At 36.3% G+C, this 72,089-nt stretch overlaps 3 protein-coding genes and 1 pseudogene across 7 annotated transcripts in view; 1 reads left to right on the top strand and 3 right to left on the bottom strand.

Moving 5' to 3' along the window:
- The window catches only part of LOC141607119 (uncharacterized), an 8,437-nt gene extending 6,956 nt beyond the window's left edge, over nucleotides 1-1,481 (bottom strand). Inside the window, exons 1-2 of one of the 2 annotated variants that reach the window (XM_074426481.1) lie at nucleotides 1,192-1,481; nucleotides 637-1,019 (exon numbers count right to left, since the gene is read on the bottom strand). In XM_074426481.1, coding sequence (XP_074282582.1) covers nucleotides 637-939 — 303 coding nt within the window. In that variant the 5' untranslated portion in view covers nucleotides 940-1,019; nucleotides 1,192-1,481. The remainder of the gene's footprint in view (nucleotides 1-636; nucleotides 1,020-1,191) is intronic. The other variant, XM_074426489.1, reaches the window with a different exon arrangement.
- Nucleotides 1,482-35,094: 33,613 nt separating this feature from the next.
- On the bottom strand, nucleotides 35,095-36,815 carry LOC141607105 (uncharacterized; annotated as a pseudogene).
- A 654-nt stretch (nucleotides 36,816-37,469) lies between these two features.
- Nucleotides 37,470-53,682, bottom strand: LOC141607110 (autophagy-related protein 18b). 4 transcript variants are annotated; one of them, XR_012526890.1, is made up of 12 exons: nucleotides 53,368-53,618; nucleotides 53,187-53,260; nucleotides 45,744-45,817; nucleotides 45,507-45,616; nucleotides 44,712-44,803; nucleotides 44,303-44,415; nucleotides 42,608-42,727; nucleotides 40,260-40,405; nucleotides 39,871-39,984; nucleotides 39,228-39,293; nucleotides 38,489-38,707; nucleotides 37,470-37,748 (listed from the first exon to the last, which is right to left on the bottom strand). XR_012526890.1 is itself a non-coding variant. In XM_074426467.1 (11 exons), exons 1-11 carry the CDS (start codon nucleotides 53,424-53,426, stop codon nucleotides 38,566-38,568), a joined length of 1,110 nt encoding a protein of 369 aa, XP_074282568.1. In that variant the 5' UTR covers nucleotides 53,427-53,682; the 3' UTR covers nucleotides 38,293-38,565. The 4 variants fall into 4 exon arrangements, 3 of the variants coding, with proteins under 3 accessions (XP_074282568.1, XP_074282572.1, XP_074282576.1); XM_074426467.1 differs by lacking the exon at nucleotides 37,470-37,748 and having other exon boundaries at nucleotides 38,293-38,707; nucleotides 53,368-53,682; XM_074426471.1 differs by lacking the exon at nucleotides 37,470-37,748 and having other exon boundaries at nucleotides 38,293-39,152.
- A 6,685-nt stretch (nucleotides 53,683-60,367) lies between these two features.
- On the top strand, nucleotides 60,368-62,362 carry LOC141649396 (protein FAR1-RELATED SEQUENCE 5-like). The gene is made up of 3 exons (XM_074458088.1): nucleotides 60,368-60,488; nucleotides 60,571-61,898; nucleotides 62,303-62,362. Exons 1-3 carry the CDS (start codon nucleotides 60,368-60,370, stop codon nucleotides 62,360-62,362), a joined length of 1,509 nt encoding a protein of 502 aa, XP_074314189.1.
- Nucleotides 62,363-72,089: the final 9,727 nt, after the last annotated feature.

Here is a 72,089-nt window from a genome sequence, read left to right as displayed (position 1 = left end):
TTATGACAAATGCCTACTACTTCAGCGTAAAAAGAAGCTAAACCATTTCTTTAAACCGTTTCTTTATTCCATGGTAATCTGATACCAAAGAATAGTGAGTATGTGGTTCCATCATTCATACAGTATGTTCACTGAAGTTATCCCCACATCTTGACAATGCAGCATCCTAGAAGCCTTGCAATTCCATGTGACAATACTACTCGTACAATAGGACTTTGTTGTTATTAAGTAACAGAACCACCAAAAGGTCTGTATTAGATCATCATGAAGCCTCTCAATAGCACAGTTCGGCCATGTTCTTTTGTACTGAACTGAAGTAAACTGAACAAAACCGAATTGAGCAGAAATTAAGTCCAAAAGAATAGGTTCTTAGTTAGATTCAGTATGAGGATTTATTTGGAATCATTGACTTCATCACTGTATTCAACCTAGCTCACTATTAATCATATACTAGAGTCGTTAAAGGTTAAAACTTATCGAAAGTAGAAAAAGAAACAGATGTAGAAAATAAAAGAAAGAAAGAAAGAAGGATCAAATAAGCAACTCGTACTGCAGAAATTGACAATTTAATACACAAAATAGCTTGCATAATCAATTAATCAGACTAGTATATTTAAGTCCTTGACCACTGCATACCTGACATAAATCACCATCCATGAGTTCACCAGCAGCAATTCGTCTTTCATACTCCACAAGCGGTCCTCCTTTCTCGCCATTTTCCTCATTCGAAACTTGGTCAACATGGGTACACAAGGCTCTAGATGGCATTAACGAGGGGGCTGAAAAGCGGTCATTTCGTGCATTACTGATGGCCTGAAGGGTATAACTCAATTCCCTTGTTACCAAATGTCTTGTGCCCACCAAACCAATACCATAATTCTCTCCTTTACGCCGTGAATTAGATCGAAATTGACGAATAATTCGAGGCAATGCCCTCATTTTGTAATTGGTTTCTCAATTGAAACCCAACAAACTCAAAGTATTGAAACCAAATCAATGAATCAAAATAATGCAGACATCTGAAATATAAACAAATCCAATCAACACATGAGAATATGAGAGCATACAGTGATACAGCAACATAATTGGGTGCATTATTAAACATGCAATTTCAAAAATTAAACAAACATGTGAGAATAATTAATTAATGTATTTAATTACAAATAAATAAGACTATAATGACGTACCTACCTGAAATATAATTGAAAAGCAAGTAGAACCCAGATACCAAAAATGAAAAAGGAGTAATCTTTGAAGAAATGAAATGATTGAAATTATTATTGAAAGCAAGTAATCATGATTACTCAATTATTCAAGTAATGAAGCAACTAATGAATAATTAATTCAAGAAATAGCAAGTGTAGAATGTTGAAAGAAAGAAGATGAGCAGTGAAAAATCAGAAAAAGAATTTTTACAAAAAAACAGAAGAAAACAAGAGTTGAAGAGAGTGAAAAAGTAAATGGATGAGGAGTCAGGAGTTATTTTCCCAAATTTTAGGTCAAACTTTGTAGATTTACTGAGACTCTCAGACGGTGTACAGTAGGGCAGAGTATGGATCGGGTATTTGATCCAAAGTGCTAGTTCGGATCGGGTATCCATATTAAAAATCCTGAAGTTAGATATCCAATATCCAAACCAAATGTTTCGGATATCCAATGTTCGGGTATCCAAAATAATCGGATCGGATGCGGATATCCATCGGATATCCATACTTTAGAATTTACTTTAAAATTAAGTTTGAAACACGATTATATTCATAGTCTTACATGATGATTTTCTTTATTATTCTTATTCCAATGTTCTCGACATAAAATTTAAGTACCACTTAAATATTTCTCTAATATTTTAAACATTAATTAAGTTGTTGTATCAAATAAAATTTTATTTTCTCGAAATTATACTAGAAAACTATAGTTTCGGATCGGATCGGATATCCAAATGTTTTAATTCTAATATCCATATCCAAACCAATACCAAAGATTTCGGATCAGATATCCAAACCAAACTTAACTTTCGGATCAGATATCCAAACATTCGGATCAGATTCGGATCAGATATCGGATCAGTTTGGATAATCGGATTTTTTTGCTCTGCCCTAGTGTACAGTACTTTTTTTGGTATTTCGATGATCAATTCTTGACTCACTAGTCACTATTTTTTTTTTTTTTAATCTTACTCCTGCTAATTTGGAGCCAGGTGTTCATGTTTTTTTGGGGGAATCATGTTAGTGGCTAATTGATTAATTAACTATTTTTTTTTTTTGGTTTATTCTACGCGGTAACCTTGTGTTTTTTTGAATTCTAGCTGGTAACCCTTCATTTTTCAACCACCCACATGGTAACCCTGAACTTATCAAAAAAAAAAATTTCTGTGACCCCCAACTTTTATTCCGTTAAAAAACTCCGTTAGTTTGCATGTTTATTGAGACTTGGGCTTGTTTTTTAGAGTTCAAATGCTTAAATGGCCAACTAACTATGGTCTTCTCAATTCAATTAAATAAATATACCCCAAATTTTCCTAACAAATAATTATATTCTAGGTGTGGTAAGACTTAAGAGTATAATTCATAATCTTTTTATTATCATTATTATTATTATCATCATTTTTATTGTTTAACAAAGAATATTAAAGTAGTAAAAATACCGATCCACATCTTACCTTTGTTTTTTTTTTATAAAAATAATAATAATAATATATTATCAATTATAATCTTATATAATTTATAACAAAAACAAAAGTAAGATGTGTTTCAATATATTTACTACTTTAATATTCTTTGTTAAGCAATAAAAATGATGATAATAATAAGAATGATAATAAAAATGTTATGAATTATACTCTTAACACACCTATAATATAATTATTTGTTAGCAAAATTCGTGGTTTATTTATTTTAATTGAGTTGAGAAAACCATAGTTACTTGGTCATTTAAGCATTTAAAGTGTAAAAGACAAGCCCAAGTCTCGATAAACATTCAAACTAACGGAGCTTTTTAACGGAATAAAAGTTGAGGGTCATGGAGAAGCTTTTTTCATAAGTTCAGGGTTACCATGTGGGTAGTTGAAAAACGAAGGGTTACCAGCTAGAATTCAGAAAAACACAGGGTTACTACGTAGAATAACCCTTTTTTTTTGTATTTTTTTTTTGTACCTGTAAGAGCATCTTCAATGGGTAAAAGTTGCTACTAGCTCACCTTTCTACAACAATTGCAAGTTATAATTTGCTCCAATGGTTAAGCTAATTTACTAGTAGTTTAATTGGACTCACTAAACACACAAACTATTTTTCTATTGGTTACATTACTTTTGTAGGACCATTTGAGATACTAGCTCCATGGAGCTACTAGCTCAATTTAAGCTAGTTGATGTGGAGTGCTCTAATGGCTAAGTAAGTAGCTTGAAATCTTTTTTATTTGTAAGCAAGTCCTTTTAGATAACCATTGGAAATGCTCTAAGAATCATGGGTGCATTTGGGATTAATTGTGTAAATACATGCATAATGTAACATCGTTTGTTTGACAGATATTTACATTTTTATAATCTTCATTGACACACAAATCTTGCACTTGAATTGTTGTTCGTGTATTTTGGCGAAAAGTAAAACAACATATTTATTTTCAATAATAGCGTACCAATGTAACCTATAACTACTTGCTTCAATGTTAAGAATTGTGATATTAAATTAACCACGTCAAATTAGTATTTGATACCTATGTAGCTTAGTTTTATAATCGCGAAAGTAGTAATTGACCCTCATTAATTTGTCTAATCGTGAGATTAAACTCCTCAAGTTTCAATTGGAGTGATTCGACCCCATTAGTTTGACAAGAAGTGTAATTAAGCCCCATTAGTTTGAAGAAAAATATTATTCACCCTTATCCAAAATATCTCATACTACCAAACAAATACTTAACCTAAAAATATAATTAGATTTTGGGAAAAATATTTATTTTTTTAATTTAAAAATTGATGATTTAGAAAAAAAAATTAATAAATAATGCAAAAATATATATACTTGAAACTAGTTCACAACATAGCTTTTCTTATAATATTTTTTTTTTTTAAAAAAAGTAATTCTTAAAAGTGTCTTTCTTTTGTAAATAATGAGTTTTCTTCTACATTTTTTAGTAATTCTAAAAAATTGTAAAAAAAAATTAATTTTGCTAAAACATGAGAACACCTACCTTATAATAGAGTTTCTTTCAACTACAAAAGTGTTTTTTTTGGGAGGGTTTAATTATTTTGGCAAAAAATATGATTTTTTTATAAAAAAATATATAACAAAAAAAAGTTGAAAGTTTGAAACATGAATAACATGCAAAATATATATATATATATATATATATATATATATATATATATATATATATATATATATATATATATAGAGGTAAGATCTAATGAGTCCCTTACCTCATTTAAGTCCTTAAGTCCCTCTAAGGGCCATTGGATGGACTAAATGGAAGGTTGAGATGAATTTGATTAAAGGCCATTAAAAAGAAAAGGAAAAAATGTGGATGGTTGGATTGAGATGGATGGTTGAGATTGAAAATTACCAAAAACAATTTCCATTAATCAAATTTCTATACACTAATTAATTTTTCTTTCTCTCTCTAGCCCCTAATTAATCAGTTTTGAGTTTTAGATTTAAGAAGTGTAAATGTAATGTTGTATGAGTTTTACAAGTGTAAATGTGACGGAAATATAATTTTAACATTTTACAAGTGTAAATGTGATGTTTTACAAGTGTAAATGTAACATTTTAATAGTGTAAATTTGATTTTTTGTGACGGAAATTTTGAATTTATATAATTTTAACATTTTACAAGTGTAAATGTGAAGTTTTACGAGTGTAAATGTAACATTTTAAGAGTGTAAATTTGATTTTTTTGTGACGGAAATTTTGAATTTATATAATTTTAACATTTTACAAGTGTAAATGTGAAGTTTTACGAGTGTAAATGTAACATTTTAAGAGTGTAAATTTGATTTTTTTGTGACGGAAATTTTGAATTTATATAATTTTAACATTTTACAAGTGTAAATGTGAAGTTTTACGAGTGTAAATGTAACATTTTTAGAGGTGTAAATTTGATTTTTTTGTGACGGAAATTTTGAATTTATATAATTTTAAGATTTTACAAGTGTAAATGTGAAGTTTTACGAGTGTAAATGTATCATTTTTAGAGTGTAAATTTGATTTTTTTGTGACGGAAATTTTGAATTTATATAATTTTAACATTTTACAAGTGTAAATGTGAAGTTTTACGAGTGTAAATGTAACATTTTAAGAGTGTAAATTTGAACTTTTTGTGACGGAAATTTTGAATTTACATAATTTTGACATTTTACAAGTGTAAATGTGATGTTTTACGAGTGTAAATGTAACATTTTAAGAGTGTAAATTTGATTTTTTTGTGACGGAAATTTTGAATTTACATAATTTTAACATTTTACAAGTGTAAATGTGATGTTTTACGAGTGTAAATGTAACATTTTAAGAGTGTAAATTTTATTTTTTTTAACGGAAATTTTGAATTTATATAATTTTAACATTTTACAAGTGTAAATGTGATGTTTTACGAGTGTAAATGTAATGTTTTAAGAGTGTAAATGTAGTGTTTTAAGAGTAAATTGGTCCTTTGAGTGTAACTTTGGTCCTTTATAAGTGTCACTTTTGTCTTTTAAGAGTAAAACTTTAGTCCGACTACCAAAAAACACCACCACCGTCGTCCTCCACCACCAACTCATATCCACAAAAAATATGAGTGCAAATCTATATAATTTTAACGAGTGTAAATGTAAAGATATACGAGTGTAAATGTAAAAAATATGAGTGTAAATGTAAAGAAATACGAGTGTAAATGTAAAGAAATAAGGGTGTAAATCTGAAAAATGCGTGTAAATGTAAAGAAATAGGAGTGTAAATGTAAAGAAATACGAGTGTAAATGTAAAGAAATATGAGTGTAAATCTGAGAAATGCGTGTAAATGTAAAGTAATATAAGTGTAGATGTAAAGAAATACGAGTGTAAATCTGAAAAATGAGTGTAAATGTAAAGAAATACGAGTGTAAATGTAAAGAAATACGAGTGTAAATCTGAAAAATGAGTGTAAATGTAAAGAAATATGAGTGTAAATGTAAAGGAATACGAGTGTAAATGTAAAGAAATATGACTATAATAAATATATTTATTAGATCTATGAATAAAAATCATGATAATACCATTTTTTTTCAAAAATCTACTATAAATTTATGAGAAACAGATCTTGAAAACACAAAGTATCTATTTTATAGATCTAAAAATAAAAGTAGATCTAAGAATTTAAAATACGCTTTTCGAGTGTATCTAGTTTGTAAATTTAATAAGAATAAAATAAAAGTATCTTAAAAATATATTTAATAGAGTAAAAGTGTAGATCGAAAAAAAAAAAAAAAAAAAAAAAAAAAACCATCGGAAACCATCATAATAGTGTGTAATCAAATCTGAAAAAAAAAAAATCTAAAAAAAAAACGAGAAAGAGAAAAATTTAAGAAAGCAAGACTAAACAAATACGCCCATAACAAGAAGTCAACAACCCCACACCTTTGTCTTTTTAAAATACAGCTAACAATAACCCCACTACAATTGAAAATTGAAAAAGCACATAAACAACCCCACTACATAAACAAACTGGAAACAAGCACATAAACAATTGAAAAAGGACATCTAGCTAACAACCACCGCACACCTTCAACAAACCACCATAAGCAAAGAAAATCTAGCTTTTTTTTTTAAATCTCACGTTTTTTTTAGATGTGATGGCCGCATTTTGGGTGGTGGGGGTGGTTTATGCGAGAAAGGAGGGGAGTCGAGGTCGTGTGGTGTGGTGTTTGTATGGTGAGGAGGTGGTGGTGGTGGTGGAAGCGGGATGTGGTCGTGTGGTGTGGTGTTTGTCTGTTTTTTTTTTTTTTTATTGTTCGTGATGGTGATGGTGCGCGTGGTGGTGGCGGGTCATGTAGGTTGTTGGTGATAGTGATGGTGGTGGGTGTCGTGGTGGGGGGTCATGCGGTATTTTTTTTGTTGGTGGTGGGTGTGTGGCGGCGGGGTGGGGTATGGTGGTGGTTCTTGTTGACGGTGGTGTTGGAGAAGACGTAGGGTGTGGTTTGGTGGTGTTGTGGTGGTTGAGTGGTGGCCGTGGTGGTCGAGTAGGGGAAATGGGGGGAAATAATTGAGTTTTGAATTATTTGGGTTTTGAAATATTTGGGTGAGATTTTTTATTTGTTTGGATTTTGAGTTATTTGGGTTTTTAGAGAGATGAGAGTAATGAAATTTGTGAGATGAGAGAGAAGTTGATGTGAAAATAATTGATATATAGTGAATTAATTTTTAATTAGGTTGATTAGTGAGGTAGAGAGATAGTGAGTCTTAAATTAGCATTAATCACTAATTTTAGCCTTAATCCCCCACTTTTCCACTTCAATCTCACCCCTTCATCCCATCTTTTCAAGGGTCCTAAAGAGGACTTATGGACTCAAGGCTTCTTAGTGGACTCACTTGATCCTTACTCTATATATATATATATATATATATATATATATATATATATATATATATATATATATATATATATATATATATATATATATATATATATATATATATATATATATAGTAATAAGATCAACTAAGTCCATGTCTTACATGTGAGTCCATGAGTTCCATTGTCTACCCTTAGATCATGTTATTGAATGTCTTAGATTAAAAGTAAAAAGCAACTAATAATATTATTCTAATGGCTAAAACAATTACCTCTCTCATCCTACCACTCATAGGTTATTAGCATGCATGCAGGTTGTCAATCAAAACATCACACACACGTCCCACCGACTTCCCCCATTTATCATCTCTCTATTATTCAAAATTAATTTTCCTCCAAAATATTTCCCCCAAATTAAACCCCGATAATTTCAACCGCCCTAAGAACGAAACCGCTCTCAAAATCCCCCAATTTTATCGCTTTTTTGTTATCTTATTATCGATTTCTTCTCCATTTTCTTTTCTCACTTGCAAGTCGCCATTTTTCCATTGATTACTTTAAGGTAATTTTTTTTGGGTTTTTAGAGTTTTATGATTTTTTTTTTTGGGTTTTTAGAGTTTTATGATTTTTTCTCTTCATTTATTTAGACGTTTTTTTTTTAATTTATTGGACATAGTTATGTAATTGCACTGTATTTGATCACTGTATTTTGTCATCATTGTTGCTGTACTGTTCTATTTGATCACTGTATTTGCTTTCTTCATTTTGATTACCCAGTTATTTTTAGCACATTTAGGACATGTAGGACATTTATTTTTGATCACTGTATTTTGTCAACAAACGTTTTTAGCACATATGTTCATATTCATTAAGATTAGACAGAGTTTTTTGAAAAATCCCACTTTTGTTGCTTACAATTACTCTTTCTCTGTTAAAATTACAGTTTATCCAGATTTTTTTTTTGAGAAATCCCACTTTTGATTACCCTTTTGTTAGAATTACACTTTTATTGCTAAAATAACACTTTATGCTGCTACAATTACACTTTTTTTGCTAAAATTAAACTGTTGCCTGTTAAAATAACACTTTATTTTGTTAGAATTACACTTTTGTCAGCTAAAATTACACTTTTTTCTGTTAAAATTACACTTTTATCTGTTAAAATAACATTTTATTTTGTTAGAATTACACTTTTGTTGCTAAAATAACACTTTATGCTGCTACAATTACACTTTTTTTTTGCTAAAATTACACTGTTGCCTGTTAAAATTACACTATATATTGTTAGAATTACACTTTTGTCTGCTAAAATTACACTTTTTTTTGTTAAAATTACACTTTTGTCTGTTAAAATAACATTTTATTTTGTTAGAATTATACTTTTGTCTGCTAAAATTACACTTTATATTGTTAGAATTACACTTGTGCCTGCTAAAATTACACTTTATGCTGCTACAATTACACTTTTTTTTGTTAGAATTTTTCTTTTGTCTGCTACAATTAATTTGTTGTAATGTCAACAGATGTCAGATGGAAATGAGGCTAAATCAGGCAAGACCAAAAAAGCAAAGGTGTATGTCAAGTTGAAGAAGCAGCTTGTTGAGCAGGTTGAAAAACTTAAAATTACTGTTATTTGTATTTTGTGTTATGTAAGGTCTATATGTCACGTTGTTAATTAATACTTGTTTCTTCAGCAGTTGTCAGATCACGTTGAGGCCAAACCAGCCAAGAACAAAATAGCAAAGGTGTCTGTCAAGTGCCGGCCGAAGCAGCTTGTTGAGCTCGTTGAAAAGCTTAATGATGCCCAGCGAGATGCGGTACGGAGGATCGGTTTCGGTGGTATTTTGGAGCTTAAGCTCAAAACATATTCATTGGGTCATGTTAAAGATTTTCTCAAAGCATTCAGCGACGAATCGTATATTTTTCGGGCAGCTAAAGATAAGGAGTTCATGGTCACCAAGCATGACGTGTATGACTGTTTTATGTTACCACTTGGTCCTAAAACAGTTGATCTAGTACCTACGGGCCGCCAAAAGGATTCTCAAGCGCCGGAGAACAAGCAATTGAAAGATAAATGGCGGAAAGCGTACAACATAAAAAGGGTTAACGAGTTGTCCCCACAACCTCCCTCTCATTAAGCAGTGGGACCGGCAGACGCTTTCTGAAAGACTACATGGTGAGATTGACAAGAACCGTTTGGGTCGGCAAACTTGGTCCTTGGTCAAGTATCCTTGGTGCCTTCAAAAGGAACTGTTAAGCATTGGCGGGGTGTCTAATGACAGCAAAGTGTTGGCCATTGGCAATGTGGTTAGTGATGCGGCATTACAAGTGACTTCAACTTCAGACAGGAAGAAGTTCATCGAGATTGAACTCCCATATGGTGTTGATGATGACGAGGAGTTGAAAGCTCGGGCTGTAGATGTAAGTGTTATTTGTTGATTTGTCAAGGCTAATTTAAAGTTACTCTTTCTTTCACTACTGATGGGGCATATTCTGCACCCGCTGACCAGTCAACATATTGAGCAAGGTCAAAGATATCCACAACAAGTCAACGGCTTAGACAGCCTAACCGACGAAGCCCGTCGGCCTGTCTCTTGGGTCTCGGCCGGGGCAACTAGCCAGCCGGGGCACACACCCGCGAACTCATATCCATGACCCCTCGGCGGTGAGTCAATAGGGCCCGCCGGCCTGCCATGGGTCCCTCGGCCGAGGGGTAGATCAGTCTTTCCACCTGCTAGCCACTTGGCCACTACGTGACAAAAGGTGAAAGTCTATAAATACTCCTCAACTCTCATTGAGGAGGAGATCCACAATTTAACCTAAGAATCACTATTCATCTGGTAATATCTTCCTTATCTCTCTACAATATATACTTCGCCAAGTAACAACAACTTATCTCTCTAAGTATACTGACTTGAGCGTCGAAGTGAGATCGCTCGGTCCAAAGCCGAGCCCTCAGTTTGTTCTTCGTTTCAGGAGACCGCAAGGAGGATTCAACCAAAGACGTCATTCTACAAGCACGGGTGGTAACAAATAACTGCTCTGGAATTACACCCGGAACAACTACAATTGTAATTGCGATATTAATCAGTAATTGCTTAAATTACAAGGTTGTCAGTTAAAATTACACTTTTATCAGATAGAAGTACACTTATTAAAGTTAAAATTACAATAAAAAACTGTTAAATTTACACTTTTGTTTGTTTAAATTACACTTTTTAAAGTTAAAATTATACTTTTTAAAGTTCAAATTATACTTTTGTATGTTACAATTACACTTTTGTCCGTTAAAATTATACTTTTTAAAGTTAAAATTATACTTTTGTATGTTACAATTATACTTTTGTCCGTTAGAATTATACTTTTGGCCCTTAGAATTACACTTGTCAAAGTTAAAATTATACTTTTGAATGAACACTTTTGACTGAACACTTGTCCAATTATCTGTTTTTTAATGTAGGATGTGCATGAGCTTTACTTGAAGATGCAAAGCAATGCTACTATCTTCTATTCATGGTATGCAGATGCGGCCATGATTTGAAAAAGGTTAACGGGAGGTCCGAACTATTCTAGTGACCACTGTCGCTACACAATGCACGCAATCATTCTTTCAAAGCCAAAGGATGAAGGATTATCTTTGTGGAAATGCGGGAGATAGTGAACGAATAAATCATTCCGTGAAATCAGCGCCTGTGCTGCAACAAAGTCCAGGTGTTCAGTATCAGAATGATGAGGTAGATGATGAGGGATACGAGCAACAGGGTGGTGATGATGATGAAGAGGAGGACAATGGTGATGAGGACGAGGGAGATGACGAGGATGGTGATGATGTTGAGGATGAGGAGGATGGTGATGATATGGAGGATGATGGATACGATAATGAGAAAGAGGTGACTGTAGATGTTGGTACAGGACCTCGAAGGCCTTTGTAGATGTTCGGGATGAACAAGCCAGTGACAAAGCACGGGAGATGTCTACACAACAGATAATGGAGGCGGTGCAATTTTACAACACGGCTGAATTTAAGGACGCGCGCTAATGAGAGAGGACGATAAAGAAGGACACCAACGTTGACATTGGTATTACTCGTGATATTTCCGTTATTTACAAAAGGAGGAAGGTAGTTGGGAAGGAGGTGGCTGTTGACGAACCACCTAAATTTGACCGGGAAGTTCTTGAAGAGTTATTATTCAAAAGAAGAGGTTGATGAGGCTGAGAAGAAGTTCTATGCGAATCTGCTTCGCCGCAAAGGAACAAGAGCGGACTATGGACATGGGGTGCTGTTCTTTGGGGAACCTCGGATAGCGATAAGAAAAATGAGGAGGATGGGCCCACCGACGCCGATCCAACTGTCACTCAATTCCTATTTTCGATTGCGGAGATTATTGAAGCAGAAAGCGTCGAGTGAAATGCGGTCGAGAAGACCAAGGAATTGGAGAGGTACTGGAATTGTCGGAAGTGGCCCCTGACGCTACGGGAACGGTTGTGCATGTGAGTGAAGTTGTGAATGCCGAGACGGACAAGGATGATGACAAGATTGGGAAGGGTAATGCTGAGCTTGGTCTCCAATGTGAAAGTACAACAATGGTTACTTCAACATTAGACAATGCTATACAAGTGGATACTAAATCTTTGGAATTTAGTGGGCCTGATTCTGGGGAGTCTGAGAAGGCGGAAAATGCCTTGGTGGAAGTTCAGAACAAAGAAGTTGTCCCCCCTGCCACCCAGTTCCTTTTCTCGACTGCTGAGATATGTGAAGCAGAGCGCGCAGCCGAACAGGCTTCAGAAGAAACTCAACATTATGAAAAGGGGGCCGGAAACGGCGGATGCGCAACGACTGGTGAGCGGTCGTTAAAGGGTAACGAGCACTCGGAATATGTATTTGCGTTGCAGGCAAAGGAATTTATGGACGTGGAATGGACAAGTACTGTCTATTCTAGTGCGGACGTAAACTATTTGTTCAGGAGGACCCAACATCCGTGCATCTTTGAAAATCGATCGGGGGTGGAATAATGATGAGCCAAATTTGGATGCAAGTCCTCAGACAGTGGTAGAGAAGGTGGTGGATGGGGCTGCAAAAGAGGATCACTGAGGTAATCCATTGACCTATAGAGTTTAGAAGTGCCATGGATGAAGTTATATTTTTTTGCACTAAAAATACTACTTTGACAGTTAAAATTACACTTTTTATAGTTAAAGTGACACTTTATTGAAATAACACTTTATATTGTTAGAATTACATTTTTGTCTGCTGCAATTAGACAATTTTTAGCTAAAATAACACTTTATTTTGTTAGAATTACACTTTTGTCTGCTGCAATTAGACAATTTTTAGTTAAAATAACACTTTATTTTGTTAGAATTACATTTTTTTCTGCTAAAATTACACTTTTTTTAGTTACAATAACACTTTTTTTGTTAGAATTACACTTTTGTCTGCTAGAATTACACTTTTTTTAGTTAAACTTACACTTTTTTTTGTTAAAATAACACTATATTTTATTAGAATTATAATTTTGTCTACTAAATTTTATTTTGTTCTCTGCCACAGTTACACTTACTTTCTGATGATGAAATTACACTATTTTCATTACAGATGCGGCAGTGGAGGATGATGCCGTGAAGTCTTTGGAAGGGACTATCGACCACGGAGAGGTAACGGTGATGTAGTACAGAGGCGAGAGAACGCCGACATTCCTATCCCGTCACCGTACGTCCCTCACAGTGATCTGAGCTACCATCCTTTTTTACTTCACTCGAGCGAGCCCTTACCGTGCATGGATCACGTCATTGAGAACCTTGGGTGTTCTATTGATTGTGGTGAACCTGCTCCTGAATTGTGCTTTGCGACGAGAAACCTAGCATTCAGTCAGGAGCTCCTAGTGCCAATATTTAGTGACACGAAATACTTGATTGACTATGCGTTCAATCAGTCAGACGCGTTTTCCGAGTTGTAAGTGTATTATTTTTTACAAGAGGCCCTTAACATTCCTAATTATATATATATTTGCTGACTAAGTAAATGTTTTTGTTGTAGTGAACGATTGATCCAATTTAGCGAGTTTTATTTCATTACCCGGGAAGATATTGGAACTTTGAACCCTCGGCAGCAAATCATGACAAGTGTTATTGATGGTTGGTGCTTGCTACTCAACCACATCATATATGAAACCTTCGGTTGTATAAAGTGTGTGGTTGTATAAACAATTATAATGTCGCCATTTAGGACTATCATTACATAAATTTGATAATATTACGATTAATATTTATATTAACTAACATAATGTATGGGTTTATGTATCTATTACACTTTTCATTTCCATTCCATAAAACCTAATTTGATTATAGAAAATGTATTTAATTTATTTATTATAATCTATTAATCATATTAGTGTTATTCTTCTTCGTTTTCTAGTACTAGTTGTTGCGCCGCGCCCTCCCGGGCGCGGAGCCCCAATTTGAGAAACCGCTGATATGATGCTTACGTTAATCGCTTTTATTTAATGTGTGCTTGGCCTTAGAATGGCAGGCGAATTACTTTACGAAGTTGGATTCTATCATTGAGCAGATAGAACGACAACCTTACACTACTACCTTGGACAGGCTAAATGCTATAGTATAGTATAGCATTGGTGCGAGGACGTACAAGATTTTGAGAGAGATCAACAACTTGTAGCTACCGGGCGCGGAACCGCATTTTGGAAAACGGATTGGGAGTACACATGTCAAGTTAGCAACATGGATTCAGAACTTCTAAACTATACAAATATATAGAACATTGCGTTGTGTAAGAAATGGCTCAATATTTAGTAGTCCTACAATGTAATACTGTTGCCGCCTTAGAAGGGACGTTCCATTATTAGAGGAAGCCATGGGACAGTGTTTCCACCACACTTTGAACTGAATCATATGTATCAGTTATTTGTTGTCCACCTAATGTGTGGGCGTTAACCCTTATTGCATGTGGAACTTGATACCTTTTAAATGGCAAAGGAACAAAACTGCATTTTTCCCCCCGTGCAGCCTAAAGGTAATGACAATGGCTTATGGGTAACTGGCCAGTGTAGCCGTGGTGTTTAATTTTACATACTCGTTAAAGCATTAATATGGAAGTGCAAGGCCTAGTGATGGCCCGCGCCCTATCGGAGTGATTTGGAAACCGTTTGGGTGATCTCATATGAAGGCATCTTACTGGACAACTATATAGAATGCAAAAGAAACACCAACTAAACAAATGAGTACTTATTTTCCCAGAAACAAATAATTACTATTCTCCTCTCATGTATGGAGACAATCTCTGTCACAACTCCTACAACTTCCGCTACTTGAGTGTGATACGTGCATTTTATATAGTCTTTTTAGCCTATTTCATGCACGTACTTCTACGCTTTTATCGTAGTTTATGCTACGAAATGCCCCGAATATGCTACTTTGGTTTGTTTTGTCTTATTTGCAGGAATGAACTAGAAAGTAGTGAAATCAAGCCTTTTACCGTCCGTTTAGCATGCATTTGGAGGAAGAGTGAATTTGGAGCGGGAATGTAGCTATTTTGGGATGCGCAAAGAAGAAAGATAGCTAGGCGAGCAGGGGAAGAACTTCAAATTGCTAGTGCCTACTTTGGAGAGCCATATCTCGAGTTATACAACAGATATTCAGGTGATTCCAATTGGAGATGAAAGTTTGTCCTCTTATCTTTCCAACGCCACCGGAATCGCCCTATTTGCCCAAGTAACGAAGAATTGGCAGCCGTTTGAAGTTCAGTGCAAAGCGAGGAAAAGTACTCGATCGAGTAGATATATGGTCGATCGAGTACTAGCTACAGCGAGGATAATAGTGTCGAGTATAATTAGATTATATCTTATGTTTATCTTATATTTAGTTAATAAGAATGATACTACTTAGTATAAATAAGAGTAGTTTAGACCTAATGGCACAATCATTCATTCCCTGGAGTCAGTAGAGGGGACGGACGACGCTTCTTCTTTTCTCTCTATTTTCGGATTAATTGTAACTTTCTCTTCCCTTATTTCTCATTCATAATTAGTTTGCTCTTAATCTCTCTTATACTCTTATTTAATTTATGCATCTTAGATTAATTCTCTCTCTTATAATGCCTCTTTCAATTAATTGCTTATTTATCTTTATTTGTTTCATCAATATAAGTAGCTAATCCCCCTACGCTAAGACTATAGGGGATCCATAATCATGAGGGAATAGTAATCGATTTATTGGGTTAATGCTAGTATAGTCTTTGTTGGTTAAATGCTACAATTAACTGTATCTTTCTAATTGAGTCGACGCAATTAGACCTTTAATTCTTAGTGATCCTTGACCTGGACCGAAAGGTTGGAAAAGGCGAGACTAGTAGCGAACAATAGGGTATTGCAGTGAGGGCGAAAGTTAAGCTGTTTACACTTTAGGGTGAATTAAGGACCGAAAGGTGACGTTCACTACCCCTTAGACCGTATTTGCATTGACCTGAGACCTAGATTACTTAACAGAATGATTATGGTGAACCGTCTGTCTTAGCTGTTCCTCTTTATCTGTTTGCTTCCTTCTTTTTTATTTCCCTCTCCCTTATTCTCTTTAGTTTAGAATATCACTTTTAAAACCCCCACATTGTGACATCCGACAGACTAAAATTAGACAGATAAATCTCATTTTTGCCTCTCTGTGGAGATCGACCCTACTTTGCCGCTAGCTTCATTAGTTGTAACTTAGGTATTTATTTTTGGTACCGACGACGGTATCAAATTTTGGCGCCGTTTCGGGGAGGCAGCGTAGATTTTATCTTTTTTTATTTAGTTTATTTCTTGTCTTAAGGAGCTTCGGTTCCTTGAGACCGTTATTATGTCTTTCGTTCTTCTCTTTCCGCAGGAAGAGAACGAAATTTTTGGTACTTATTTAGCCAGGTTTTTGGAGTGGCTCGAGCCCAGACGAGATGCATTTTTTGAACTCCAATTGTCTTTGGACTATCTTCCGGGTATGAATGACCCTACGCGAGCATACCTAGAATCTATTGGTAAGTGGGATTTGGAAGGAATCCCCGTAAATGAGGTATTATAATTCTTTGATTGGTTTCTTCTTGAATCTCTTAAACCTAACTTTTCTCTTCATGTTGACTCAAATGAGGGCGTGGGTGAGACCTTAGAAACCAATCTAGGAAGTGCTGACGGAGACATAGAGGAGACCACTAGCGTGGTTGACAATCCTTTTTATGAGGATAGTTTAGAACCTCTTTATGATTCTTGCACTGATAGTGAGGGTGATTTGAAGGCTCTCTTTGAGAATCTCCATCTTGACGAGTCTAGCGATAAGGAGAGTGAGGAGGTAGATTTAGATAGTCTTGAGGTCAAATGGGATACTTATGATGATATAGATGATGAGCCTATTATAGAGGACCCGATTGACCCAATTGACTTTACAACCCCTTGCATCTGGGATGATTATCCACCTTCACCTTTAGCTGACCAGACTCCTTCACCTCACAGTTCTTACCCGTCTGAGCATTTAAATTCTACTCGCGTTATTTTTAAGTTGAATGCTGTTGAGCTCCTTCATTTTCCACCTGCGGTTATTTTGAGTTTTTATATTCCGCCCTTAGTTGGAGGGCAGAATTATCTTGTGAATGATTTTGGGAGCTGTCATAGGAAATTCGTTAGGCTTAAACGATCTTCCATTTCAATTTCCTATGCTATTACTATATTATGGTGCTACTTACAGTTTTGTGTAGCACATGCGCAGCTATTTGACAGGTTGGTGCGAGCTTTGAGTTGCTTTGATTGGGTTCAATTAGAGTAGTTGGTTGAAAAAGAAGGTTGAGCTGAGACCTGTCTGAAACTAGCGCTACCCGGGAGGCAACCCGGAGTTTTTTTTTTTAGTTGTTTTTCAAACATTGCATTTTATTTCAGTTGTGTGTAATAATTGGTCTTCGTACCATAGACTATATCAGTATGCTTGCTTTGTTAGTTTTGCGGGTTTCACTGCGTTTTGCAGGAATACACTGGAGATTACTCGATCGAGTACTTTTTGTACTCGATCGAGAGCTTTTTCTGCTGATTTTACTCGATCGAGTGAAATTTCTACTCGATCAGTACACAAAAAAAAAAAAAATTTTTTTTTTTTTTTTTTTTTTTTTTTTTTTTTTTCGATCGACCACTATTCCACTCGATCGACCACTATTCCTCTCGATCGAGCTGTTTTGGACGCCCATTGCTTGGATTAGCTTCTTGTGACGATGTTTGGGAGCTATTAGTGACCTCCCATGTTCTTTGTTTGGTTTGGGAGGCCCCTTATTCGCGCAATCTTGTGAGTTTTCCGCATTTACTCTCTTTCTCTTTTAGTTTGCATTTCCTTTCCATCTTTTGGTACAATGAGGGCATTGTACGGTTTGGTTTGGGGAGGTTATGCATCCATATCGTGTCTCCGCATCTTGTTTTTATTGCATTTTGTTATCACGTTTAATTTCAAAGTATGCATTGTTGTTTATTTTCATAAAAATCAAAAATCTCATAAAAATTTAAAAATTCAAAAAATTCAAAAAATATTCACGTTTATTTTTGCATATAGGTTGAGTCGGAACGGTAGATTTCCGTGATGAAAATGCACTTTAACTTGTCTTTTTACTTGAGCCTTGCACTTTATTGACAGTTATTAGCTGAGTCTTGCGCATATCTACGAGTTTTTGTTCAAATATAGCTGACCGTGTAAACTTGACCTGATAAATTGGCAACCTACTCTACAATTTCTGAGTTTTAGAGCCTTATAACTGGTGACATTCATGACCGGCTCATGTAGGAATTGAGAGTAGTACTCCTTGCATAGCATGTTCATTATTTTGCACTTTTATGACATTCGATTTCTTGTCAAATGCATACATTCGGGTTTGTGGTCGGTGTCACATGCAGGGAGGTGCTTATAAATTTTCCCCTTTTCTTATATTTTTCACCCATATAGCTCCACTTAAGCCAAATCTTGCCTTTTTTACCCTTTAGCTACATCCAAAACTCAGCCTGCCTAGTTAAGCTAGTTTAGTTTGTCTTTTGTGGTATATTTTTTCGTCTGCAGATTGGCCGTGTGTATTTTGATTGGAGTTGGTGTATATAAGGAGGGAGAAAAGAAAAAAGAAAAAAAAAAAAGTGAAATTTACGTGAAGAAAAAAAAAAATATGAAACAACATCAAAATCACGTATGCAGGAAACCAGGAAAGAATGAAAAAATCAAAAATTTGTTGTCTGGTTGTATTTTGAGACCGTACGTATTCATTTTTATCTTGTGACGGTCTCACTCCTCCGTTTTATTCATATCTTTTTGAGGAGATTGTGTATTGGGTAGTGAGTTTTGTGCCAATGAAGGGCACTTGTGTTTATTTTTAGTCGGTTGAGATTCGACGGTCTTATATGGTTCTTTTAGGAACTAGCTTGACGCTTTTACCTCCACATTTCCATAACTTGTTTTGCCTTTTCTCACCTGAACCTCACTTTCCCATATCATTTGTAAGCCCTCAAATTTGTGACGGACATTGTTGGTTGGAATGTATGTGTAGTACTTGAATCGTCTATCATCTTTGTTGCATGCATGTTATGTAGGTCGCAGTCTAGGTGAGTGACTGTTTTCTCTTTCTCTATTATACATATACTTTCACCCTTTGCTTCATGAGAGAAGAGTGACCACGTGAGAGTCCGATTTTGTTGGTCTTGCAAGGTCGATAGGTCAGCTTTATTTATGGACATCTTATAATTCGTTTGCGTATTGACCATTGTAGTCAGAATCGTTGATTTTAGTTTGCATTAAACGGTTCAAGTAGACAAGTTAAGCTAGCTCGAGTTATCACTTCCGTTCCATTAGTTGCATTTTAGTTTACTCGAGGACGAGTAAAGGTTTGGTTTGGGGAGATTTGATACGTGCATTTTATATAGTCTTTTAGCCTATTTTATGCACGTATTTCTACGCTTTTATCGTAGTTTATGCTACGAAATGCCCCGAATATGCTACTTTGGTTTGTTTTGTCTTATTTGCAGGAATGAACCAGAAAGTAGTGAAATCAAGCCTTTTACCGTCCGTTTAGCATGCATTTGGAGGAAGAGTGAATTTGGAGCGGGAATGTAGCTATTTTGGGATGCGCAAAGAAGAAAGATAGCTAGGCGAGCAGGGGAAGAACTTCAAATTGCTAGTGCCTACTTTGGAGAGCCATATCTCGAGTTATACAACAGATATTCAGGTGATTCCAATTGGAGATGAAAGTTTGTCCTCTTATCTTTCCAACGCCACCGGAATCGCCCTATTTGCCCAAGTAACGAAGAATTGGCAGCCGTTTGAAGTTCAGTGCGCAAAGCAGGAAAAGTACTCGATCGAGTAGATATATGGTCGATCGAGTACTAGCTACAGCGAGGATAATAGTGTCGAGTATAATTAGATTATATCTTATGTTTATCTTATATTTAGTTAATAAGAATGATACTACTTAGTATAAATAAGAGTAGTTTAGACCTAATGGCACAATCATTCATTCCCTGGAGTCAGTAGAGGGGACGGACGACGCTTCTTCTTTTCTCTCTATTTTCGGATTAATTGTAACTTTCTCTTCCCTTATTTCTCATTCATAATTAGTTTGCTCTTAATCTCTCTTATACTCTTATTTAATTTATGCATCTTAGATTAATTCTCTCTCTTATAATGCCTCTTTCAATTAATTGCTTATTTATCTTTATTTGTTTCATCAATATAAGTAGCTAATCCCCCTACGCTAAGACTATAGGGGATCCATAATCATGAGGGAATAGTAATCGATTTATTGGGTTAATGCTAGTATAGTCTTTGTTGGTTAAATGCTACAATTAACTGTATCTTTCTAATTGAGTCGACGCAATTAGACCTTTAATTCTTAGTGATCCTTGACCTGGACCGAAAGGTTGGAAAAGGCGAGACTAGTAGCGAACAATAGGGTATTGCAGTGAGGGCGAAAGTTAAGCTGTTTACACTTTAGGGTGAATTAAGGACCGAAAGGTGACGTTCACTACCCCTTAGACCGTATTTGCATTGACCTGAGACCTAGATTACTTAACAGAATGATTATGGTGAACCGTCTGTCTTAGCTGTTCCTCTTTATCTGTTTGCTTCCTTCTTTTTTATTTCCCTCTCCCTTATTCTCTTTAGTTTAGAATATCACTTTTAAAACCCCCACATTGTGACATCCGACAGACTAAAATTAGACAGATAAATCTCATTTTTGCCTCCCTGTGGAGATCGACCCTACTTGCTGCTAGCTTCTGTTAGTTGTAACTTAGGTATTTATTTTTGGTACCTGACGACGGTATCAGAGTGACTTGTACGCGACCACATAAATATCGCAATAGACATGGATATCGTCTTTCATCTAGACCAAAACTTGTATAGAATACGGCTATACATGCTACTATGTTCGGTACAATGTAGCAACCAGATACCGCCATTATGCGTATTTGAAAGGACATGTCTCTATTCTATAAAATTATTCTATAAAATGACGTTATATTCATACAACATGAAACATTATAAGTTATAATTGTTCAAAGAATACTTCATTTCAATCATATAGATGGAGTAGAACAGGATCGAAAGTTAGAAACACATCAAATTGAGATCCTACAATTGTGGTTGACTAACAGCTAGCTCTCACACTACTACATTTTCCTCACTGGAAACCCATATTCACCTATTTTCTTTTTCAATGATTAAAATTTTGACCAGGTATCCTGGAATATGATAAAAAAAAAAAGGTCTGTGACCGGATTTCTCCATGGTAGAATCAACAGTCTACATTCTGACAAAGCAGACTCGGAAAGCGGCTCCAAAAATCCACATCTGTCCAAGAATCACAGAGGTGGCATTCCAATAACAAAATAGGTTGCCAGCTTTGGAGCACCCTTTGGGAGACGTTTAGAGGGATCTGATGGTAAGTTCTCTAAGACAGTCGGGGAAGAACCAGGAAAGGTTTCGAGCAGGTTTTAAGCAGAGTCCCAACCATGGATAAGTCAATGGAAACGACCCTCGAATTCTTCCGCCGAGGTTCTTTCATAGTGGGCATTTGGTCGTGGCAGGGAAAATCTGTAAGTCTAGTTTGTGATATAGGAGGTAAAAAACGTAATTATCAAGTTATTATGCAAATTAAAATAAACAATTAATCAGCCATCAACATCAGGGAAATTAGCAAAAACAAATTTATATTGGGTGGATTTACCGTTGAAAATTAAGAATATTCAAACACGGCGAGACGAGGAACAATGCAGTACAACATAAGGAAAGGTAATTTAAATCAGCAATCTATCGTCTACAAGCCCTAAGCCTCTACACCTTCACGTCTAAGTGATATTGGTTATAAAGGTTATCAGTTATCAAAACTGCATATTGAGGCGGCATCTATCAATGCTATAGCAGGACGACTTAAATTAGGCGACCACGGCCAATTTTAAATTTCAAATCGAGATTTAAAACCATGATTAAGACCTTACATCATCATTATATTTTACACGCATGGCTCATTAAAAAGTAGACTTATGTGGACTATTGACCTCAATCTTTTCTCTTCCAAAAATCACATAATTTAACTTGATAAGATTGTATATGACAACCAAAGGACGATCACCCTCAATTTCATCTACAATGGTATGGGAATGAGCAATGGGCACAGCTAATGAATCCTAGAACATTAAGGAGAAAAGAACCTCAACACAGTATACCCAATAAAAAAAGAATAGACTTAGGAATTATAACAAATCAAAGTGCAAAGAAAAAAGCCGGAAAACATATCTTGACAATAAAAAGGTTTATAAAAGCAATTTTCGAGATTTATGAGGTTCATAATGTGCAATAAATACTCAACTATATGAATTGGAGTGCGTCAGAAGAAGAAGGAAGTGATGTTTGATAAACCAGAACCATGAAGGTGGAAGAACAGAGATATAAAACAGCTGCTCCCTACGTTTGTTCAACTATGAGTCGCATACAATTCATGCTTCTATTTGAAAGGAAAACAATAGAGATCATGCACATAGGCGGAAGTAACTATATAGAGCCCAATTATTATTAATTAACTATTACAGGCTAGATGGCTTAAAAAAGATATAGAACAGCTTAAATAAGCTACTCCATTCCAATCATTTGTTTACCTAAGATTAAAATACCTCCTACAATGAATGTAAAAGGTAAACAAATGACAGAGACAGAAAGCGTACAAAAACTCAGAGCTTGAAGATGTTTGTGAAAGAAACAAATCAGCAATAGTAAGATGTTCCGGTTTATATTCTACTATTCTTAACAGGCTTTTGGGAAAGACCAGCTCAAGTAGTCAAACCCTACAACGCAAAAGCTCAAGCAAGTTTTAATGTCCTTATCCTTATACTGAAAAATTAATTGTGGGTGTGCTAACTGCTAACCAGTGCAAAGCAATGGCCGAATTCAAAATGAGTTTTTTTAATAGCCAGGGAAACTGAGCAACTCTTACCCGTACTTCATGGCAATCAACAGACACGACCAACAAAGATCATGTCTTTTTCAGTTAAGGTGGAATCATCTTCACTTTGCGGTCTAGAAGCCGAGTTATTCAGCTTCTTTACTGCCACAACCTGCAAGATAGATTAAGACAAAGTAGTTAGTTCATCTCCACAAGTAGCCAAGTACACATGTACCGAATGAAACTGAAATCTGAGATCAAAGGTCAGCACGAAATTAAGGTAGATAAATAAGCTAGATGAACTGCACGAGGAACCCATAAGCAGATCGTAAAGATGAACTGCAACGATAAGAAATGGAACTTATCCTGCCAAGAAAAGCTACTAAACAGGTAGCACCGCCAGCACCGTAAACAACACGGGAGACGGTGGAAGGTTAGAAGCATAACAAACCATTACCATTCACCGAAATAATTAGTTAGAATTTAAAAACCAGCAGGAGCGCTAAAACCTGTTAATATAGACTGTGGAATTGCGTAGTGTGCATGGAACCTGCACCGGCAATATTAAGCCGACGAAGCATTATATTGAAACTGCTTCAACATAGTCAGTCCTTTTGCGGGATCGGCTGTTTCTAATCCTAACTCATAAACACGGCCTATTACACATCACCCAAAACTCCAACATGCCGAAAGCGCACCAGAATGGTTGGGTGCACGCAGTTTGCAAAAGCCAATTGTAGCCGAACTTTTTTTTTTTTAAAAAAATGAAACAACAAGTCAGGCACAGGCCCCGAATCCCCAATTCGCACAAGCAAGATAGATGTGATATTGCAGCGTGGTCGTATTGATTATCCAAAATGATGGTACATGTTAAGGCAGAATCAATGACCAATGGAGTAAACCTCAGCCCTTCAAAGGTAGTGTGAGGCAGGTGAAATATTTAAGAGAGAGTTTATTAGGTTCAGAACAAACTTCCACAAGAAAAATACTGAGGTCAGCAAATCCAATCAAAGTACCATTGCCCATTGCCTAGCACCATACCACTGAACAGTTCACATAAATAACACAACCCCCTGAATTATGCAAAAATGAGTGGGTTGAAAGAGGTGAAAGGGACTACCGTTCAACAAGGGTACAAATAATACAGCTGCTATGACATAGTGGGCCAAATTTCTCTTCAACTTAACAGCCAATTAAACCATCAACATGGCCATGATATTGCTAAATATACTCTGAGTAGTGACTACTTCAAATCTGTCAATAATTTACTACAAAGTTTAGTACGTTGATAGCTCTTTAAATAAAAAAACTACTACGTAGACTTTTGCATTTTAACTGACATATGAGGAAAAAAAGGTAAAAAAAAAAAAGATGTGTATCCCGGATTATAAATAGCAATTAGTGTGCGTTTGTAGAGGTGTTGTGCTTGTATTTAATTGTATTATATATTATAATATTGACTTGAAACAGCTAATGTCCTATTGTATTAAATATAACTCGGGGTCTAGCGCCCACAAATGTCCGCACCTGTGCTACCTCACCTCGAGTTTGCACCCCTCTGCAAGCTTATATATACTGATGATGTGCTATTTCGATAATAGACTCGCCTTAAATACTCTCTACCTGTGCTGGAAATTTGATCACCAAGAGAAGTGCTCGTGACTTAGTTCGACCGATATAAAATATAATTCAGCAACAAAACGATACAGCTTTTGCCTCTTACAAACATTATTTTAGGGGGTATAAGAGAATATTTAAATAATACTATTTAGACATTTCAGTTAAATTTAAACTTGCCTATTAAGAAAACAACTATCATACCCGTCTTCGCCGTGTTAAGTAAAGTAATAATCTGCATAAATTTTACACTGTTCTTGTAGATGTACTTGTTTAGATAGTATATTATTTTTTGCTTTGAACAACTAATGTACTATTGTATTGTTAGTATATATACAAGTGTATGACCTTAATTTTTTTTTGTGCCCAGTGTCTAAACACCAAGGAAAAAAGTAACAAGATGCAAAGTGGCATGGATCATGTAGCTGAGCATACACCAGCTTCTTCCTCTGCCTCACCGAAGGTATATTATGAATACGTAATTAATTTTGCACTGCACAATCTAATATGTATACCAATATCTGCACGTTTTATAATTAATTTTCAAGGAAACGAAATCAAAATCTACATTAAAAGAATATGTTCTGCGTGACTTCATCTGGTGTCAGTACTGCTTTATTCTATGCTTGCTTACATCTTAATAAGACTATGTATCATTCAAATATATTGGTGGAGCAGATAGTGTGACATGCATGCTTGTTTCTGTGGTGTGCAATTTAATGTCTTTGTGTTTGAGATTCATAGTAGAAGGTAGATAGTAACTACGAAATAAAATGAACACGACAATACAACACCAACAAACAAAATACAAAACTCTAAACCTCAATGAAGCACATAAATTCCAGTTATAGGGCCCTCACCTACTGCACCCCCATGGCTCCTGAACACACATCCAATGAGTATACTTAGCCGCCAAGATAAAGAAACCACAAGTCAGCCCAGGTTTGATTAAATACTACAAGCAAGCAAACATTCGTCAACAGATTAAGAATAGTAACGAGAATCAACAGAAACCTGAATGCGGCCCATAAATTCCATCCACAGTGCCTTGACCCACAGCGCCCCCCCATGCCCCTGCCCACGTATCCAATGAGTAAAATCAGGCAGCAAACTAAAGACACCACAAGTAAAAATTAAGGTTTACAATACGACAAGCAAAAAAACATACATAAATAGATTCAGAATAGCAACAAGAATCAGTAGGAACCTGTAAGTCTGTGATGTCATCTGTGATGTCATCTGCAGTGTTCAGGAGCAGTAAATGCAAACCCAGGAAGTGCCTGGAGACGCTGGAAGCTGGCTAGAAGCCAGCCTAGCGACCTGAAAGGTAACCAAGTAAGTGTCAAAAATTAAGGTAGAAGGGCCGCCGGATAACCTTTGAGCAGTAGCTTAGTGGAAAAGATGGTGCTAAAGATAGACGGTAATGGAAATAACAAACCCAACCAAGTCTCCCAAAATAAACCAGTTAAAAAGTCAGTGAAACCAGGACCTATGCTCCATCAAAACCGTAAATAAGCATGCTAAAAACACATCGAAACCCAAACTACGCAACGAAAATCAATAGACAGGTTTAAAAGAAAGTAAAACCAGGCGAAATGAACACATAGATCAATTTGGACAATCACCCAGTAGCGCGAAAGTACCACAAGCAAGTAAATGCTCAGCTTGAAGAAACGACAAGTATGATTGACCAGAAACCAGCACCTATATATGTGTAATGCGGTAATCAGAACCTAAATAATCAAACAGTAACATATTGAAACCCTAAATAAGCCTGGCAAATTATAACCCAATTAAATCACGTGCTTAAAGGCTAAACCCAACACCATCACCATCACCAATGACCAATTTTGTGAATTAACATAAAAAACACCAACAGATCCCGCAAAACAGCAAGCGACACAAACCCTTTTATCCTTCATTTTACTTCTCACAACAACAACAATAACTACAGTTATACCCATAAACACATTTACGACAATGATAATAGTAACAACACTAATAATAATAACAATATCGGTTATATTAACAATAGTAATCATAATAATAATAACGGTAATAACAACAAAGACAATCACAATAGCGATATAGTGCCAATCACAAAACTAATAATAACTACAATAATAACAGCAATAATAAAACCTAGACGGCGCCAGATATGATAGTATAACAACCAAACTGCACCTGAAATTAGTAAATCACAAATCCTAATTTCTAAACGAAACTATGAAGACGGAACCGTAACCTGTTTCAGAGACCCTAACAGCGATAACAACGGATTTCTAAATCAAATTAGTAAATCATTATAAGACCCTAACAAAAATAACAAAGAAATAGATATGAAATAAACGGAAAAAAAAACGGAAATCAGAGAAAATACCTTTGAGAGGAGTTTCTAGGGTTGGCGGAAGGAGTTGTATTGTGAAAAGAGAGAGTTGGATGAGAATGAACGACAGAACGAAGGAAGATTGTGGCTGTGAGTAAAGGAGAAAAGAAGGGCTGGGATCTAAAGGGGCAATCTAACGGTGGGAGGGAGACTTGCTTGGCTACTATTCATAGCAACAGTAGAGGGAAGTTTACTCTTTTTAAAGGGTAAGGATTCATTTTCACTTTATTAAGAAGACATACAAGAAAAGAGGGGATAACCTTTACAAACAACGTAAAATATAAAGTGATGTAATATGTTTTTTTGTGGTATAACTGATTTTGGCAATAAAATCCAAAAATCTTAATTTTTATTTTTATTTTGATATTGTATAATAATCTACACTTGAAACCGACCCACTCTGATCCGATATAACCCGATTCTTAATAATATCTGATAACCGATGTAACCCGAATCTCATGACAGCGAAACCGGTTGAACCCGACAAGGAAAAAACCCTACCCGAGTAAGACTCGACTAACCAATACAAACCGAGATGATTTCTCTTACAATTGCTAGTCTTAAATAATTGTACGATCCATGATGACCGAGTGCGATTAATCGAGATGTGAGGTTGTATCTTGTGTTTTGTTTGATATTTGGAAAATTTATAACCACTAAATTTTTTTTGTATGATGTTTTCAATTGGTGTGAGTCGGGAAAGTTAAGTCATGATTATTTAATTGGCAGTTTCGTCATTTCTAATCTTCTACTACCTAGACGTGTCTTTGAGGATAAAACCACTACTAACCCCATTATGTAGAAATACAAAATGGAGAAAGTGGGTGACTTAATATTATTTAGGTGCTGTTTGGCCTAATTTGTGTGAAAGAACTTCTCCTTTTTAGAAGCAGTTTTTTCACAAGCTACTTTTTGGAAAAAAATTATTTGTTTGGCCATACTTTTGTAATAGCTACTTCTTATCAAATTTATATGTTTGGCCTAACTTTCCATCTAGTTTTTTTTATTTTTTTAATACTCGTTTTGTTTGTAGAATCATTATTTGAATAAAAACTAGTTTTTAAAAATTTACTGTAATCACTCGAGAATTGTACTTAAAACATATGATTACTCTTCAAAATAGTTTTATACACCTTTGTCGAATCAAAATTACGCCGATAAATAGTTGGAGTTGATGATTGATTACATGGTACTTTAATGGTGTGTATGTGAGAGAGACAAAAGATTGTGCAGAAGAGATCAAATGGAAACACCAATAACAAAGCATATAAAGGGGTAAAGATTTTCTAGAGGAAAAAGAAAAAAAAAATGGCGCAAAACATTTGGATTTTTTGGTGCTTCTTTGAAAAGTAGAATGAGAAGTAGAAAATTGTTACTTCTACTTTTTGGGGCCTAGAATGAGTTTTTGACTTTTCAAAAGTAGTTTTACATTTGTATAAATTATACTGTTTGGTCTGGCTTCTCCTTTTCCAGTTAGAAAAGCACTTAAAAAGCTTGGCCAAACAGGTCCTTAGGAAAGTTTATGATATATTCCACGTTTTATTGTGAAAAAAGTAGGCGATTAGTCATTATAAATACACGTATAAAACAGTCTTAATTACAAAATTATCTTATAACGAGATCTTTTAATGTTAATTATATTTAATATGATTATGTATGGATTCGTTATATAAGTTAGTCTCCCTTAAAACGGTAATATCCGTCTTAAGCTTAAGACGGGTCAAATACATATCACTGGTGTATATAAGAATTAATAAGGAAAAATAATATATTTGTCTTATATGTACAAGTGATATGATAAATTTAACACGGATAATGTCATCTTAAATGAGAATTTGTGAAAATCGTATAACTGTCTTACACAAGACTATCCTGATCATAAATTAATACACTCTCCATTTTATTTTTAGTACTATTTGGCAGTGCATTTTAGCTAGTTAGTTTAACTAAGGTCTTACACTGTTAGACCGAAATGAATTCTAGCTGAGTTGGACTTAATCGAACTTAATAGAACTGAACTGAAATTAACAGATTTTAGTAAACTAAAGTTAATTGAAATTTAATTGAGCTAATAAGCTACACTAAATGTAGTTGAATTGAATTGAGTGAAACTGAACTGAACTGAATTAAGATGAACTTACTTAAGCTAAGCTAAACTAATGTTATTTAACTTGAACTGAATTTAACTTAATTGAGCTAAGTTGAACTGAATTGAACTTAATTGAGCTAAGTTGAACTAAATTAAGCTAAATTGAACTTAATTGAGCTAATTGAACTTAACTAAATTTAAATTTACGTCTAACTTAAATTAAACTTAAAACTAAATTGAATTAAACTAACATTACATAATTAACTTAAATAAGCTTAGCTAGCATTTCAAGCATTTCAGCTACGTTTTCAGATTCAATCCGCCATTTCTTTTTAAAAAAAAATATCACCATTGCGAGTATTGTCCCCTTCTCCACCGTAATTTATCACAAATATGATAAGGAAGTCGGGTGAACCTCCAATACAAGTAACTTTGTTCGAGTCAATTTGATCTCAGATACTTATAGTTAAGTTAATTCGAATTTGGGTGAATTTAAGTTCGGGAAATTTTACAATCAAGCAAAATATATTTAGCTATATGTGTTTTTACATCTTTTTTTTTTTTGGTGGAATGTGAATCTTCTCATTAGAAATTGGCAAGTTAAGTACATACACCATACACTATAACAATTTCATCACAATATTACATAAGTTAACACAAAACAACTTCCTGCACCCAAGCCATATCCCTACTTGGGATATTCTCCATTTTTAGAGTATGCATTCTTCCACGAAGCACATCATGGATACGCTTCCTAACAGCCTCAGGCCGAGGAACCCAGTCTCCTATTCTGCACTTATTGCGCGCAAGAGCAGCTAGAATAACTTTCTTACGCAACAAGGATCTACCTCTCCATTTCAGGCTGTTAGCAATAATATCAGTAGTCCAGTAAAATCCAAGCCAGAGTTGCAGCAGTTGTAAGCATCTCAGGCTGAACGGGCATTCAAAAAACAGATGCAGAGACGTCTCCTGCATAATCCCACACATGAAGCAGACTCCGTCATTTTGCACACCAAACTTAGCCAGCCTATCTTTGGTTAGCAGTCTACCTTAAATGAATAACCAGTTTATGAAATTCACTTTGGGTAGAGCCATCCTATTCCAAACATAAGGTTGCCAAGGAACCTGAATCTGATCCCCAGAGAGCAATTTATAAACCAGAGAGGTTAAATAAGGGACCTGCAGCCACTGAACAAAGCCAGGTGCAAGTATTTCCTTGACTTTGCACAGTTGTCTCCAAGTCCAACTAGAGTGAATGGAAGGTGAATAGTGCCACCAGTCATGCTGCTTTATATAAAGATGGTGCACCCATCTGACCCACAAACAGTCCTTTTTATTAGCTACCCACAAAATATACTTCCCCAGAGTGGCAATGTTTCAATTATAGCAATTAAGAATTCCAAGACCACCCTGATTCTTAGGCAAGCAACATTTATCCCAGGCAACTGCAGGAACCTTATGGAGTTCATCAGACCCAGACCATAGATAGGCTCTGCAGATGCTCTCAACCTTATGGATGATAGTTTTAGGAAGAAGGAAGACTCTTGCCCAATAACTGTGAATCTGAGTCAATACAGACCTGACCAGTAATAGTCTACCTGCATAACTCAACTGTTTTGTCTCCCATCCTCTGATTCTATCCACCAGCTTCTCAGTCAGAATGCTACATTCAACATTAGACAGTCTCTTATGTGAGATATTGATCCCCGGATATTTAAAAGGGAAAGAGCCCTTCTTGAATCCAGAAATATTCAGAATGGAACCTTCAGCTGCACCATGAACACCATTCATATAGATATCAGATTTCTCCTTGTTGATATGCAACCCTGAAGCCTTAGAAAAAGTAGCAATAGCTCTCATTATCACAGTGACAGAATCAGGATCTCCTCTACAGAAAATGAGGAGATCATCAGCAAAGGCCAAATGACACAAATTCAAGGCTTTACACATGGGATGAAATCTGAAGTTCTGAGTCATAGTAACCAGATTTAAAATTCTAGTAAATTACTCCAAACACAAAGTAAACAGCAGAGGGGAGATAGGGTCCCCTTGTCTCAGACCTCTCTTTCCTTTAAAATAACCAAACTGGCTGCCATTAAGGGAGAGAGTGTAAGTAGGGGTGAATACACATTGCATAATCCAGCCTATCATTCTCCTAGGGAAATTAAGAGCATATAACATATCCTCCACAAAATCCCACTCAATTGAGTCATAAGCCTTTCTCAAGTCAATCTTCATCATCACTCTAGGAGAACAAGTTTTCCTATTGTACAATCTTACAAGATCTTGACATATAAGGATGTTATCCACAATATCCCTATTCTTTAAAAAAGCACTTTGGTTCAGGCTAATGATATCAGTAAGAACATCATTCAGTCTACCACAAATGATTTTAGAGATGCACTTATATAGCACATTACAACATGCTATGGGTCATCCGTGTTTTTACATTTTTTTAGTTAAAATTTTATCATAAGTCTTATGTTCGACATTAGGTAACACAAGTTATTTAAATATTATTTTATTGATATTCACATCGAATATTATATAATAAAATGTTTTGTTCATAAACTTATAATTAATTAATCACGGTCATCCGTGTTAAATTAAAATTTTGAATACGGTGTCTTATTCAGTATATTGTTTAGTAACTATTGATACCGTCATTTTAGTACCAAAAATAATTACCAAGGACAACTAACAGAAGTTAGCGGAAGTAGGGTCGATCTCCACAGGGAGGCTATTGTATCTATCTGCTACTTACGTCTGTCTAGTAATAAACGGGGTGTTTCAATTGATTCCTGCACTAATAAAGATTTAAGGTAAGAGAAATAAGGGAAAGAGCAGTAAAGCAAGAAAAAGTAAGATATGCGATCAGATAAAGAGAGATATGTCAGGAATTTGGTTCACCATGGCAGTTCACTAATTCAGTCATAAATAGTTCAGACGATCTACTGTGAGAAGGGCAAGGGAAAGGTCCTTTCGGTCCGCTATCCACCCTAGATTACAACTAACTTAACTTCCGTACTCATTAGGGTAGTCTACTGTTCATAACAGGTCTATTCATTCCAATCTTCCGGTCTAGGATTGAATTTAACCAAATTAAAGGGTTTAGAAGTATGCACTCAACTAAACTTATTACAGTTATATTGTTATAAGGCAATTCTCACAATCAATCGTCTAGCCTATTCACAACATCGTCAGTTCACTACCATGGCTCCCCTACTCCTAACATAAGGGAGTTTAGCTACTCATGCTATTGATGATAACAACAAGAACAACAATGAATATGCTAAAGAAAGACATAATAAAGGAACGATAAGGATGAAGCATAAACTATTAAACAAGGACAATAAAACAAGAGAACAATAATTAAGAGCAAACAAAGAATTCAATTGAGATTAAGGAGTAAGGAAAGATTACAAAGCTTAGATCCGGAAATAAAGAGGCAAAGGAAAAGTTCCAGCAGTAACTAGGAGAAGAAGAGTAATTAAGTGTAGAGTAATGTGTGATAAGATGGATGATTAACCTAATGACGTCTTCCCTTATATAGGGAAGCGTTTATTAACTAAAATAAACCTAAACACGGAATAAAAATCCCGAGTAAATAAGTAAACCACTCGATCGAGGCATTTCATTCCTCTCGATCGAGCGATTCTTCAGCCATTCTCCTCGATCGAACAAATAGGGCTCTCGATCGAAGACCTCCAATACAGCACATTTCGATCGAGTACGGCAGGGACTCGATCGAACTCCAGCTACCGTCAAAACTACTCGATCGAACACAATAGCTCTCGATCGAGCAATTAGCCACTAAAAACAGCATGAACTTCGTTTGGTTAGCTTCCAAGGACCTCCTTCACGCTTCCCGCGGTACGATATTCTGCTCTAAATCTTCATCTTCTTAAAATGCATGCTAAAGAGGACTGAACAAGGTACGATTCCACTACTTTAAGGTCCATTCCTGCAAATGAGACGAAATAAACCAAAGTAGCCAATTCGGGGCATTTTGCAATACAGAGCAATGAAAATGACATAGAAATGCGAGCAATAAGAGGCTAAAAAGACTATATAAATTATATATATCAACTATCTATCTATAATATAGTATAATATTAAAAAAAAAGACCTAAAAATGAACATGACCCGTTATAACCCGATGGGAACTAGTATTGAAAATTTTGACCCGATGTGAATTGTTACATGATTGCTAGTTGAACTAACCCGATCCATAACAACCGTCACCCGACAAGGTATTCACCATGCCAGCCCGATACCCTAGGTAGGCCATCATAGCCCGAGATAATCCGACAAAACCCGATCCGGCCCACAAATGTACGTGGCTCGAATCAATCCGACATCACGATAACCCGAACTCGAAACAACTCGACGCGAATCCGACTCGACTCACCCGATTGCCACCTCTAGATATAGATGGGTACACTAAAATAAGTTATCAGGTTGTTCGGATCCGTTTCAAATCGGTGATCGTTTTGTGTGTCATGCATTCGAGTTTGTTTGGGTCGAGCCAAGATCGGTTAATTTGGATTTTAGGTCGTTTCGGGAATGTTATAAAGAGAATTTTATTAAAAATTATAGTTAATCTTTATAGTTAATCTTCACAAATTTCAATGTAAATAATATCAAGTGTGATTTCAAATTAGAATTATTTTTGGGCAATTAGATTTAGCTGTTTGGCCTAGTTTATGTGAAATAGCTTTTACTGTTTAGAATGAGTTTTTTCATAAACAACTTTTTGAAAAAGTTGTGGTTGTTTGGCCTAACTTTTGTAAAAATAGTTTCTTAACAAATTGATGTGTTTGGCCTAATACTGCTTTTTAGTGTTTTTTTTTAGTTTCCATAATCCTAAGAGTTTTCGGGAGAAGTAGAAGCAGAAGCATCAATTTGGTGCTTCTGTTTCTAGTAGCTTTTTATTAACTTCTGACTTTTCAAAAGTAGTTTTTTTATCTCCCTAAATTATAGTGTTTGGGCCCTGCTTCTACTTTTCAGGACGCCAGTCGAAATATTTTGGATCGAGTGAAGTTCTTGTCGAAACGGATAAAGTCAATTCCGGTTTTCGATTCTCATTTGGATTCTGCCATTTGAGTTAACTTTGGGTCTCGGGTTGATTTACCATGCCTAGGAGCACAGTATATTTCCAAGTGGCGTTAGTGGCACCTTTTTTTTCTTATACAAGTATTTGTTTTACATAAGACATTTCCAATTGCAACCGAGTTTTTTCTATTATTACGGTAAACAATTTAAAGGGTAGATGGAAATCCTCTTAATTATTAAACGACTTCTATTTCGTTCACCTGAATACCGGTTTATGTCTCATCAACAAGTCTCATGTGGGTTCTACTGAAATATAATGAATTCAAATAAACAAGTGACGCACTTTTTTACATATGGTAATTTTGATTTGTTTTTCTAATTGTAAAAATAAGCAACTTTACTTGATAAATTCAGTTTACAGAAGTTCCTAAAAATAAAATAAACAGATTAGATTTGCTAGGCAACTACATTTATTTACTAGTGTACTACATGACCACATCCTCTGGAGACTGGAGTTACAAGAGCGCACATAAGTAATGAATTGAATTTCATTAATTTGCATTACGAATTACGATCCATAGGGCGTAAATGACGCAGGACTAGTTACGCTTAGCGCTCAATAGCCTTCTGAAAATGCCTAACTGATTGAGTCGGAGCAATCAAAACACACAAAGAACGAGTTGCATTCAACAATCGAACTGCTAAATTATCAATAGTTGGCAGGTAATCCTGATATAGACTAGCAGATGCTATGTAAGCGTGTCTAGGCATTATCACATTGTAACATATGGCCTCCGTCCTGAACTTTGAGGATCGAGAACCACTAACGAATTTGTAAGGCGGCTTTAGTTTAGGAGTACCTGATTTGCTCTAGTAGCATGACCTGAGCACAATTATAGGTGCGATAAGAGAAGGGAGTAACTTTGCAAGACGGTATTACCTGATTTGCTCTAGCAGCATGACCTGAGCACAATTTTCGTCTCCTAAACAAGGAAATGATACACCGTTCTCTTTATTGTGTACATACAACAGCATTACCCCTGTAACGAGATTCAAGAGGCTGGATACTTGGATGTACCTCGAAATCCTAATACATGCAGAAGTGACCCGTAATAAAAATCGTATGGAAAGTACAAGTACAAAGTTCCTAGTGCATACGAATATGCAACTAATTTCAGGCCTTGGTAGGAAGAAGAAGGGAGTTTCCAAATGATTCAGTCCCATTATTTGGAGCTCCTTCAAGTCCAAGTATAGAAGTGACCAAGTTATAAATCTCGACATTAAGAAAAGAAGGCACCTTCCTTCCTCTCTCAAATTGTGGCCCGTGAGCAATGAAAACACTTCTCATCGAAAACAACTCATTATCATATCCATGAGCTCCTCCACACATACTTTCATTAGACCTACTTTGTTTCACCATGTAACCCTCATCAACAAGCCCGATTATCGGTGTAATTCTATCATTTGTACCATAATGCAGTCTTTGAGGAAGATCTTCTTTAAGATACACTCTTAAATTCTCCCCTTTCTCGACCTCACCAGATTGCAATCCAGCATTCATTTTTTTCACAATGTCAGACGCTGAATACTGGAGAGGCGGTCGAATTGCGAGGTGAGGAGTATGGTACTCAACCCAAGAATAAGGGATATTAACCCAAGGTGACAAATCATCTAAATGAATCACCTTGTTGTCGCAATTACCGACCATACCATGATCACCTACAAATAGAATAGTGATTAGTGACATCCTCAAACACCCCTCTACTCTCTAATCCTTGGATTAACCGCCCAATCATCTCATCAATTATAGTCACTGCGGCCGTGACCTTAGGATCATCAGGCCCGTACTGGTGACCCTGCCGATCTGGCTCCTCGAAATACAAGGTCATCAATGAAGGGACTTTGTGTTCAGGACGCCAGTCGAAATAATTAAGAATCGAGTCAACCCTGTCCTCATAAGGGACTGAGCGATCATACTGATGACAATCAGCAGGGGGACAATCCCACTTCCCCTTTTTAACCTCAGAACCAGGCCAAAACACAGTTGCAGCGCGTTTCCCGTGATTGGCCGCGGTGACCCACAAGGGTTCACCAAGCCACCATTTTGGCTCGTGGCTAGCCATGGTGAACTCTTCCCCAGTAACAGGATCAATGAAATGATTACTGACAATGCCGTGGTGTACCGGGTACAAGCCTGTGGCAATGGAGTAGTGGTTCGGGAATGTGAGTGTTGGGAAGACTGGGATAAGGCCAAGCTCAGCTTCAGTGCCGTTTTCTATGAGACGGTGTAGGTTGGGAGTTGGAGTTTTGTACTGGTAACCAAAACAAAACCCGTCTGCTGAAATCAAGATTACTACTGGATGAGTAAGTTTAGTGAGTGGACGAGCCGTTTTAGGTTCATGTCGAAAGGAGGAGGAAAAGAAGAGGAAGGTAGCAAATGCCATGAGAAAGGCACAAATGAAGATGATTTTCAAAAGTCTGGACGACATTTTGAATGGCTGTGACGGTGGTGGTGGTGGTGGTGATGAATTGGTGTAAGAAGGGAGGAGAGCAGTGGAGTGATTAGATGCCATAGTAGAATAGTAGGATAGTTGGTTCAGAAATAGAGTGATAGTTGTAGCTTCAGGCATTATTGTCTAAGTTGCATTGTCTGCCTTGTTTTGCTCTTTTATGTTGTGACTTGTGATCTTGGAGGAAGGTCACAGTTTGGCACCAAAATTTATGTTTACATTCTTATTATGTCTCCCACAGGTCCCATTCTTCTCTTTTCAAATGAGCTAATAACACTACAATACTTAAAAAAGGAAATCAGATTTCAACCCTTGATCTCAAACAACAATGTAATAAGACTGGGATATGTTACTCCGACACTTCACTTAGCTGCCGTGTCGCGTGTTCGACACATATTGCGTCGGACACGACACAACACTTCAGTTTAAACCAGAAAGCAAAAAAATTCACACAAAATAGCCGTGTCCGACACTCCGACACGAGTCAAACACGACACCATGTCGGGGAGTCGGAGTAACACAGGTCAGTAGAAGTCAATCCCCCACTCGAGTACACCATGATCCGTCACTCGGTGGGTCGATCCAGCCCTACAACATATCATCCATAATAACTCTGTCTTAACCACTACAATAAAGATTTTCAGCAAACTAAGGTCGCACGATCATATTCAACAGAAGATAAATTGGTTTTTAGTTTTCGTTCATGAATTATTGGCAACACAGTGTGATTAAAAAAATACTCCTTCCGTCTCGGTTATTTGTTATTTATAGTGTTCCTACACACAAACACTAAGAAAAGATGGGATGGTAGACAAAATATACATTAAATAAAGAACAAATCAACTACATGCACAATAATTAAGAGGACGACCCATTAGATATTTTTGTAATGAGGTAATTAATGAACAAGAGATAAGATTTCTGAATACGCCACCATTAACATCTTACATCTTTGGATTATAAAATAAGTCACCTATTAACATGTTTTTGCATAACTAAAGTTGACTATAATAAACTACAGTACTAGTATATATTTCCATCATTTTATTTAATGATGAAAATTAAAAAAATAACATAATTTCTTCAGTTGATTAGTTGGGAAAGAATCTCTCATTAATGAAGGCCACATGAAGAAACATCCTACACAGATTTGGAGAAAAAATAATACTAACTCAAATAAAATGTTTTTGAGCATGTACTTTTTTTGAGCTTATTACCTTACATTTTATTTTTTTTGAGCATATGTGTATTTTTCTGAGCTTATTAAAACTTAGTTAGATTTTAATTTTCTTCCGTCAAAAACTTAAATTTAACTAAAGCTATATGTAATTTTCTTGAGTTTTTATTATAATTTTTTGAACTTAATGTTTAAGTGAATGAACTCAAAACTTTATGGTAATACTCATAATTTGTATAACAAAACTCAAAAACTGTATTACAATAATCCGAAACTATACAATTGGTGGTAATACATCGGATGTATAATCCACTTACGGACAGATTTGACGTTAATTTTAAAATCAATAATCAAAAATCAAAAAAAAAAAAAATTATTTTGGTTTTTGTAACGAATTGATGTGTCATTCATAGCACTTTGACCATCAGTATCGATCCAGAATTTAACTGTTGTATTCCCTCCGTCGTCCCAATCATTTGTATATTTTTGATTAAAATACCCCTCACAAACAACAAAAGGATTGGTTGACCAACATGAAAAAACAGTAGACGACAAGGTCTTTTTGTAGAGATAATAACTATACATTATAACAATGATTATATACTGTAATCTCTATACATGAATGGCAGCAAAATTAGACAAGTTGCCAATCATCGGAGTCATTTTTAAGCCAGACATGGGTACAAAGGTCACTAGTACATACCAACAGTTGAACTATCTGGCCTCCATAGCTGGCTTTGTAATGTCGGAGATTGTCGGTTGTGACTTGTGAGTTGTGACTCAGGAAGGTGTTGTAATGTCGGAGATTGAAGAAAGAACACTGTACTCCCGCTCCAGACTCCAAGAACACTCATTCTTCTGGTTTGTAATGAACATGTATTCCCGAAAATATCCACTGTAGGTAATCACTGATATCCACGCCCTGCTTACACCAAAATGGACATTTTAAGATAGTACACCGTGGTACATTATAATGTTCATGGCAATAGTGCAATGTGCATGGTATTAAATATCCTTTCCTCTCGTGCCTTGGTAGGTCGTGGTGCTATGAATGTTGCCAATACTGTCTCAAAATACAGTCACAACCACCATTTGAAAAGTGGTTATGATGCGAGTGTGCGGCTTCAAACCTTAGTGCGGCCATAAGTTGCCAATTGCTCGCACAAAGCACGTTAACATTTTTGAATGTTAAATAACAACTAAGCGTTGCAAGTCAGTAGATTACGGCTACAAAGAGATAGATAATCAAGATATTGTGAGTATACTAGCAAATCTAAGATGCACTAGGGTATTGATGACAGGAGAGGCCGCTTTTACTATCATATCCTGAGCTGTTTCATGAAGATATCTCACTTTCAAGCAAACCCCTGGAAGAAGAGGAAGGGAGGAATGACGATATGAAAGTGAAGCTTTGAACAGCAACTAAGAAAAACACAACTCACCTTAAAGAATAGACTTTGTATGTAGCATCACCACCAACCTTTTCAACTTTCCGAATCACTGCATAACTGTAAAATCAACAGACAACTTGTAAGATTACACACAAATGTAGTCATTAGGTCCTTAAATCAATTCACCAAAATCATGATGAATGCAACTAATTACACTTTCGCTGAAATGTCCAGGATAAAGAGTTCGTTCATTTATAACTGAGCCAAAGATTCATCACTTTACCGTTCTGGATTATGAGGGAATATGCATAATGACTCACTAAAGTCACCATGTTTCTTTATTATTGCCAACTAACATGACGGTAGGGCTATGTACATTCGACCCCCTTACCCCTGGTATTGACGAAAGCTCTTGAGTCACCGGGATAATGTTGTTGTTGTATAAGATACAAAACATGATGAGAAAAATGTTGTGGTTGTATAAGATACAAAACATGATGAAAAAAATGTTGTGGTTGTATAAGATGCAAAACATGAAAAAACTATGTTTGCACTCATTCTCCGAAGCATGTGTCCTTTTGAGCCAACAGAAATACTCATAAAAACTATTCTCTAGAGAAGCAAAAAGCAGGTTAATATGATTAATCCCAAAGATGTCCGCCTACATAGCACAAGAGCCTGATAAAAACTTCACCTTTTGACTCCTTCTGCAACTACATTATGGAGCACGTGATGATAAGCTGGATCCAAAACATCATTTATTCGGCCAGGAATCATTGCACCAACAAAACTACTAGATTTCTTATTCCTGAAATCATATGAAACAGCATATTAGGCATCCTAGCTTACAAGCAAGGATCATGTGACGTTGAAATAGGAAAGACAAATTTTGTTTAGAAGAATCGAAACAAAACCACAACCGAGACATCGATAAAGACAACAGTGACTCTTACACATATCAACTAAAAACACGAGGGTTCATGGCTGACATAAGTCACATAACCATTACTTACAAGTTTACAGCTTATGTTTAGAGAAACAAAAAAAAAAACTGTTGGGGGAAGTTGCATGTGATAGAAGTACCTTTGGTTTATGGCAACACCAAGCATAAAAATATGAAGAGAACCAGAAGAGCTTGTAGCCACAAGAACATCAGGCAACTGCATAGATGGACCAAATGACAAGGAGAATATTGTGGATGGATATGTCCCCCTTCGAAAACTGAACAACTGGAACGAAACACGAATTAGGTTCTAGTCAAATTAAAGATCAGAAGGTGTGCCATGTTAATTTTGACACAATTGTACTACTTAAAATCAATTACTAACATAAAATATTTTAGTAATTTGGATCAAATGAAGAATAAAACAACTACATATTACTTGAGATGGAAGAATGTCCCTCTATTTTGCATTTATTGGTCTCATTTTCAATATAGCTAGTTCCTGTAAAATTGTTTCATTTCTAAGTTTACCACTAATATAAATCACCAATTTTTTTTAGACCCTTACTTGCTAAAAAGCACACTCATTTGATAAAAAAACTTGTTCTTGGTCGAATAAACTCATTGAAGTGAAAGACTAGCAAGGCAGCAACCACTCAGAGTACTCACAACCTAGCTTGATTCAAACAAGTATGCAGACAGTAATGAGTAAATTCTAATAATTTTGCTGTCCAAAATCCAAACTCCACTACTTGATAACTGAAATTACCAGTGCAATCTCCTTGCCCAATAATTAGCGATAAGGGAGCTGAACTACGGTATAACATAGGAATATCGAAAGCACTCAAGAGATTCGAATTTTTCAGAACTATTAATAAATCATAAAAAATAGCAGCTATTGACTTCTTGTGAGCATATAAGAACCTAAACATAGAGCTATGTTTCTTCATCTCACCTCGTGAAACCGTGTCCCATCTCACCTCGGACATGGTTATGACACTTAAGACACTTCATTTTAAGCCAAAAATACGAGTGCTTTTCAAATTCGAGCCTGACACTTGGACACACATGACACACCCATGTTTGAGTAACAGTGTGAGGTAAAGTCAAGTCCCCCTTTTGCCAATCAGTGGCATTGCAGCTTGATATATGGGATTATGAAATCTTGAAAAGACACAGCTTTTGAAGATTTTTTGAGCTTTCTGAAGTCAAAGGTTCATCCAGCACAATAAACAAACTTACGAACATTATAAATGTGGCATGGGATTATTCAATAAAACCCAGGAACTTGTTAAGTTGTTAATACGGTCTATTACCTAAGGAAATGCCATATGTAATCATATTTTAGCCCAATGGTAAGGAAAGAGAACATGCAATTCAGGCACTGGGGACAGGGGGCTGTTAAACAATTCCATTGCTAAATAAAACTACTAAGCAAAATGCAGAAATATCATAACATCCATCTGTTACAGCAATGCTGCAACAGTAAGTTGATCAGTTAAGAAAAATTCACCCACAGCAGCATGTGATGTATGGCAGATGCAGAAGATAGATGTTAGCACTTCATGACTTGGTATAAAAACTCACTATTGAGTTACTTTATGGTATGGCCGTTTTGTAACAGATTTTTCAGCTTTCTCCTGTTATACGCAGATCTGGCTATTAGCTGTGAATTTCTACGGTTAGCCATAAATTTCAATATAAACAACTGAGATCTTGAGTAGATTTTTCATATTAGTATATGTCCTCTATCTTTATGATCTTTTTAATATTGCGGGCGCATCAGCTATAATCTGTTAACGTTCCTTGTACCGTAACTTGACAACTCTCACTGCACGTACTGCTTTTTTGAAACCATTTTCTTAATGGGATTAGGGCACTAAAGAGGCGGAGATCGGGACTTAGATGGCTTTAGTTACAAAACAGGATGAAATTCGAGACATAATGCTAATGCTAATCGACAATGCCAATGATTCAATTTCATAACAGTTCAAGCAATATGTAGTCAACTTCACCAAAGCATAAGGGGTTAATGTCATCACAAATTTACTATTAACTATTAAGACATGCATGATAGTGCAGACTATACAAGGAAGAAATTCAACTCTCTCCCTAATTATACCATATTCGAAAATGCTATACTAGGAATGAGAGTTAAGTATCTCAGATTATTTATGAAAAGACAAAAATAGGCCTAGTAACCCCTTTCCCCTAGAAAATCCAATTATATATACATTTTTTTTTACTTTATATACTCCCTCTGTCCCGGTCAATTGTTGTCCTTTGATTTTGGCACAAAGACCAAGGAAAGAGGAGGGGCCAATTATAAGATGACAAGTGGACCAAATTGAGTGTGAAGGATCAAATTGCTCATAAAATGCAGTTCTAAATTAGAAAGGACAACAATTGACTGAGACACCCCAAAATGGAATAGGACAACAAATGACCGGGACGGAGGGAGTATCTAATTAGGGGAAAAAAAGATTACCTTTGTCCCTTCTGAAACCATATAAATTCGAATCATGGTTCCTTGCTCAGATGCACTTGCTAAATACGTCCCATCGGAGGAAAAAACTATAGCAGCCAAGGGTGACTGATGAGCATCTATCTGTGCCATAAAAAATAATTAATTAGAAAGCGTTGGAAGAGTTTGTAATTCCACAACACAAGCTACACAAGCATAAGTCTTTCGTTTGACTTTTGTCACCAAAGACTGGAGTATAAAAGACAACGATTAACATGGGCAAGTAATTAAGTCTTCCGTACAACCCCCTAAGCTTGTAGAGTTGTAGGCACCAGCTATATAACATTGTGAATTTTGAATAACAAGAACAGCACATAAAATGATAAAAAGTTTATATTCCAACTTAGAAGTAAAGGCTAAAGCAATCAAAGGCTTATGTACCCATGGTATTACTATTGAAATCTGCTTGAGACTTCATCTCAGAATCGGTCATTGCATCCTGATGTTGGCTATTGCGCTCAAACTCAGCCAATATTGCCTCAATATGCGATCTATGTAACCTTCAAAACCTTGATAACTCGGTATCAAAGTGGTGTTGCAGCCGATATATAGTTATATACTACCATGCACATACATGCTCTTTTTTTCTTCTCAGAAATGCATTAGCATTGGAACCTCTTAATTTGCTATAAATGACTGCTGTCACAATCCTCGCTCAGTTGCATCTTCTACCTCTCTCCTTCCCCCAATTTCATTCCCAAACACAAGGAATTGTAACCAGCAATAGAAAATGTTAACCATTTTATCATTGAATTCATGTTTTTCAAAGGAGCAACAGGTTTATAAAGCTACCACCAACATTTGCCATGTACAAGATTTTGGTATTAAATCTAGATCACAATACCAAATCATGACTGAGTTATCAATGCTGGACCAGTGGACCGGTCACATTTATGGAGCAATGACATAGATAGGGGAATGACGACCAAATCTAAGGTCAATTCTCAAATCGAAATCTACAAGAGTAGAAAAAGGTAACGGTAATACGCCAGGTGAACATTGTGCCCGACTAGTTTTAAAGCCGGTCAGTAATGAACTTGCATGTGGGACAAATATTGTCAGAAAACTTAGCTCAAACTCATCCTATATCAACTGTGATTCTGAAAGCCCATTTAAGGGCTAAAAGAAATTTGAAGTACTGTTATCATCTAACAGCCCTTCAAAACTTCACCAAAGTTAAGCTCAATCAAAGAAAAATCCATGGTTTCTTGGCTTCAGTCGGAACTTCTGCATATATAGCCAATATAGGTTGAATAGTACTCCCTCCGTTTCATATTGGTATAATTTGTTTTAGGAAAAATTAAAAATTACTTTTTATATGGTTTTAGTTTATTCCATGTACAAATGTTCTCTAAATTTTCCAGAACACTAATAACTAGGAAAAGAGGTCTCTTCAGCAATTGAATTGGTCGGAAAAGGTTTCTTTTTCTATTTACAAAGATCATCTATTGTACATAACTAATATTACACGTTTCCCAACACTTCATTTATGTGCAACATCTTAAAATGACTAATAAAACAGATTTGAGGGAGTATTTGATAAAAGTGCTAGGAAGGCAAAGATCATATCACCATGCAAAAAAAAATGTAAGTTTCATCAAATATACTCCAATTGAAGCTATTAAACAATAATAGTGAACTTTTAAAACTTCTAACCACCTCATAAAGAGACTGAAGGTCCATGATGTTGTAAAGCAAAACAGATCCTTTTGTTGTACTTGCTGGAACTGCCACGTAACAAGCATCGAGGCTATGGGAGAATGCACAAAGACCTAAAACAATGTGGAAATCAGCTAAGCATTTGAAAAAAGGATTAAAAAAGCTTGACAAAAGAAAAAAAATGGAGAAGAAGTCTGAATAAAGGAAAAGTATTTTAGAGCTTTTATACAGCACCAGAACTAAAGCAGCTGACTGAAAAATCTAAATATTTAAACCGTGACTCAACTTAAGAGACAGCTACCCTACCAAAAGAGGAGACTGCTCCTACAAAGGTCTCATACTTGTAACAAATCCTATGTGCTAGTTTTTCAAAAGTAACACGTATTTGTTGGTATCCAGAAATTATTACCTTTTGGATTTGGCACGGTATCGATTGTGCTCAAAATTGTTAGACTGTCTATGTCATAAAGGAAAATTTTATCTAGCAATAGGACAATCAGTCTGCAGAAGACAAAAAAAAAAAAACATTAGCAACAGAAGATTATATTAAGCGCTCACAAGTCACAAACTTTTTCATATAGAAATGATAAAATGATATATAGCTTTCAAGACTGAAAAGCAGATGCAGGCATTGCATCCACATTGCGTTATAACCAATATAAAACTAAAAATTACAGGTATGGAATACTCACCTCAGTAAACACGATGTTGAACATATTTGAGAAAATGATTTGAATTTTAACATTCGGAATTTACTACATCATATGAGAAAACAGGTTTTATGAAGTGTTTGAACAATAACGACAAACATTCTGATGAGCTGATAAACCAATTTGCCACACAAATCTTATGTTAGACAAGAAACTGACATAGTGAAGGTAGGAAGCATTTAAGTCCCTACTGAAAGCTAAACAAGCATAACATGCATATTAAAATCATCATCAAAAATTGGCACCAACAACAGAAAATATTCTTAATTTACATTATGAAGCCGAAGAGACGCAATTTTTTGGTTATGGATTATGATGAAATGAAGCAAATAAAATGGCTCACTAAAGAGACTGCAATTCTCACAACGCAATTTTCATTACAAACAGTATTTTTCTGTTGTTAATGCAGGAGTAAGGCTGCAAAGCTGGGGCTTACTTATTGACCCGGAAAATATTCCTACAACCTAAATACAACTAGTTGAAGCTTGTGTTACCTCAACTTATTCAAACGAACAGCAAGAACTGAAGTCAAGAAGTTTAGTTCTTGAAGAGGAACTCCAGTTGTAGTATTAAACAAGCACAGACGGCGGGGAGAGAGAGCTGGCTGATTGCATCAACAGAAAACAAATGCACAGCTTTATTAGACTTCGAGAAGCATAATAGCTAACCAGCAAATTATCTACCTGCTCAAAGGCTAAAATGTCTGTCTGTCAAAATCACACAACAAAAACCTGTTCACCGGCTCCAACAATAGCAAGAAGACTTGAGCTAAAGCGCATTTCAACAATGCTGAAAGCGCCAATATCTAGCAAACAGACAAGCCAAACTAGAAGTTATATAATGTATATATCAGTCTCCGTCCTTGATAAATGGAAGTAAAAAAATTCTGAGCTAAGTTTAAAATAATCCCAGAAAGGAAAAAAGCAATGCGGGTTTCTCGTTTTCTTATTGTATATTTGTATTACACTTGATATAACATGAAAGTTGTAATTCAAATACTTGCATTCATCTCTCTTATCTAAAATGTCATTATCCAACTACAGCTGGAAAACAATTATAAAAGACACAATCAAGGCTGCCCAGGAATAAGAGGTCTTTGGTTAAGTTACGCAAAATAACATATTATCAGCTAGTACATCCAAAGAGTCAGAGATTTTATCATCGATGTTTCTGAACTGTTTAATGAAACAATGAGTCAACAAAAAATATCCTTAAAGACTAGTACTTAAAGACCCAAAATTGTCTAACATGAACCGTCGTCATAAGGAACCATTACTAAGAGGTATGCTTAATCCAAGGTTACCGAATTCGCTCGGTGCCCTACGAATCGCGAATTGTTAAAAGCGAATTCTATCATGTTGCTTACTGAAAATACCTATAACACACATTTTATAAGAGCGAATCGCGAATTGGTAAGGAGGTATTCATAGCGAATTCGGTAACCATGGCTTAATCTAAAGCTAAGGCCAATGTACCCCAATGTAGGCTTTCCGCTTATCGAAGGCAAAGAAGTGTTGAGTGTACGCAACCGCAACCTTACCCCTATTTTCAACACATAAGGATGTTTCCGTATGACCCATAATATAAGCTGAAGGTTAGGAGTCCGTTCATGCATGCAAAACTGAAAACTAGTAATGTGAACGTAAGAGTTTCCCCACATTGACTATCGACACAACTTCAATCTAAAAACGAATTAGAGAAAAGCTTATTAACCTATGCTATACCCATTTCTCCGGCTTCAGACGCAGAAGTTCGGCTCACAACACACTTAGCCCGCAAACAGAACATCCTCGATCTCTAAATTCTCAGCCTCACAGGAAGTATATTGCACCGTCATATTTAGGGTGTGTTTGGATAGCAAAAGTGGAGGAAAAGGGAGGCTGGGAGAAGGGGGGAAGAGAAAGGGAAGGAAGGGAAGGGGAGGGGAAATGAGATGTGGGTGTTTGGATACAATTTCCTTCCAAATCATGGCTATTGTGGAGAGATTTTGAATTGCCTTGGAGGAGGGAAAATGGATCCCTCCAAATCTCTCCCCCTCCATTTCTTTCCACCCTTGTTTGCTATCCAAACAAGGGATTTTAAATCCCCTACTCTCCCTCCCTTTCCTTTCCCTCCAAATCCCGCAATCCAAACACATTAAAGATTCCTTAATAGTCCTCCCCAACATTCACAGTGATTTATTTTCTAAGACAACAACACTTTGGATTATAGGTATATTACATTCTATATAGACAATATACTCCCTCCATCCCGATCATTTGTTTCCTTTCGTTTTGGCACAAAGACTAAGGAGAGGAGGGGACCATTTGTGGGTGGTGTTATTGAGTGACAAGCGGACAATGGGCTAAGTGGATGATCAAATTACCCTTTAAAAATATTCCTAATGTAGAATGGTAAACAAATGAATGAGACACCCATAAATGGAATGGGTAAACAAATGACCGGGACGGAGGGAGTAACTCCTAATCATGAGAGACTACCTTAAACTTAATCACGCCGAATGGAACATGTCTTCTATATTTAACATCCTACAAATGAGGCATTCATCCCCCATCCATGCAGCTCGATGCCAATTATAAAAGTAAATACCCAGCTGATTGACAAGAAAGTTGAAAAGGAATCTAATAGAATCCTCTATCTTAGGCAATATAATGCCGTTGACAGAAGAGCAATCAAAGGCTTCAAAGAGCCGCTGCACATACACATGAATCATTCTCAAAATGATTCCCTTCCTTATTTAGCTTATAGACTTTTGTATAAATAGGAGAAAGTTGGCAAAAGTTGTACACAAGAGATTTTACACAGAGAATAATAATAAGATCCCAAAAGTTATCAATTCTAATATGGTATCAGGTTAGGTTTTCTCAAATCTGCCTCTTCCTTCTTCTTGCAAAACAGCCTCTATTGATCTCCTGCCGTCATGACAGGCGAAATCATTTCAAACCAAAACTCAAATCAAACTTATTCCGTTATTCAAGTCGAGAATCCGAGTACCAATATTACTCAGGTCCTCTTCAATGGCTCCAACTACGATGAATGGTCACGCTCTTTTCTCTTGGCTATTTTGGCCAAAGGAAAAGATGGATTCATTGACGGGTCTGTTCCGAAACCCGCAGAAACTGCCGACACTTTCAAACAATGGCGCTCTACTAATGCTCTTGTAACCTCCTGGATTTTTAATTCCATTGAATCCAACCTTCGCAATCAAATCACCTCTCGTCCCGAGGCTAAACTACTCTGGCAAGACATCAAAAATCGGTTCTGCCAGGGGAACGACCCACGGATTTACCAACTTCAGCCGGATCTTGTTGCTTGCCGACAAGGCCCCGCTGAATCTCTGATGTCCTACTATGGTCGTATGGTGAAGCTATGGGACGACATACTGACCCTTGACCCGCTTCCAAAATGCTCCTGTGATTCTTGTGGCTGCGATTGGGTCACCTTGATGGATGCAAGGCGCGAGAAACGGCGGACAAGGGACTTCCTGATTGGCCTCGACGCCAAATTTGACAACATTCGCTCACAAATTCTTGGTATCAACCCTTTACCCAATCTTAATTTAATTTATAATCGTCTTTTACAAGACGAAAGTCTTCGATATGTCTCTGCTTCAGAATGTTTCCACCTCAGATGTAGTGGCAGATGTAGTGGCACATGCTGTGCACGCTCCTTATCAGACTCCTCGCCCTTCTGGTGGGGGTCGTGATTCTCGTACTACCAAAAGCCCTAATGACTCGACTAGACTGTATTGTGTTGCGTGCAAACGCTCTGGTCATATTTATAAGGTTTGTTACCGTGTCACGGGTAAATTTCCCGAATGGTGGGGAGACCGACCCCGTAACCGTATTTATGTGGATGATACCGACCCAAATAACCTCATCATCACCTATGAAGCCCGTAATAAGGCTACTGCTGAGCGCTCAAAACAGAGCCATTCTCAGGCTCCACCACGCGCCAATATGGTTGCCGGGTCCTCTGTTAATGCAGGTCATGCCTCATCTTCGACTGCTGCACCGACTTTGGATAAAGTCGATCTTAATTCTTTGAGTCATGCACAACTTGCGGAATTATCGAAACTGTTGCAGGCGCACCAAGCCAGCTCCTCCCAACCTGCTCACGGTAACATCTCTAACCCGTCTTTACTTTCTTGGATTATCGACACAGGAGCCTCGCACCATATGTCAGGTTCCATGTCTCACTTTACTAATGTTCGATCCATCAGACCCCAGTCCGTTGGATTGCCTAACGGAGATTTTGCTTACGCCACTCGGTGTGGCGATATCATTTTATCTAATCGTCTCATTTTAAAAGACGTGTTATATGTTGAAAAGTTAAATTGTCATCTCATATCCGTCTCAAGTTTACTTTTAGATACCTCTCTCACAATACAATTTTCACACCAACTATGTCTCATACAGGACCGTTCCTCGAAGATTTTGATTGGTGCGGGTGAACAACGTGAGGGGCTCTATTACTTGACGGGTGTGCGAGACGAGGTGGTACACGCTAATGCCGTTGGATCACTCCCTTCCTCCGAGCTTTGGCATAGAAGGTTGGGTCACCCATCCTCCCAAGTGTTACGTTTTTTGCCATTTATAAAAACAAATTCTAATAATTTTAATTCTCGAACTTGTGATATTTGCTTACGCGCGAAACAAACGCGCGAACAATTTTCTTTAAGTTCTACTAATGCTATTTCAATCTTTGATCTTATTCATTGTGACTTGTGGGGAAAATACTCTCCAAATGGCTCATGTGGATCCCAATATTTTCTCACAATTGTTGACGATTTTTCTCGCTCTACATGGGTTTACCTTTTACGCAATAAAAGTGATGCGCAACAAACTTTACTAAATTTTTTTGCAATGGTAGAACGACAATTTAATAAGAAAATCAAAGTCTTGCGTAGTGACAATGGGCGAGAATTCACATCTTTGCTTAATTTTTTTAACACTCAAGGAATTTTATTTCAAACTTCCAATGTTGGAACTCCTCAACAAAACGGGAGGGTAGAACGGAAACATCGCCATATTTTAAATGTTGCCCGTGCTCTTTTATTTCAAGCTAGTTTACCAATCTTCTTTTGGGGCGAGTGTGTAATGAGTGCGGTCCATCTCATAAATCGCACTCCTACACCTCTTCTTCAAGGAAAGACCCCATATGAAATGCTTTTTGACAAACCCCCTCCTATGGAGAATCTTCGTGTTTTTGGATGTCTTAGTTACGCTAAGACTTTAAATCGTAACAAAGACAAATTTGCTCCCCGTAGTCAAAAATGTGTTTTTATCGGGTATCCCTTTGGTAAGAAAGGATGGCGTCTCTATAACTTAGACACCGGATCTTACTTTGAATCCCGCGATGTTGTTTTTATTGAAAATGAATTTCCGTATGAAAAATTGGGCCTTCAAGAAAACGACCCAACATCGTCTTCGTTTTTGCGTGATAGCCTTACTCCCATTCATGAGACTGTTTTAATTCCAAGCCCATCCTTGGAAACAACCCAAAATGCCATTCCAGACTCATCACCAGCCTCTGGCCATGATGAGGCCCAACCCAGCGCCCACACGGACCAGCACACCCACATGACTCCTACTCTGGGCCCAAATCCTCAAGAGCCCAGTCATGGCTCAAAGGAGCCCGCCATCAATGAAGCCCAACATAAAGGGGCCGAGATGCAGCACCCTAATGGGCCTCCTAATGGGCCTGGCGAGCCTACCACTGATCCAGCCCAACCACCTCCCAAATTGGGTCGTGGCCACCGTACCAAAATCCCGAATTCTAATTTAGAAGATTTCGATCAGCCACCCGTCCACCCATCAACTCACTTGCTCTCCGCATCGTCATCATCTTCAGGTACTAAATTTCCGATTTCTCATTATATTAGTAACAATAAATTTTCTCCTAATCATCAAATTTTCTTGTCGGCCGTGACCAACAATTACGAGCCTAGTTCTTTTAAAGAAGCTGTGCAGGTACCCGAATGGCAAGACGCCATGAAACTTGAACTCGAAGCTCTTGAACGAAACAACACCTGGACCGTCGAAGATCTTCCCGCAAACAAAAAGGCAATTGGGTGCAAATGGGTCTATAAAATAAAATACAACTCGAACGGGACTATCGAACGATACAAAGCCCGACTTGTTGCCATGGGGAATCGTCAAGTCGAGGGTGTCGACTACAACGAAACATTTGCTCCCACAGTGAAACTAGTGACCGTCCGCACTCTACTTGCCATTGCCGCCGCAAAGAATTGGTCTTTTCATCAAATGGACGTTCACAACGCCTTCTTACATGGTGATCTCACCGACGAAGTCTATATGAGACCGCCACCGGGATCTCATACTATTCCAGAAGGGAAGGTTTGCAAACTTCAAAAGTCCCTTTATGGTCTTCGCCAAGCCCCTAGATGTTGGTATGCTAAACTCGCTTCCGCCTTACTCACTTATGGTTTTAAGCAAAACCCTTATGATCATTCTCTATTCTCCTACACAACCCCCGAAGACGAGATTCATGTACTTGTCTACGTCGACGACTTGGTTATTTGTGGGAACGTGGATACAAAAATCACCGAATTCAAACATTACTTGACCACATGTTTCCACATGAAGGATCTCGGGGCGCTCAAATATTTTCTTGGGCTAGAAATAGCTCGCAACAAAACTGGCATCTTCGTCTCCCAAAGGAAATATGCCCTCGACATTTTAACCGAAGCAGGCCTCCTTGGTGCCAAACCCGCAGATATCCCCATGGAACCCAATCATCAACTTGCTCTATCAACAACACCGATCTTACATGACCCCAAACCATATCGAAGACTTGTTGGACGATTGGTCTATCTTTCAATAACACGGCCAAAACTAATTTACTCGGTACACATCTTGGCTCAATTTATGCACGCACCTCGGAAAGCTCATTGGGATGCGGCCTTACAAGTCGTACGATACTTAAAGAAATCCCCGGGACAAGGTATTTTTCTACGGTCCGAAAGTAATCTACGGCTGCATGCTTATTGCGATTCTGATTACGACAGCTGCCCCATAAGCCGACGATCCGTTTCGGCCTACATTGTCTACCTTGGGTCCTCTCCCATTTCATGGAAGACAAAGAAACAAAACATTGTCTCTCGCTCCTCCTCCGAAGCCAAATACCGTGCCATGGCACAAGCAACATGCGAGATCAAATGGTTGAAAGGGCTCCTTGAGTCCCTCGGCATACCTCACACGGCACCCATACAATTGCATTGTGACAATCAATCCGCGATACACATTGCCAAGAATCCCGTGTTTCATGAACGGACCAAGCACATCGAGATCGACTGCCATTTCATACGGGACGAAATTTTAAAAGGTGTTATCGCTACTCCCTACGTCCATACAAAAAGTCAGCTCGCCGACATATTTACTAAAGCTCTTGGACGTTCATCTTTCGACGAGTTGCTCTCCAAGTTCGGCGTTTCAAACCTCCACGCTCCAACTTGAGGGGGGGGTAATAGAATCCTCTATCTTAGGCAATATAATGCCGTTGACAGAAGAGCAATCAAAGACTTCAAAGAGCCGCTGCACATACACATGAATCATTCTCAAAATGATTCCCTTCCTTATTTAGCTTATAGACTTTTGTATAAATAGGAGAAAGTTGGCAAAAGTTGTACACAAGAGATTTTACACAGAGAATAATAATAAGATCCCAAAAGTTATCAATTCTAATAGAATCATCATCCACTAATATCCACACATTCAACTTAGCCAATTTAACTAACAGAGAAATTGTCATCAAAATCAACACTTCAACCTCAATATGTACACATTGTATACCATAATAACAACTAACTACCATCACGCATCATTTGAAACAAATTCAAATTGCCTTTTCAAGTTGCCATCAATCATCAGCAGTGTAGGCACTATGTAGGTAAGGGGACATAAGAGCCTAAGACCTTAAGACCCCATAATAGAAAGAATAAATGACAACTAACTAAGCGAGTAAGCGAAAAATGCCACTGTCATCATGAGTAAATAATTACAATGAAGTAACATTATCTAACGATTCTAAGACAAATACTCCTTCCGTCCCGATCACTTGTTTACCATTGAATAAAATACATAAAACAAGAATCAAATAAACTAAATTACAACAAGAGATAACAAAATGAATAAAGCTAATTAGTTGCTAACCTCGTTCATAGCAAACTCTGCCATTATCAGCCTGAAATATTTTGAATCCAAGTTTTGTTCCAACAGCAAAGTAACTTGAAATGACATAATACACCAAAATAATCAAAACCCATCAAAATATAACACAAATCAAATGCTAAACTAATAAACGTTATAGCAAAATTGACAAAAAAAAAAATACCTGTAATCTTGGTTAAAAGAAGCACATAGAATTGGGTATGAAGAAAACTGGTTTGCCATTTTTCTAAAGATTCTCAACAACTTTAAAAGTTTACAAAAGATCAAATTTTTGGTGGTTTTGGAGGGATATATATATTTGGGAAATTAAACTCACAATTAGAAATTGGAGTATTGGATTGGACTAAAGCAGACGCAAACAATGCCGAATATTTGAGGTGAACTTAACTTAATTGAATTGAACTAAAGTGAACTGTGAATTAAATGTAGCTTAATTGGATTGAATTGAGCTTAGCGAAGCTACCTGATTTGTTGCTTTATTTTTAGGACGGGGGGCGTGATGGGTGTGTCAGGTCTTCTCCCTTGACTCAGTCCGGGATATTTGGCTTCGTGTCTGAACGCGTGGTGGTTGATGTTGTTCTGCGCAAGTGTGCCAAGTATCAGGGCTTGTGTTCGGCGATAGACTATGATTTACTACCTTTATCTTTTTCTTCGTTGGGGGGAGTTTAAGACGGATGCAGTTGCCTTACTCAAACGTTCTGTTATTGCTAAGGGAATGGGAGCTCAGCTAGTATATTGGATGTCCGCTAGTTTCTTGTAAATTATTTTTGATCTCAATAAAAGTTGTAATAATAATAATAATAATAATAATAATAATAATAATAATAATAATAATAAATAATAATAATAATAATAATAATAATAATAATAATATTATTAATATTAATATTAATTAATAGTTTAATACTACTGTAATAGTTAAATTAATAACAATAACAATAATAATATTATAGTAATACTATAATAATTTGTAATTTTTTTTTTTTTTTGATGACGAGGGGTTGAATCCCCCCGGGCCCATGCATTCCCGCACCACCACATGGACCATGTAAGCCACCCCCTTCAGGGGCTGCAGTGGTCAAGTGATCATCGCCTCAGCTGGTAATCGAACCCGGGACCTCTCAACTCCTTCATTTCTGCAAGCTTCAAGGTTTAACCCGGCTACCACTGGACTAACACCACTTGGTTAATAATTTGTAATATTAATAATAAAATTAATAATATTAATATCAATTAATAATAGTATTAATAATAATATTAGTAATAGTAGTATTTATATTAATATTATTGATTTTAATAACAATAATGATGATGATAATGATGATGGTGATGATGATGATGATGATGATGATTAATTAATAATTAATAGTAATAGTAATAATAATAATAATAATAATAATAATAATAATAATAATAATAATAATAAGGGTAGAGTTCCGGTGAGAACGGGGCTTATCGTGAGAACCGTGAGAACAACTCTCAACCGTCCATCAAATAAGACTCACTTTGAGATTAGACGCGACCTTGCTCTTAAAATTTCACGGAAAACAAAAAAAATAAGACTCGTACATGTCAAAGCAATATCAAGCCTACGTAACAAAATCAAACCACACGAAACAAAATCAATCGATTTCATCATTAATCCTTCCTTAATTTGTAAATTTTCGTCTTTCGATATCAAATTTAGTGATCTAAAATCGTTTATTCATCATCAATTGTTGTGTTCGAAGCGCAAATCAGAGTCAATTTGTTCAAACTTTTGCATTCATCGGCTATTCAGTTATTTCAAGATCAAAACTTTGTAAGAAAAATCGGAATTGATTTGGTCATTCATCTGGAATTATTGTTTTCTACAGTCAATATTGAGGTATGTTCATTCAATATTATTTAATTCCTTTCTGAATCGTTGTTGAATTGATTTTATGATGATGTTAAAGTTGAATTTGATTAAATTCAACTTAATTTCGGATTTGATTAAATTTAGTTAACTAGATTTAATGTACAGAACAACAAAAACATTAATTTTATAATGAAAAGTGTTAAATTAGGGTTTATAGTTTGTTTGTTTGGTTTTAGAAGGATGATAAAAGCAAATGTACTTTGTGGTGAGAAAAAATGTACTAAAAATAATGAGAAAGGAAAAGTGTGCAATTTGAAGTAACTGAAAAGTAATTTTGCATGTAAAAATAATGTGATGTGTTGTGCTGTACACGTTTTATAAGGAAATGTCCAATCAGTCTTAGTGAAATGTGCATTATATATAATAAGGATGTGCAAGTAATTATTACCTTTTGCAAGTGGTCTTGCAACTGTTCAATATGTCAAATGACGGTTTGTAACTTGCTTAAGTGGTGAAAAGACACAACTATTCACATTAATTTGAATTTTAATTCTAAATGTACATTATATTAATTATAAAAAAATATGTTCCATCAAATAAATTGTCCACTATCTATAGTATATTCATAATTTGCATTTTCTGATAATTAGGTGCAACTAAAATATCATTAAGCACTGTTTGGAAAATGTACATTATATTATATTTAAAGGTACATTAAATTATTTAAAAAAGAACATGGAACATTATTTGGAAAATAAATGTGCTCTCAGTTTAATTCAAATGTCCATTACGTATATTTATAGTGTGAATATACTGTTTTATGCGAGAGATTTAACTAACATAGATAACTTCTCCCAATTTATTAATTACCATGATTATGTTTGTGGCAGTTGAAAAGACACAACTGTTCACAGAATTTAATCTCTTATACTGAATTAATCCACTATATAAACCAAAGAGTACACAATTACTTTTCCATCCTACCTTCATTTCTAAAACCTTTTCCAATAACCAAAACTTTAAATCTCTTCAGAAAAGTATTTAATTTTCTTTAAAAAAAAAAAACAATGGACTACTCAAAATGCATGATAGTTGCCTACAAGAATGATGCTCACAAACAAAATTTCATGGACCATTATTGGGAATGGAAAGTAAGCCAGTTTTCTTCAAACTGGTTTGATGGAGATGACATTCCTGTGGAGATGGATGTACCGTCTCACAGTAGTCCTTTACATTATTTCCTTACTACTCAGCCTTTGCTCCGAATTTTGTTTGAGCGACTTGGGAGGGAGGAAAAGAAAAACTTGTCCATGATGTGCAAGGGCTGGTCAAAGTGGTTCCTTATAGGGAGGGAGCCAGAGGTAAAGGAAAGGGATTATTACCGAGGGGCGGTTCGGGGACAGGAAAATGGTATAATCACTGTCACAATACAAAGGATAATCGGCTCCTTGAAATATTCTGCCTTTGCGCGACTATGACTAGTCGTGCAGAAATAATTAGACATCATAAACAACAAGCACGACAATTTAAAAACCGAAGAGAAGAATATGAAATTGAGGAGCAGTCTGGTGATGAGGGTTATTATGACTCTGACTGTTAGATTAGTTTAGAAATATATTAAGTTAGTTTTCTAGTTTATTGTTATTTTGTATTATCTTGTGTTTTTTTTTTTTTTCAGTATAAGCCTTAGTAGGCTTTATCATTTTGAAAGCCTTAAATGGCTTTTGTAAATATTTTACTAATATTAATGAAATAGTATTGTGTCTATTTGTTTGTTTACTGTCATTAGCATTCAATACATTTTATATATGCTCTATCAAAATGGACAACAATATTCCCTATGAACATTAGCAGTAAAATAAATGTTCCTTTAAAGGCATGATAATGGACATTCGAAGGAATACATTATATATGAACCTTTATTTGTACGAAATAACTTGCTTATGTGGTGAAAAGACGCGCAATTATTCACATTAATTTGAATATTACTTCTAAATGTACATTATATTAATTATAAAAAAACATGTTCCATAAAATAAATTGTCAACTATCTATATTCGTAATTTGCATTTTCTGATAATTAGGTACAACAAAAATATTATTAAGCACTGTTTGGAAAATGTACATTATATTATATTTAAAGGTACATTAAATTATTTAAAAAAGAACATGGAACATTATTTGGAAAAAATGTGAATTCAGTTTAATTCAAATGTCCATTACGTATTTTCATAATGTGCATATACTGTTTTATGCAATAGATTAAAGTAACATAGATAACTTCACCCAATTTATTAATTACCATGATTATGTTTGTGTCAGTTGAAAAGACACAACTGTTCCTCACTTAATTTAATCTCTTATAATCAATTAATCCACTATATAAACCTAAGAGTACACAACTAGTTTTCCATCCTACCTTTTCCAATAACCAAAACTTTTAATCTCTTCAGAAAAGTACTTAATTTTCTTAAAAAAAAACAATGGACTACTCAAAATGCCTGATAGTTCCCTACAAGAATGATGCTTACAAACAAAATTTCATGTCCCATTATAGGGAATGGAAAGTAAGCCAGTTTTCTTCAAACTGGTTTGATGGAGATGACATTCCTGTGGAGATGGATGTACCATCTCCCAGTCGTCCTTTACATCATTTGCTTACTACTCAGGCCTTGCTCCAGATTTTGTTTGAGCGACTTGGGAGGGAAAAAAAGAAAAACATGGCCATGGTGTGCAAGGGCTGGTCAAAGTTGTAACACCCCCATACTCCAAGTGCCTTACCAGGACCACTCAGGTATAAGGATACTACCATCTCGGTTGCCCGAGGTACTGAATATCATAAGACAATAAAGAAACGTACTTTTAAAGTAATTATAGATTAAGTGATTACATTTTCAAACCAAAACTAATAAAAGGAATTACAAGGTTCTCATACGGTCTACAATTTTTAAAACTATCAAAGCTACTAGACTTCGTCGACAAATGCGGAAGACTTCTAAGCGCCACGTGATGACTCATAGCCTATCCCATACGCATCATATCACATGCTCAATAATGCTCACCACCCCGAATGGATCACCACGTTTTTAAAACATTTAAACGTGGGTTTTTTACTAATCACACAATTCAATACATATATCAACAATAATAAGGCAAATGACAGTAAATGATTTGTCACACACACACACACACACCACCAACCAACTCCCATCATCTCAATATTCGATTCGTCCATTATATTTGGACTATATCAAAATGGGGGACCGCGGCCGTTCCCACCTAAGCCCCGCTCATCGTACGAGCGATAACCCTGTCCCATTAATGTGCACATCCCCTTTCGTGGCGGGTTCCACGAAGGGCGAAACTAGGGCGTGAAGCCACTCCCGCAAGTGACCCCACTCAGCCGAGAACGCATCTCGAGAACCATCAACAGCAATCACAATCACAATCACAATCACAATCACAATCACAATCATCTTATCAAACAACTAACTACAGCACATCACCAACATCCCATTATGGGACTAATCGAGTAGGAAATCCTACCGGATAGCACAACACGCAGAGGTATCTACAAATTGTCTCAAAACGCCTCTTCTATGAACTCTCCTCCTACCATACAACACATAGATACTACTATTCAATTACTATTCATAAAAACCCCCAATTCCTAAATTAGGGTTTCACTAATCTTAACAAAACATTATATAAATTACATTAAAAGCTTACCCTCGACGCAAGGAATCCAACGACACAAACTACGATGCAAACCGACCGTCTGAACTCCGGGAATTGTCAAGAACGCGATTAGGAAGAAGACAAGTTGCTTTCTCTCTTAAACAGGTTTTAGGTTTTGTAAAAAGTGATTTAGAACAAAGACGAATTGGTTTAAATACCTTAATCGCGTAATTAACAAAACCCGAGAAAACTCCCCAGAAAAACAGGACACTCGATCGAGTACCCAAGGTACTCGATCGAGTACCCCCTACTCGATCGAGTAATGGAACTACTCGATCGAGTACCCAACAGTCGAAACTATTTTATTTCGCAACTTGCCCTTACTCGACAGAGTAAGGGCTACTCGATAGAGTACCCCAAGACTTATAAATACGGAGTATTACAAAAGTGGTTCCTTATAGGGAACGACCCAGAGGTAAAGGAGAGGGATTATTACCGAGGCGCGGTTCACGGAAATGAAAATGGTGTGATAACTATCATAAAGAATAATCGGCTCCTTGATTTTGATGTACAAAGATTAATTTTGGGAGATCTACGCACGACTATGTCTAATCGTGCGAGAAATAATTAGACATCACAAAAGACAAGAACGACGATTTTTAAAGGAAAGAGAAGAAGAATATGAAATTGAGGAACAGTCTGGGGATGAGGGTTATTATGACTCATTTGTTAGATTAGTTTAGAAATATGTTGTGTTATCTTCTCGTTTATTGCTATTAGGTATTATCTTGTGTTTTTTTCAAAGTATAAGCCTTAGTAGGCTTTACCATTTTGAAAGCCTGAAATGGCTTTTGTAAATATTTTTCTAATATTAATGAAATAATATTATGACTATTTCTTTGTTTAATGTCATTAGCATTCAATACATTATATATATGCTATATCAAAATGGACAACAATATTTCCTATGAACATTAGCATTAAAATAAATGTTCCTTTAAAGGCATGATAATGGACAATGAGCATATTAGAATTGGATTATTGCATATTAGAATTGGATTACTGCATTATTGATGCAATAATATTTAATATACTTACTTACTTAACTTGTTGAACCGGACAATGAGTACAAGTGATGCAACTACGTCTTCTTCTACAAATAACAACTTTAAAACACCAAGGACAATAATTGAAACATTAAATGCACTCCAGTACATTCCATTAAATCCAGAGGAAAAGAAACCTAAAGTAGGACAAGTATTCAAACGCTAGAATGAGAGTTATTCTACAAAGAATATTGTACAATATGTGGGTTTACGCCAAGACTTGCAACAACAAAAAGGATTAAAGGCAATGAGTTACCAAACAGTTTTGCATTAAGGAATGTTTTCTGCAATAGGCAAGGTGTAAAGGAAAGTAGGAAAAGGAAGAGGACGATATCGATACCGAGGATCTGCGAGAATGATGGAGAATCGATGTTGGAACATAAGCCGTGTGAGGTCGATTACAAGAATTGAATGATCGTGCATTAGTGCGGTTTAAATACCAAGAAAATGGAACTTATATTGTTACCAGATTCGATGAAGCGCATAACCATCCACTTGCTTTTTTTGAATCTATAATATTCTTGAAAGGAAACCGAAGAATGACAGAGGGCATGAAGCAATTTGTCACAAAAGTAAATGTGCTAAAACTAGGTGGTGTGAAAGCCTATAGAGGTTGGAAGGATTTTGTGTGGAGGTTACGACAACATTGGGGCTATCGAGGTTGATTTCAAAAACTTTGTCAGGGACATAAAAACCTACATTGGTAATTTTGATGCACAAATGTTTGTTGAAAATCTTATAGGCAGAAAAGACACATGCAGTTCATTTTACTTTGATTTTATAGTAGATGAAAACAAGTGCCTGGCTGGAGTGTTTTGGGCAGATCCGATCTGCATAAAGAACTACATGCTGTTCGGTGAGGTTTTATCAGCAGATGCTACATATGGAACAAACAAGTACGATATGGTGTTTGTGCCTTTCACAGGAGTTGATCACCACAAAAGGTGCATAACGTTTGGAGCTGGGTTGATAGGTGATGAAAGTATTGAGTGTTATACATGGCTGTTCAAGACATTTTTGGAAGCAATGGGCGGGTGCCAACCGAGAATTATAATTACTGATCAGGACAAATCAATGAAGTCGGTAGTCCCTGAAGTGTTTAAGGAGTCAACACACAGACTGTGCATGTGGCACATAATGAAGAAACTAAGAGAGAAATTCAGTTATCAACTGTTTCAAGATGAGGATTTTAAGACCAGGCTCAATAGGTGTGTTTGGAAAAACCAACTTGAGCCTGATGAATTCGAAGAACAATGGGGGAAGATAATGACTGATTATCAACTTGTAGAACACGAGTGGTTTTCAGATTTGTACGATCTCAGGGAACAGTGGATCCCTGCCTACTTTAAAGATGTTTTAATGTCTGGCTTGATGAGGGTTACTTCTAGGTCTGAGAGTGAAAACAGTTTCTTTGACAGGTTCCTCACACCTCATTTGACCCTTGTTGAGTTTTGGGTGTGCTATGAGAGTGCCTTGGAAGCACAAAGACACAAGCAGTCCAAATTGAACAGTGACAACAAACACTCTGAAATCCCACAGAAAACAAAGTCAAACCTTGAAGTCCATGATTCTGAAATGTACTCGCACAACATTTTCAAAGACTTCCAAACGGAATTGGTTGCAGTTTTGTCTGATTGCCGTTTTAAAGATGTGGAGAAGATTGATGAGACAAAAATATATATTCTAACAGACTTGCAGATGCCAAATAAGTCATGGAACGTAGCATATTCACCAGATAACATGGAGATTACTTGTTCCTGTTCTATGTTTCAAAGAATGGGCTTGTTATGCAGGCACTGCCTTTGGATTCTACACAACCAAGATTTTCAGAAAATACCAGAACAGTACATAACGCAAAGATGGACAAAAGCTGCAATGAGTAAGCCTGTCTTTGACAAAGATGGCAAACTGATAGATGTCTCTCAAAAGTTTTTCGACCGAAAAAGTTTGAGTCGAGTGTGGCAAGAGGTTTATTCTTGTGTCAGCGTAGCTGAGTGTGATGATAACGACATGAAGCTTTTGATTGAAAAACTGAGAGATATTAGATTGGATATGATTAGTAACAGAAGTGTATCAGCAAAGAAGAAAGACAAGATGAAAGAAATAGAAAAGTATGTGGGCTGCAAAATACCTGAGAAGTTGGTGATTCATGTTCCTAAAAAAATCTAAAAACAAGGGTAGGACCAAGGGCAAGAGAATTGAATCACAAATGTTAAAAGCCCTAAAGAAGAAAGGAAAAGAGAAGAGGTACTGCAAAACATGTGGCCGCCAAGGACACAACTCTAGGACTTGCAAAGAAACAAACCATCTGACAGGTATGTATAATTTGGTTTCTTGTTAAATCATATTACATTAATGTTAAATAATTATTAAATTATACAAGCATAGCGCATAGTGTTTACCTTCCAAAATCATCAATCTTATATGGAGGCACATAAGCTCTTTGTGCAATGAACATTTTGGTTGTTCTAAAGGCACAGATGAGAATTTCAGCAATGTATATTTGGTTAACATTAAATCTATTATCAATTTAGTTATTCATTTTGGCCATTTTCTCCTTATAAAATCTGATATTTAATTTACATTTTGATGCATATTCACCAAATACTACCATGAAGATGACGACGATGAAGGAGATGAATCTAATGATGTGGAGGACGACGATGAAGAAGATGAATCTGATAACAAAGTGGAAGGTGCAAATTTTTGACTCAAGGATAGACATCCATAATATACACTACGAGAACATTCTTAAAGGCTTGTATGCACAATTCGATTATACTGCCAAAGTACATTACTCTTATAGGGAAAGTATATTACATTTTTATTAAAGGATCATTATTGTTGTTCTGCAAGGAACATTCTTAAATGCTTGTATGTACATTACTCTTATAGCCAAAGTACATTACTCTTATAGCCAAAGTATATTACATTTGTATTAAAGGTTCATTATTGTTGTTCTGCAAGGAACATTCTTAAAGGCTTGTATGTACATTACTCTTATAGCCAAAGTACATTACTCTTATAGCCAAAGTATATTACATTTGTATTAAAGGTTCATTATTGTTGTTCTGCGGGGGACAACATCAACTTGATTGGAATTGTTTTCCCAGTACAATAATTTTAAGACGTTTTGCACAATAAACATTATTGTTGTTCAACAAGAACATAATAAACTTTATTGAAATTTGTTTCCGGAATATAACACTCTCTTGAATTAAAATTTTTTCAAACTTCAGGTTGTACGACTCGCAGCTTCCTCAATATATGTTACATTACCCACACACATGTCACAAACGAAACTAAGAAAAGTTTTTACGGCTTCAATTCAGCATCATCCTCATCTTCATCATCATATTCTTCCCATGGCAGTGGGTTTGAACGGAAATCCATGCCTTCTTTAGTACAGCATCAAAACATACATTGCCTTCTGTTGAAATCATATATGAAATGTATTTCTTCCGCAGAATCAGTAGGGGAGCATCCTAGCAAAATAAAGAAAACAAGGGATTAGAACATGTACAAATGTGTACTGAATTATGTATTAAAAATAATTATATTACTTCTGAAACTCACATCGCCTTTTTTAAGCCCACAGGTCCAATTTAGATTACCCTTAAATGTCTCCATATGTCTCATAACGTAAACACCACAATCAGTCTTGTTAGTGTTGTTTCTCCACTTCATCTTTGCAAGAATAGGCTGCAGTTTTTTAATGCGATCAACTTTTACCTTTGAAACACCGATGTCTTTCAAGTATTCTGCTATAACATTACGCTGGCGGAGAAGGGGTGCAGGAAAACATTAGGACACTAATAATTATGAGGTACAATATCACAAAAATTAGAAAATTAAGACAGACACAAAATTTTTGGGGAAGGTACACTCTATGTAAAGTCATTGTACATTCACAATAATGAATAAGAACAGTATGTAGTGCTGTTAAGCAAAAGAGAGCATAGAATCTTACAAAAGACAGTGGTCTATTGTGGAAAAATTCTTCTGGTTTTCCGTCACGATGCACGTTATCAATGATGATGAACTTATACTTGTTACTGTCAATGACTAGTAAATTATAATGCCTTTTATATATAACTGGGAAGAAGAACTGTAGATTTTAAAAGATTTAATTAGGCAACAAGCAAATTAAATATAACATGCAGAAATAGTGTATATTGTCAATGCTAACCAAATCAATTCTATCTGGGTTAACCGAGAATTGGGTAAACTCTTCTTTCATTATATCCTTAATCACGATAAAATTTTCAACAGTGTCCAGTTCTCCATGAAGCATCATCTGTATGCAAGACAAGTAAAGTTTTTGATGTTAATCAAGGAAAAAAACATTACAAAATTTACTTGTTGAAATAAGTTTATATAAATATTTGACTTAAGACACAAATTTGTGGTGAAAAAAAAATCGATAAGGCTCGGAAGAGTTTCTTCTAGATTCCTTGGCATTCAAAAGTTTTGCCCAACAATCGATCACATCACTCGTTAAATATTTAGATTGTCGTAGCGTTGCCATTTCAATACGCCGAAGAGAAATTTCACCCACATGCACAAGAAGTTCCCTGGTTCAGGACTACCAGTGTTAACTCAAAACAGGATACAAAACATTTTAAATTTAAATATTGTACATTAGTAGATATATATATATATATATATATATATATATATATATATATATATATATATATATATATATATATATATATATATATATATATATATATATATATATACCGACTAAATCGGTATGTTTTCCTCTATTATACGACACATAATCGCAATGCAATTCTGAAACTCGTAAGAGGAGTAATAATGCATGTATACGTGCTTAGTAAATTACGATTTGCAAGGATGCTCGAGACTCGGTTGACTTCTTTCATGTTCATGAACATTTTCATTGTTGATGACTTCGCCCTTGGTAGTGTCACCACTGCCAACCAGATTATGCTCATTTATATTCTTGTCGTTTGTATTACTTACATCTGTAATGTTCTCATTCTTCTCAGAAGCATCATAGCCATCTGGTATAATATTCCCTCTCGTACAACCTACCTCCATTCTTCTCTTCTTAACCCTAACAGTCTCATTGTTGTCAGGGACACCAATATCATCGGTACTCTTCTCTTTCTTTCCAACTACCTCATCTTCTATCTTCTCATCCCCAACAGTCTCATCACCCTCGTAGAATTCTTCATCAGACGAATCCAGTTTCTTTGGGAAGGGCTTCTCTTGATCTTCGCTTCACCTTTGTTAAAACGTCATCACAAACAATGTTGCACTTGGATGAAACCAAAGTGCAAAGATATTTGAATCTCAATATTCGAAGTCCATCCATCTACAAAAGTTAAAATATCTTTAAGATAGGTAACTTGTAAACAAGAATGTGCTTTTAATACTTTAAGAAAGATCATTTAATTAAACCAAAAGTACATTTACAATTATTGGATATAAATTGTTTAGAAACTTACGTTGTTTTTTGTCAACCCACAAGTCCAATACTGACCCCCCTTGTACGTTTCCATGTGTTTCATTGTGTAAATACCACAGTCAACAACATTTTGATGGTTTCTCCAAGGCATTTTCAATACAAAAGGCTCCATTGCTCTTACTCTTTCCTTCAAATCACCAATGTCATTGAAATATTCGCCAAAGCATTCTTTGCATGGAAAAATTCAGATCAAACTATATAGAGAGACCGTGCAAAAAATATGACATTGTAAAAGAAAAAATAACCAATGAAAGGCAATTGAACAATTACCATATTCCAAGGTTTGTTTCCATAACGAGTTTTGAGGTTTCATCATCTTGTTGATTATCAAGAATGACAAACTTGTTCTTCTCCATATTGAATACGAACAGGTAAAAATGCTTGTCGGATATTATTGGGAAAAAAACTGTTTTATATAAGAAATGATTAGAAGATACAATGACATAAAATTTGACATAAAATTAGCAGCAGAAAACACTTTGTATTGACTATATATATTGTTTGAGCTAACCATATCAACTTTTGTCACATCAATAATCCCAAAGATGATTTAACTCATTTCTAAAATGCCTCTTGAATACTTCCAATTCTCTTTCAAATTTGAATTCTTTCCTTTGCCCTTGAAATGCTTGCTGCACACACAGAACATAATATTGTTCTATTAATATACACTTGTATAACATAAAATTATTGTAATATAGAATGAAATAAAATTTTACATACAAATACGAGGGTTGAAGCAAAAGAATCGACGTGGTCAAGATTTTCTTTCAAGTTCATTGAAATTCAAGTAAGTGACCAACAATCAACCACAAGATCTGCTATATACCGAGGTGGTTTTAGAGATGCAAAAGATATCGGATACCCACGACATTCTTAAACTCAAAGAGCTTCTCATTTGGTTCGGACGTTACACAAAACAAGTCAGTTAATTACACATATGTACATTATCTTTATTAATAATGCACATAATACCCAAACGAAATGTACAGAATGATTAAATAAAAGAAACATAATGAGTAGAATAAAATATACCTAGTAAGAACAGTGCCTTATCCCTTGGTGTAGTAGACGTAGTCGCAATACTGATCTTTGAAACTTAGATGGCTCGTACATGGGTCGATGTCTCCTCTTAGTAAATCAAGTTCAAGTACTAATATCTAAGCTTGGATTGGGATTGGTTGCCTTGGGTTCTTCACTATAATCTTCAGATAACATGCTACATACAAGGGTATTTATAAGATTATCCGTATTGGCTTCTTCCTCATTCTCCGCGTCACTATCAACATAAAGATGTTTCGAATCATTTCGTACATTTTTGTCATCATCTTTCTTGTTGTCAACATTCCCATTTTCATACTCCCCTTCTGACACCTCTTTCTTGTTGTCACACTCCCCTTTTGACACCTCTTTCTTATTGTCTTCATTCCCATTTTCAACCTCAACTGATTCAACTTTATTTTCTTCTGACTCTCCTTTTGACACCCCTTCCTTGTTATCTTCATTCCCATTGTCAACTAATTCACCTTCTTTTCTCAATGCACAAGGCTTCTGGAATAGTTGAAATGTATCAAATTAAAGAACAATACACTTAAGCACCAAGTTAACATAATATAACAAAAAATATGATCAACATATTTACCTTTTTGTATGTATAAAAAATCGGCCTCTTCAATGACATGCTTTTAACCTGAATACTATTTTTTAAAGTTATGTTTACATTATTCAAAGCTTCAACAACCAAAGGATGATTACTAACATCAATCTCAAAGAAATAGAACATCATCGGAATATCAAGCAACATTAATACCAACAGAACTTTCACTATCATGAGAGCTGTGCTCATTTGACAAATTGAGTAAACTAAATGCATGATCACAGAGCTTCTGAGCAGTCCTGTTCTCCTTAATTATTGATGCTCCTTTTTCTAACTTAGCCTTAACAGATGATATGTTCTGAGCTAAACTAGTTATACATTTAGCAAGATCAAGAATATACTCCTCCGTGTAGTCCTTTGTTTGATAGACAGATTCGACACTTGTATTGTCAACCACCTCCTCCATTGGTGCTTCCAACTTACCATTTCCAAACATACCGCTTTTCATCTCATCCTTCTCTCTCGATGTTAACAAACTACTAGTCCAACCTACCAACGTATAATAATCTCTTTCAACTTTTCGTTCCACATGAACAACGCGATCAACATAGATAAGATAAAAAAAAAAAAAAAAAAAAAAAATTAATTACAAGAGAATGAAAACGTACCTTCCAATGTTAAATTAATTTATGAACTTCAAATATATTTTTTGGGACTTTTTACCTCCAAAAACAACAGTGGCCCGCCGAAGTGAGTCTCCTTTTCCACCCACTCAATCTTGCTTTCTTGCAAACTTTTTAACAAAAAGGAACACCAATTGTAATCTTTGATTTAATCAACATTCATCAACGATTTTAAAACATGATGATTAACCAAAGGCTTTTGCGTGTTTCTCATTAGCAAAGAAACAACAAACACAACAAAGTTAACCTTGAATTCATCACCACCATGATCATGATTTATCAACCAATTCTCAAGCGTTTTGAGTGGAACTTGTCCATATTTTATACCAAATTGTTGCTTCCATTTGCCATAAAACTCTTGAAACTCTTCGATTCAAAGTATAAGTTTTGGATAATTCAACTGTTTTAGGGCCTATTGGAAATCCAAATGTTGATCTTACATCGAAACCTTCAAGTACAACTTCTCACCATCAAGAAGATCGATACGTTTTGGTATGGGTTATCTTTGCTTAATTAACCAGTACCCAAGCTTTAAAGGAATGGAACGAACTCTTAACCAAAATAGCCCACTAAATCCAATCTCTTCTAGCGCACCTTTGTTCGTATGACAAACGTTCAACTACCTCGAACTACTCCCGTAGGAGACATTCTCGTATATGCACTTTTAAACGAAGAGAAATCAAACTTCTGCTTACACTTGGAACCCAATACCATCTTATTACTTACTTTACCCTTTTGAGGACTTTCTTTCTTTGCAGTAACAATTTGTTTATTAACAGAAACAATTTATTTCTTAACTGCAAGATCATCGTCACTTTCTTCATTTATCTTCTTTGCGAAAGATTTTATAGACTTAGATTTACTGTTAATAGTAGCTGATTTACGCTTTCTTGTAAATGGAGCACACTCATTTTTACCATCAGTGGAGTTGGTGAAAAAATAAAAGTAACTTTTCTCCGCTTTTCAGATTTTTTATCTTCATGCTCCATAGTCTGTAATAATAAAATGAAATTACGAAACAAGTACGAGATAATCAAGATTATCTAATTTTAGGAAATGTACATTAATCGCAAATATAATGTTCTTTTAGATGATTAAGAACAATTTCTATATTAATAACAAACGGCACATTAATTTAAGCTGAATGTCCATTATATTATTACCTTCAATTAAAAACCCAAAAATTCACAATTAGAGATAATCATCAGTTACCTAATTTTACGAAATGTACATTAATAACAAATATAATGTTCTTTACATATTTTGAACAGTTCCTATATTAAAAACAAACGGCATATTATTTTAAACTGAATGTATTATATTATTACATTCAATTGAAAATATAAAATTGACATGTAGAAATAATCACCAGTTACCTAATTTTAGGAAATGTACATTAGTCACAAAGATAATGTACTTTTAGATGATTCAGAAAGATTTCTATATTAAAAACAATACGCACATTAATTTAAAGCTGTATGAACAATATATATTATTTCCTTCAATTAAAAATTCAAAATTAACAGAAACTAGAAAGTAAATGTTAAAAGAATACTTCAGAGATATAAAATTGGGGAAGAACAATGCGAATGTGTTTCTAAAGGTAGAAAAAATAATTCATGCACATTAATCCGAATTAATTTTTAACAAGTAAAGCAAATATAAATATCGAAATCAAAACATCAAAATTATCTTGCTATTGAACAATTAAGTGATCCAAATTAAACATTATATTAAGTTATGATAGAGAAGAAACGAAATTGAAAAGAAAATACCTTAGTATAACGGAGGAAATTGGGCGTAACTTCAAAATTATCTTCTTTGTTGAACAATTCCCCTATGACAACGTCTATCTTGGTAATGTAAAACGATTGAGCTAAAAACTGGTTACTACTTTTATTTTTTTACTCCGTTTCTTTTTTCTTGTAGGTAGTTAGTTACTATTATAATGTAACTGTTAAAAAATAAAGGAAATGATAAATACATTTAATACCCTAAAATAGTTAGTTAGTTACCTTGAAGCTTGGCCACTAGGTCCCCGAAAGGGGTGGCTTACATGCTCCATGTGTTGGTGCGAGAATGCATGGACCCAGGGGGATTCAACCCCCTCGTCAACATATTTTTTAAAAAAAAAAAAAAAAAAAAACGAGACCCGACGGACCAAGTAAACCTTTTTTTTTTTTTTTTTTTTTTTTTTTTTTTTTTTAGTATAACAGGGGCGGGGGGAACGGGACGAGAAAGAGTTTAGAGTTGGATTAAGCGGATCCTTGCTTCTCATTTGAAGGCGGCAAGACAAAAAGACACCCTAGAGGGGCCGAGTGAACCCTTTTTTGAGGGGGGGGAGGGCGGGTATCCTAAACGGGACGGGAAAGGGTTTAGGGTTTGATTAGGCGGGCTTCTACCGCGGATCCCCCTAATCAAACCCTAAACCCTTTCCCTGCTTCTCATTCGAAGGCGGCAAGACAAAAAGACACCCTAGAGGGGACGAGTGAACCCCTTTTTTTAGGGGGCCGGGTATCCTAAAACGGGACGGGAAAGGGTTTAGGGTTTGATTAGGCGGACCGCTACCGCGGATCCCCTAATCAAACCCTAAACCCTTTCCTCGCTTCTCATTCAAGGCGGCAAGACAAAAAGACACCCTAGAGGGGACGAGTGAACCCTTTTTTGAGGGGCCGGGTATCCTAAAACGGGACGGGAAAGGGTTTAGGGTTTGATTAGACTGACCGCTACCGCGGATCCCCCTAATCAAACCCTAAATACTTTCCCTTGCTTCTCATTCGAAGGCGGCAAGACAAAAAGACACCCTAGAGGGGACGAGTGAACCCTTTTTTGGGGGGCCGGGTATCCTAAAACGGGACGGGAAAGGGTTTAGGGTTTGATTAGGCGGACCGCTACCGCGGATCCCCCTAATCAAACCCTAAACCCTTTCCCTTGCTTCTCATTCGAAGGCGGCAAGACAAAAAGACACCCTAGAGGGGACGAGTGAACCCTTTTTGAGGGGCGTAGGGTATCCTAAAATGGGACGGGAAAGGGTTTAGGGTTTGATTAGGCGGACCGCTACCGCGGATCCCCTAATAAAACCCTAAACCCTTTCCCTTGCTTCTCATTCGAAGGCGGCAAGACAAAAAGACACCCTAGAGGGGACGAGTGAACCCTTTTTTGGGGGCCGGGTATCCTAAAACGGGACGGGAAAGGGTTTAGGGTTTGATTAGGTGGACCGCTACCGCGGATCCCCTAATCAAACCCTAAACCCTTTCTTCTTATTCGAAGGCGGCAAGACAAAAAGACACCCTAGAGGGGACGAGTGAACCCTTTTTTGGGGGCCGGGTATCCTAAAACGGGACGGGAAAGGGTTTAGGGTTTTATTAGGCGGACCGCCACCGCGGATCCCCCTAATCAAACCCTAAACCCTTTCCCTTGCTTCTCATTCAAAGGCGGCAAGACAAAAAGACACCCTAGAGGGGACGAGTGAACCCTTTTTGGGGGCACCGGGTATCCTAAAACGGGACGGGAAAGGGTTTAGGGTTTGATTAGGCGGACCGCCACCGCGGATCCCCCTAATCAAACCCTAAACCCTTTCCCTTGCTTCTCATTCGAAGGCGGCAAGACAAAAAGACACCCTAGAGGGGACGAGTGAACCCTTTTTTGAGGGGCCGGGTATCCTAAAATGGGACGGGAAAGGGTTTAGGGTTTGATTAGGCGGACCGCTACCGCGGATCCCCCTAATCAAACCCTAAACCCTTTCCCTTGCTTCTTATTCGAAGGCGGCAAGACAAAAAGACACCCTAGAGGGGACGAGTGAACCCTTTTTGGGGGCCGGGTATCCTAAAACGGGACGGGAAAGGGTTTAGGGTTTGATTAGGCGGACCGCTACCGCGGATCCCCCTAATCAAACCCTAAACCCTTTCCTTGCTTCTCATTCGAAGGCGGCAAGACAAAAAGACACCCTAGAGGGGCCGAGTGAACCCTTTTTGGGGGCCGGGTATCCTAAAACGGGACGGGAAAGGGTTTAGGGTTTGATTAGGCTGACGGCTACCGCGGATCCCCCTAATCAAACCCTAAACCCTTTCCCTTGATTGTCATTCGAAGGCGGCAAGACAAAAAGACACCCTAGAGTGGACGAGTGAACCATTTTTTGGGGGCCGGGTATCCTAAAACGGGACGGGAAAGGGTTTAGGTTTTGATTAGGCGGACCGCTACCGCGGATCCCCCTAATCAAACCCTAAACCCTTTCCCTTGCTTCTCATTTGAAGGTGGCAAGACAAAAAGACACCCTAGAGGGGACGAGTGAACCCTTTTTGGGGGGACCGGGTATCCTAAACGGGACGGGAAAGGGTTTAGGGTTTGATTAGGCGGACCGCTACCGCGGATCCCCCTAATCAAACCCTAAACCCTTTCCTTTGCTTGTCATTCGAAGGCGGCAAGACAAAAAGACACCCTAGAGGGGACGAGTGAACCCTTTTTTTTTGGGGGGCCGGGTA

Source organism: Silene latifolia, chromosome 1 (assembly GCF_048544455.1).
Source record: "Silene latifolia isolate original U9 population chromosome 1, ASM4854445v1, whole genome shotgun sequence".
Taxonomy (NCBI): domain Eukaryota; kingdom Viridiplantae; phylum Streptophyta; class Magnoliopsida; order Caryophyllales; family Caryophyllaceae; genus Silene; species Silene latifolia.
Note: the sequence above shows the minus strand (reverse complement) of the source record. Positions and strands in the feature narration are given on the sequence as shown.

Coding starts and splice junctions, on each gene's coding strand:
- LOC141607110 (XM_074426467.1), bottom strand. CDS start 53,426: ATGGCAAACCAGTTTTCTTCATACCCAATTCTATGTGCTTCTTTTAAC. Junction 45,818..53,186: donor CAGAGTTTGCTATGAACGAG/GTTAGCAACTAA, acceptor TCTGTTTGCTAG/ATATTGGCGCTTTCAGCATT. Junction 45,617..45,743: donor TTGTTGGAGCCGGTGAACAG/GTTTTTGTTGTG, acceptor TGATGCAATCAG/CCAGCTCTCTCTCCCCGCCG.
- LOC141649396 (XM_074458088.1), top strand. CDS start 60,368: ATGACAGAGGGCATGAAGCAATTTGTCACAAAAGTAAATGTGCTAAAA. Junction 60,489..60,570: donor ACAACATTGGGGCTATCGAG/GTTGATTTCAAA, acceptor AAAATCTTATAG/GCAGAAAAGACACATGCAGT. Junction 61,899..62,302: donor ATATGATTAGTAACAGAAGT/GTATCAGCAAAG, acceptor GTTGTTCTAAAG/GCACAGATGAGAATTTCAGC.